Below are 72,089 nucleotides of genomic sequence, written 5' to 3'. Positions count from 1 at the left end.
ATATATATATATATATATATATATATATATATATATATATATATATATATATATATATATATATTATACATATCTGCAATGAGGGCGACTTGTCCAGGGTGTAAGGCATCAAAACTATGAATGAACACATGTGGAGTTATGTACTTAACAAAAAAAGGTGAATTAACTGAAAACATGTTTTATATTCTAGTTTCTTCAAAATAGCCACCCTTTGCTCTGATTACTGCTTTGCACACTCTTGGCATTCTCTTGATGAGCTTCAAGCACACCTGTGAAGTGAAAACCATTTCAGGTGACTACCTCTTGAAGCTCATCGAGAAAATGCCAAGAGTGTGCAAAGCCGTATTCAGAGCAAAAGGTGGCTATTTTGGAAAAACTAGAATATAAAACATGTTTTCAGTGATTTCACTTTTTTTTTGTTAAGTACATAACTCCACATGTGTTCATTCATAGTTTTGATGCCTTCAGTGACAATCTACAATGTAAATAGTCGTGTAAATAAAGAAAATGCATTGAATGAGAAGGTGTGTCCAAACTTTTGGCCTGTACTGTATATCAGTGACGTGCGGTGAGGTTCATGGCTGGTGAGGCACTGACTTCATCACAGTCAGATTTACAAACATATGAACCCTAAAGAGTATCTTATTCACCATTTGATTGGCAGCAGTTAACAGATTATGTTTAAAAGCTCATACCAGCATTCTTCCCTGCTTGGCACTCAGCATCAAGGGTTGGAATTGTGGGTTAAATCACCAAAAATTATTCCCGGGCGCGGCGCCGCTGTTGTCCACTGCTCCCCTCACCTCCCAGGGGGTGATCAATGGCGATGGGTCAAATGCAGAGGACACATTTCATTACACCTAGTGTGTGTGTGACAATCATTGGTACTTTAACTTAACTTTAACTTTACACATACAAACTGTAGCACACAAAAAAGCACATTTAATAAAAAAAAGCGTTATTATGGTCTTACCTTTACTTATAAATGAAGTCCATTCGCCGCTGTTGTGCTGGATTAATGCACCCCCGCCGTAGAATGCACCCCCTGACGGGAGTGTTATATCAACTAAAGCCCACACTTAAACTTTCCACGTGCAAGATTGAATCTATTTAAAAAAGTTATTTAATAAGAAGCCAAAAAGTGCAAAAACAATAATGTTCGTGTTGGAGGAGTTGTGAATGAATGAAATATGAAATCCGTGCTGCAGTCTGCAGGTGTACCTAATGTTGTGGCCCAGCAGTCATTCACAACTCCTCCAACACGAAGATTATTGTTTTTGCACTTTTTGGCTTCTTATTAAATAACTTTTTTAAATAGATTCAATCTTGCACGTGGAAAGTTTAAGTGTGGGCTTTAGTTGATATAACACTCCCGTCAGGGGGTGCATTCTACGACGGGGGTGCATTAACCGGCACAAGGAGGCGGGATTACTGCGAGCCTCAGCCAGTGCGTCTTCGCAGCAGTTTTATGATTGCTCAGCACAAGAAATACATTACACACATACAGTTGTTGACAAAATACACTGTACATTATATACCTCAGCTAACTAAACTATGGAAATGTATAATATAATTCATACAGCAATACGGTCTCACTGCACAGCAGGCCAGCAGTTAGCCGAGTCCGCAATCCATGTTGAGGCACAACTGAGTGACGTGCCTCAACTGGCTGCTGATCACCGCACCGATCACTGGATACATATAACAATTTAATAAAATGTTTTTCTTTTTACATTTTTTTTCTTTCCATGATGGCACGTGAGGCCCCGCTTTTATTTTTATTTTTTCCCTTGTGCGGCCTGGTACCAATCAATCCACGGATCGGTACCGGGCCGCAGCCCGGTGGTTGGGGACCGCTCTCTTAAATTACCCAACTGTCAAGTCTTTTTTAATACGATGCCACAAGACTCTCAAGCTCCATCAGGTTGGACAAGAAGTGCTGGTTTTCATCCAGGATGTCTCTGTACATTGCTGCATTCATCTTTCCGTCTATCAATGTAGCATTTGTGTTTACAGGCTTTTTAAATAAACTCTGGTTGATTGATTTATCCTGAGTTGTCTCTAAGTTCCTGATGCTAAAAATCTTCCCCACAGCATGATGCTGCCACCACCATGCTTCATTGTAGAGATGGTATTGGCCTGGTGATGAGTGGTGCCTGGTTTCCTCCAAACATGATGTCTGATATTCACGCTAAAGAGTTCAATCTTTGTCTCATCAGACCAGAGAATTTTGTTTCTCTTGTTCTGAGAGTCTTTCAGGTATTCAAACTTTTTACTAAAAAATGGCTTCCGTCTGGCCACTAAACCATACAGGCCTGATAGGTGGTTTGCTGCAGATATGGTTGTCCTTCTGGAAGGTTCTCCTCTCAATAAAATAAAATAAAAATTCACCTTGTCATTATGGGGTATTGTCTGTAGAATTGTGAGGACCAAAAATGAATGTATTCTATTTTAGAGTAAAAATGTAACATAACAAAATGTGGGAAAAGGGAAGAGCAGTGAATACTTTCCGGATAAGTTGGGTATTTTTTAATCAGATGCATCACACTGGAATTTTGATCACTTATGATTAATCACAGGTTATAACCCGCATGCAAAATTTTAATTAATGAAAAAAAATGTGGCCCTTTAAAGGCAGCCATTACTGCGATGTGGCCTTCAATGAAAACAACTTTGACACCCCTGCATTACCTTTTTGTGTTTTTTCTTTTTGACTTTCCAGGCACCGTTTTCCAAACAAAATGGACAACTTCTGAAAGGCTGCGGTGTAATTTTAGAACTGTAAGGAGTGTAACGTTATACAGGAGCTCCTTGCAAGTGTTGCACTTGTGGTCCTTAAGGCCATTTGGGAGACTTTGCAACATGTTGTCCCAGTGGGGCGACGACAGGAATGTGATGAAAGTCAGGGGCCTGGCGATACACACGGGGGTAGCATGGCAACAGGTGCTGTGAGACTGTCCCCACTGACATCACCAAATCTTCAATCAAGCTGAATAGTTGTTACTGTACTTTCTCTTTCAACGAGCAGGACGGGCTTGTTGTTCATGCCAAAGTATTCCATGTCCCTCTCAAGAGGCCCCGCCATTCAAGCACTGTGAGGTCAACAAGTCCAGATCATCACCCACAATGCCTCTGGACAAGGGGTGGGGGGGGGGGGGGGGGGGACCTCAACTATGCGGGCCTGTTCCTTTAAGATGCTCAGACAGAAGCTGCCTGAACGCTCAAAGAGGACGGAGAGGAGGCGGAGGCGAGGGAAACTGTATCATCTAAACGGGCGCTTGCTTCCCGCCTTCTGCTGCAAAGCTATTAAGTCCCAATTATTCATAAAAATCAAATTAGGGGTGTCGCCTCGCAGATTGCTCGGCTGGGAGAAAAGGAGCGTTGTTGCTATGGAGAGGAGAGAATCCCACCTTCTCTTATTGGCCGCCAGGAAGCGTAAGACGGCCCAATGAGAGCTGTAGTGGAGATACCCCCTACATGCAGACCTTATTAATATGTCAGACGTGTTTTATGGGTTAACGTGAATCCGACGGGGTGCGGCGGAAAAAAGGCTGCGACGTGCAGACGACCTCTGTGACCGTGTATACTTGGGGGTGAACCTACATCACACATGCACTGCCTGCCGTCATGCAGTCTGATAGGAAATGAGAGGCAACAATGAGAAACACATTTCTGCATATTTATATTTCAAATGGACACAATACTGAGCATAAAGCCTTTAATGCATTATGTTTGAATCAAGACCAGGTTAGAGAAACGTCATATTTTTGCGTTGAACGAGCAACGTTGAATTCCACAAGTCGACTGTATTTGCCCGGCCACTTGTTGCTAGGCAGAAAACACTCAATCACAATCCCACTCTTCTCGGATCCTCCTGATATTGTCCTATCACAAATACGATATGAGTTTTAAACCATCTAAAAGTTATTGTATTATTTGTTAACATCAGAGTCAAGGAAGGTGCCTATGAATTAAAACTATTTTTGATTGATTAAATCACACTATACAGCATGAAGCCTATCATTTTTTTTTTTTTACTTAAAAAGTGATATTTTTTTTAGGGCTGTCAAAAATAACACTTTTTTTTTTTTTTTTTAAATATCTCATTAATCATGCAATAAATGCAAAACAATATTTTTCGTGACTATTGCATGACTCATAATGACAACAAATTGTTATAAATATCCAATTTGTAGACATGTTTGACTTTGGTGGAAGTACATACGCAGCATTGTTTTAATCAATCAATCAATCAATCAATCAATGTTTATTTATATAGCCCTAAATCACAAGTGTCTCAAAGGGCTGCACAAGCCACAACGACATCCTCGGTACAGAGCCCACATAAGGGCAAGGAAAACTCACCCCAGTGGGACAAAAAATATTATTTAAGACTTCCAAGCTTACTATTTTATGTACACCACATTATATGAGCCAGTTTAAAAAAATATACAGTACAAACCAAAAGTTTGGACACACCTTCTCATTCAATGTGTTTTCTTTATTTTCATGACTATTTACATTGTAGATTGTCACTGAAGGCATCAAAACTATGAATGAACACATGTGAAGTTATGTACTGAACAAAAAAAGGTGAAATAACTGAAAATATGTTTTGTATTCTAGTTTCTTCAAAATAGCCACCCTTTGCTCTGATTACTGCTTTGCACACTCTTGGCATTCTCTCGATGAGCTTCAAGAGGTGAAATGGTTTTCACTTCACAGGTGTCATAGTTTTGATGGCTTTAGTGACAATCTACAATAGTCATGAAAATAAAGAAACCACATGTTTGATAAAAATTTAAAAAATAATAACAATGCTATTTGGTAACAGTAGAAGAGAAAGTCAAACACAAATACAAATAGACGTAATAGAAATTGAAAGAGTAAATTAAACCAAATTTCTAGGTATAATGATTGATGATAAATTAAACTTGAAATCTCATGTAAAAAATATACAACATAAAGTAGCAAGAAACACGTCAATAATGAATAAAGCAAAACATGTTCTAGACAAAAAATCACTTCATATTCTCTACTGCTCACTAGTGTTACCATATCTGAGTTACTGTGTAGAAATATGGGGAAATAATTACAAAAGTACACTTCATTCATTAACGGTGTTACAAAAAAGATCAGTTAGAATAATACATAATGTTGGATATAGATAAATAAATAATGATAAATGGGTTATACTTGTATAGCGCTTTTCTACCTTCAAGGTACTCAAAGCGCTTTGACAGTATTTCCACATTCACTCATACATTCACACACTGATGGCGGGAGCTGCCATGCAAGGCGCTAACCAGCAGCCATCAGAGGCAAAGGGTGAAGTGTCTTGCCCAAGGACACAACAGACATGACTAGGAAGGTAGAAGGTGGGAATTGAACCCCAGTAACCAGCAACACTCCGACTGCTGGCACAGCCACTCTACCAACTTCGCCACGCCGTCCCTATAGAGAACATACAAATCCTTTATTTATTGAATCAAAGATACTGAAATTCCCCAACATAGTGAATTTGCACACAGCTAAAATTATACACAAAGAAAACTATAACCTGCTACCCAGGAATATACAACAATGCTTCTCAACAAAAGAAGAGAAATATAATCTTAGAGAAAAATGTAATTTAAAGTATTTGTATGCACGTACAACACTTAAGACCTTCAGTATATGTGTATGTGGAATTAAATTATGGAATGGATTAAGCAAAGCAATCAAACAATGTACTAATATGATCCACTTCAAGAAACTCTTCAAACTTAAAGTGTTTACAAAGTACAAAGAAGAAGAACCATGATAAACATTCTGAATTTATTTCATCCATCCATTCTTTCGTTCCCAAAATAATCTTACTTATCTCATCATATGAAATATAACTTACTTCACCAATTATTATTTATTTATTTATTTTTATTGTGATTACTCATGGAGTATATTGTGAATAAATTGAGAACAGGAAGTGAACAAAAGTTTTAGCAACTGTTATGTAAAAGAAAAGGGGTAGGATTAAATAAACTCTGCTTCTTCCTACTCCTTTTCGAACATGTTGAAAAGGGAAACTGGAAATTGTGATGTATCATGTTGTATGCTTGCATGTTCGAAATAAACTCAAACTCAAACTCATGACTATTCATTAATGATTTTGACTAAGTCCAGAAAATTGGTCAGAAAAAAATATATTTTTTTAAACTTTTGTAATGTGAATAATTGCACATGATATTGGAGTAAAAATGCAGGATGTTTATTTCCTCAGCATATTGTATTGCATTCAAGCCTAGTGATGCGTCCTCTGGTGGCCACAAAATGACATTGCAGTTGAAAAGGTTTACAGTACCTTTAAAATACAATCAGTTTAAGCAGTGACGTTGAATGCCTTAATGTGTCCATTTATGTTAGTTTTATAGTCTTTCTGGTCAATTGTAATATAATATAAGTGTTTATTTTTTATTTGTGTAGATAATGTTTTTTCTAGAGCAGCATCCTTCCTAAAACATCAATAACTGTTCAATTTGCAACTTTTAGGAGTTGGGCTCCTGTTGCTCTTTTGGTTTCTCCTCATATAGTCATAGTGCACATCTGGTAACACACACATACACACACACACACACACACACACACTCACACACACACACACACACACACACACACACGCATGCACGCAAGCACACACCCTCACACACACACACACACACACACACACACACACACACACACACACACACACACACACACACACACACACACACACACACACGCATGCACGCAAGCACACACACACACACACACACACACACACACACACACACACACACACACACACACGCATGCACGCAAGCACACACCCTCACACACACACACACACACACACACACACACACACACACACACACACACACACACACACACACACACACACACACACACACACACACACACACACACACACACACACACCTTATTGTATTTGTTACCTCCTTGAGACCTCTGAAAAATGCCTACCTCTTTAGGACCACCCTCTTGAATTTTGGCAGTATTATAATAAAAGTCGTAATTTTACTCAACGCAAGTCAACATTTTACAAGAAAAACTGAACATTTGTGCAATATTATGATAAAAGTTGGAATTTTACTCTATAACAGTCGCAATTTTACAAGAAAAGCTTCAAATTTGGGCAATTTTATGAAAAGATTCGTAATTTTACCCGACAAAAGTCGCAATTTTATAAGAAAAATTAAACATTTTGGCAATATTATAATAATAATCGAAATTTTACTTGGCAAAATTATGACAGAAGTCATAATTTTACTCAGAAAATGTCACTATTTTACAAGAACAACAAAAAAATTGGTAATATTGTGATACAAGTCAGAATTTTATATGACAAATGTCACCATTCTGCATTAAAAAGTTATAATTTTACGAGTAAATATTGCAATATTACAGAAACAGAAAGAATATGAGAAATCGTTCCTAATTTTATAAGAAACAAGTCGACACATTGTGAGAAAAAGACTGCTTTTAGTTCATTCATTTTTTTTTTTTGTAATAGTTTTTTTAAAATTACGTCAAGTTATTACAGTATGTCTTTATATACATATTTATATAATTGTTTTAAATAATTTTGGCGCATTTCAATTTCTTACACACACGTGTTATTACATATGCTGACCAGAGGGGGAGCACTTTTAAAACCGACACACAGTCAATTTGAAAAATCCGCTTTTTTGGCACCACCCTAATTTTGATAGATTTCACCACCAGGGGTGCAAATGAGACATTCTCTCTTAGATGCAATGGTTTTCAGTATTGGGACCATGATTTTGGTCCTAACTTGTTCACCAGTCCTCATATGGAAGGTACTTTTCCTTGGTGATGTCTAAAGAAGGGTAGAAGTACAAGAACACACACACACACACACACACACACACACACACACACACACACACACACACACACACACACACACACACACACACACACACACACACACACACACACACACACACACACGCCATTGAAAAAACTAAACAAAGCCCTTTCCTAAGCTCGATTTCTGCTTCTATGGTTATCATCATATTTATCTACTTTGCCTTTCCTGTAAAATGATGGTTTAAGTTTTGCGGCATATTTTGTTCCTGAAACTGTTGAAAGTACCACAGTAATGGTGTGTAAAGTTCTACCCCAAGCTGATTGTAAGTGTTGCTCTTGTGGTCCTCGAGGCCATTGTGTGGACTTTGCAGCATGTTGTGATCACTCTCTGCAAGGCCGACATAACTTCCCTCCAGGATGAAAATATTTGTCCTGGGGAGAGCGGATCCCTTCCAACAGACATGCTAGTAATAGTTTAATGGAGCGTGTTATATGATGTTTTCATGGGGCCTACAAAGTCTCATTGCACCCCTGCTGGGATATGTTTGTTGAAATTAATTCAACGTGGCACCGCTAGAACTAAAACATTCCTCCAGCGGCGTTTGGTTGTTAAGATGTAATTAAGCAGCTCCAGGCTTTCTTTAATGTTTTTTTTTTAGTGATGCAGTGGGGGTGCAATAGATTGTCCTATTATTAAGAGTCACAGGTTCGATTCCTCTTTATTTAAGCTATACACCTGCTCTGTTTTTGTGGTATTATAACAGTTCAATGAAAGTGACTCTTACAGCTAAATATTACTACTTTGTATATCAGAGTTACCACAATATGCACAAAAATACTTATTTCTTCCACCTGTACTTCACATTTTTGACAAAATACAAGATAAAAAGACTAGGCTTTAACTAGTGAAATGATCTGTCCATGCAGCTAGTTAATTTTACTTGACAAGACATCCTTCATTAATATTTGTATATCTACAAATTAGCAGGACTTTTATGCGAGAAAAAAGTATTTCATTTTGAAAACAAGCATTTTTCAACTTGCAATTCTTAAAGTAAGCATCCTTGGTATGTTGCAGAATCATTAAACAGGATTTGTTTTGGTTATGATGTAAAGTTAATGACTACAAATAAGTAAATAGCTCTTAAAACTGTGGACATTTCTAAATAAAATGTTGGTAAGTGGCAGATAATTTGCAGTGTATAATAAACATGTTGGTTAGAGCAGTGGTCCCCAACCACCGGGCCGCAGAGAAACATTAAATAATTTATAAACGACTGCATTCTCTGCGACTTAACTTTCCCCTGTCCCACTAGACTAGAAACACCAATAAGCTTGTTTATAGATGTACAATGCAACCCCCCATAGGAAGTTGACATTTGGTATACCTTTGTGACATGATACAATGCATGTTAATGAACATATAAAATATAAATGTGACAAGATTGTAGCCAAAGGCTGATTTCCATCTGCAATCCCCAGCAGGTTGATGGTAACCTGCTGGATGGTAACCTGCTGGGGATCTCATTGCAAAGAAACAAGCCCAGGGCTCCCACTAATTCAGCGTTATAGCGAGTTGTATTTTTCATGCACATTTTTGCTGTATTTATCTGGCACAAGTGGAAAGCCGGTCCCTGAAAATAATGCCTACATTAAACGGGTTAGTGGTGCAAAAAAGGTTGGGGACTCCTGGGTTAGAGGAAGGCAACTGCTGACTCCTAGTGGTCATTTGTGGACCTACTTTATTAGTAGACTTGGTGGATGAAAATAAAAAACAAAAACAAAAACAAAACACAATCTAAAAATAAACACACGCACACGCACACACACACACACACACACACACACACACACACACACACACACACACACACACACACACACACACACACACACACACACACACAAACACACACACACACACACACACACACACACACACACACACACACACACACACACACACACACACACACACACACACACACACACATTTATATGTGTGTGTGTGTGTGTGTATAGTTATTACGTTTTGACATATTTGAAATGAAATTAATACCAAATATCACATTTTCCTTCTGTATACACTCCATTGCAATTATCTTTGCGCCTACTCACTGTGTGTTTACATCTTATGTCAGCAGACAAGAAGGGTTTTTGTATCCTGTAATTGTTTTGAAAGGTTTTATTATCATTTATGCATCAAATAATACATGGCAAGAATCGGTTCGAATCGAGAATCGATCCTGAATCGAATCATTACCCCAAGAATCACAACCGAATCATGAGTTTTTGTAAGATTCATATTCCTATTATTTATACTTTATTATATTCATATATGTTTAATTATTATAATACTTATTTAAAGCACAGTATAGTATATTATTGTGACTTTTTTTTATTGGTTGAAAATGTAAATATATATTTGCTATGTTCCAAAGTAGGTGTATCCAAAAGGTGTCCCAGCGGACATACGCAGTTGAGTTGTCCCAAAGCATATTGTGCAAATAATCAAACCATAAAATAACAGTAAAATGTAAGAAAAATTAGCTGACATTTTAATAACAATACCAATAAGTAATGATAATATACTCTGTCATTAATAACAAATAATTATGTGTTTAAACATAATAAAATAATAATAATATTAGTCATAGTAAAAAAAATATAAAATAAAAATATGTTGATATAGGCTCCAGCACCCCCAGTGACCCTGAAAGGGACAAGCGGTAGAAAATGGTTGGATGGATGGATGTTTTGTTTTCAAATTTTTTTTTACAAAATAAAAACATTTCAAAATGGCCCACACATGCTTTGACTTTTCAATATGTGACTGTTAATGGAAAAGGTTTGGATACCCCTGTTCTGATGGTGTAGTACAGATTATTACATGCTGTAAATACTGCCTTTACCTTCGAAAGGTGGAAATAATTTACACAAAATAAATACATCTGTATTTTTGTGTTGATCTTGGGGGAAATTATTGCATCTTTTTAATTGCGGGGAAAAAAAGCAGGCAAGTATATAATTTGTTACGTTTTAGTGTTGATCGTTGTTGGTGTAGACACCAGGATGCAGAGATGGCAGGGAAAGTGCAGGTAAAATGTATTTAATAACAGCAGGGAACGGAAGTGCACAGGAAGAATAGGGAAAAGCGATGCAGCATGAAAGCAAACACAGCAAAATGATCCAATCCAGGCCAGACGACAGGACTTGGCATAAAAAGCATCCGGATTGGCAACCAGGGACAGGTGAGGTAGCCAGCGCTCAGACAAGAGGCAAACAGGAAGTGAAAAACAAAAATAAGAGCGGTCGGGACGCTCACCTGCTCCCAGTCGCTAATCAGAGAGCTATTTATTCCTGCCTCGCGTAACGACTCTTGTTCGCAACACGCGAGTTTAGAATGACTCGCTTCTTGCTCCTTTGCTTGCTAGTCTTGTTGTTAAGCTTTGCCGTAGCTTCTCGAGCCATCCGCACCTTTTCCTTTTCGTATTTTGCCTTTGTTATTGGAATAAATCACCTTCTTACTCGCACACTGCTTCCGGACGTCCTTCTGCATGTTAGGGAAGCGACCAACGCAAAAACCATGCGACCCCGATGTAACAACGTGCCTGTTGTTCAGTGTTTTAGGAACAGTTTCACCTGCTCTATGCAGGTTCACAAACATTTTTGTCATTCATTTAACAAACAACATTTCTGCTTTATGTCTACACAACGGACGTGACGAAGTTGGTAGAAGGTGGGGATTGAACCAAGAGCCCTCAGGTTGCTGGCACAGCCACTCTGCCAACCGCGCCACGCCAACAACGGCACATTTGAAGATTATTATTACTGGTTTGCAGAAAATATTTTTAACCCAAATAGGTGAAATTACATATTCTCCCACGGCACACCAGACTGTATCTCACTCAGGAACTGAGGGAGTCCAAATCTAACAGAAAAGAGCAAAACATGATCCGGGCCACGGATCACAACACATATGTTTCTTTTTGCAATCGAAGAACAATTTTGTCCCTAAATAAAATAGTGAACATACTAGACAATTTGTCTTTTAGTAGTAAGTAAGCAAACAAAGGCTCCTAATTTAGTCTGCTGACGTATGCAGTAACACGTTGTGTCATTTCTCATTGTATTATTTTGTCAAAATTATAAAGAACAAGCTGTAAACATTAATTATTAATCTACTTGTTCATTTACTGTTAATATCTGCTTACTTCCTGTTTCAACATGTTATATCTACACTTCTGTTAAAATGTAATAATCACTTATTCTCCTGTTGTCTTATACTTTACATTAGTTGTGGATGATACCACAAATGTAGGTATCGATCCGATGCCAAGTAGTTACAGGGTCATACATTGGTCATATTCAAAGACCTCATGTGTCCAGGGACATATTTCCTGAGTTTATAACATAATATCAATTTTTTTTTTAAAAAGTAAAAAAAGATTTTGTGACGATAAAAAATATTGATGTAATCATAGTAGTGTAACAAACAGTTCAGGGTGTCCCAAGTTACCGGAGTGTGTTAGGTAAGGAGGAGGAGTTTTGTCCCTCCAGAGTTGCCGTAGGGCTGTGACGTGAGGTGTGTGGTGTCAGGACTTGGTCTGTGGCGTGGTTTGCTCTCCCGTGGTGCAAATGAATTGGACCATACGTGGCGTGCAGGTGAGGACATGTTTAATATTTTAACTCAAACAAAAAGGTACAAACAAAAGGCGCTCACAGAGGAGGTAACAAACTTGGCTATGAAACAAAAGACATGCACTTGGGCATAAAAACTATAAACATTAAATCAAAACTTACTTGGCATGAGATGAAACAAGAACTATGGTAAACAGGTGCAGAGCATAAATTTGTGTGGAGAAGGTGTGATGTCGCCAGGACGAACAACAGAAACAGAAAAGCTTATATAGTGACATGATAAGTGAAAACAGGTGCGTGACTAACCGTGAACAGGTGCGTGACATGACAATGTGAACCAGGTGAAACTAATGGTTGCTATGGTGACAAAGCAAGGGAGTGAAGACAAGAACTAAAAAGTGTCCAAAAACCAAGCAAAACAAAAACTAGATCAACACAGACATGACAGAGCCCCCCCCTTACGGACAGATCCCAGATGTCCAAAACAAATAAACCAAGGCAGGATCGAGAGTCATGGGAGGGCGGGAGGGGGACATGGCCGTGGGTCGCCAGACCAGGTGTCCCCGAATCCACCGGGGCAGGATCAGGTGGCGGCGACGCGTAGACCGCCGCTGTACCTGACGAGGTGGGCGACCCGGGAATGGCCATATCCATGGCCGATGAGGAGGTGGGCGCACTTGGCGTGGCGGACGACCAGGCAGTGGCCACCTTCGTGGCAGACGAGGAGGCAGGCGTGTCGTCATCATGGCAGGCGACGAAGCTTGGCGTGGCGCGTCAGGCGGCGAAGCTTGGCGTGGCGCGTCAGGCGGCGAAGCTTGGCGTGGCGGGTCTTGGCGAAGGTCTTGGTCTTGGCGGGGGTCTTGGTCTTGGCGGGGGTCTTGGTCTTGGTCTTGGCGAGGGTCTTGGTCTTGGCGGGGGTCTTGGTCTTGGCGGGGGTCTTGGTCTTGGTCTTGGCGAGGGTCTGGGTCTTGGTCTTGGCATGGTTGGTCTTGGTCTTGGCATGGTTGGTCTTGGACTTGGCATGGTTGGTCTTGGTCTTGGACTTGGCGTGGTTGGTCTTGGTCTTGGACTTGGCGTGGTTGGTCTTGGACTTGGCGTGGTTGGTCTTGGACTTGGTCTTGGTGTGGCGGTGCTTGGACTTGGTCTTGGTTTGGGGGTGCTTGGTTTTGGCGTGGAGCTGCGACTGGCGGCACTGGGCGTCGTGGAGCTGCGACTGGCGGCACTGGGCGTCGTGGAGCTGCGACTGGCGGCACTGGGCGTCGTGGAGCTGCGACTGGCGGCACTGGGCGTCGTGGAGCTGCGACTGCCGGCACTGGGCGTCGTGGAGCTGCGACTGGCGGCACTGGGCGTCGTGAAGCTGCGACTGGCGGCACTGGGCGTCGTGAAGCTGCGACTGGCGGCACTAGGCGTCGTGAAGCTGCGACTGGCGGCACTAGGCGTCGTGAAGCTGCGACTGGCGGCACTTGGCGTCGTGAAGCTGCGACTGGCGGCATTTGGCGTCGTGAAGCTGCGACTGGCGGCACTTGGCGTCGTGAAGCTGCGACTGGCGGCACTTGGCGTCGTGAAGCTGCGACTGGCGGCACTTGGCGTGGAGCAGGTACTGGTGGCGCTTGGCGTGGAGCAGGTACTGGCGGCGCTTGGCGTGGAGCAGGTACTGGTGGCGCTTGGCGTGGAGCAGGTACTGGTGGCGCTTGGCGTGGAGCAGGTACTGGTGGTGCTTGGCGTGGTGCAGGTACTGGTGGCGCTTGGCGTGGAGCAGGTACTGGTGGTGCTTGGCGTGGTGGGGCTTGGCGTGGTGGGGCTTGGTGTGGAGCTGGGCGTGGAGCAGGTGGAGGTGGCCTAGCTGGAGGCTGTGGCTTGGCAGGTCGAAAGACTGGTGGTGGGGGCCGTGCTGGTGGCTGTGGCTTGGCAGGTCGAAAGACTGGTGGTGGTGGTCGTGCTGGGGGCTGTGGCTTGGCATGACGAAATTCAGGTGGTGGTGGCCGAGCTGGAGGCTGTGGCTTGGCATGGCGAAGCTGACCCACCCCACCTGAACAATTCCCAGCCCTAGCCCCCCCCTCAAGGAGCGGATCCCAGACGCGCTCCCCGCGGTCTGGAACCGTCTTTTGGGGTGTGTGGAGGGAGGTCGGAAGGGGGGAAGAATCCTCCCCTCCAAACTGTCCAAAAGTCTCTCTTTTTCTACCTGGGACTTTAAGTGAGAAATTTTTTTTTTGTGACATGGGCGTGACTTGAGTCCTGGGGGGCGGGACATGGAAACTGGGTGACTGTGATTGACATGCTCTTATTTCTAAAAACATGTTTTGATAGTTGATAGTGCTCTATTTTGGACTTAGAGTCTTTTGTTGGGGGCGGGTGACCAAAAGAAAAAGAGTTGAGAAAAAAAAAAATCCTGGTCTGTGATGTCATCCTGGGGAAGCCGGGCAGGCTGCGGCCCATTTCCGCCCGGAGGGGGAGGAGCTTGCAGGAGCGCCGCGTTCTGTCCGCTCACCTTCCCTGACGTCCTCTGTCTGGAGCGGCGCTTCCGGGACTGCGGTGACGCAGCGCCATCCTCGGACCAAATGGAGCTAATCGGAATTAGCTTGCCATTTGGCCCCCACATCAAATCTCGGTCCCCCATGGCACCTAGCGCTTCCCACCTTCCTTCCTCCATCCGCCAAGTTGCTTGCGGAAAAACGGATTGCTGGCAACATCTGTCACGACTTGGTCCTTGGCGTGGATTGTTTTTCCGAGGTGCAAAGCAACTTGACTGGACACGGCTTGGAGGTGAGTACATAATTTAATATAAGGACAATAAAAAGGAATAAACAAAAGGCGCTCACAGAGGAGGTAACAAACTTGGCTATGAAACAAAAGACATGCACTTGGGCATAAAAACTATAAACATTAAATCAAAACTTACTTGGCATGAGATGAAACAAGAACTATGGTAAACAGGTGCAGAGCATAAATTTGTGTGGAGAAAGTGTGTGATGTCGCCAGGACGAACAACAGAAACAGAAAAGCTTATATAGTGACATGATAAGTGAAAACAGGTGCGTGACTAACCGTGAACAGGTGCGTGACATGACAATGTGAACCAGGTGAAACTAATGGTTGCTATGGTGACAAAGCAAGGGAGTGAAGACAAGAACTAAAAAGTGTCCAAAAACCAAGCAAAACAAAAACAAGATCAACACAGACATGACATGTGGTTGTTGAAGAAGGGGTGTGAAGTTTACATTAAAGAAGCGGTGGCTACCGAACCTGCTCTAATGTCTCCGTTTATTATTTTCTTATAAAAGTACACTGTATAGGCGAACCCAGGACACTCGTCTACAGTAGTATCGACTAGATACGCTATTGTACTTGGTATCATTACAGTGGATGTCAGGTGTAGATCCACCCATGGCATTTGTTTACATTCAGGCACGTCAGCTTTTGTTAGCGGTGACGCCGCTGCGGTTAGCGGTGACGCCTCCTACGGTGTGTAGTGAAACATGTTTAGCTATTCCTCATCCTGCAGGGATGATACTTGTAAGAAACTTACTTTATTTGTTGTCATGGAGACCAGGATTAGTGATTTAGAAGTAGCTAAAACACTGCCGACTCCAGATGGATGTTAGCCGCTAGTTAGCTAGCCATGTCTTAAAGCACCTCTTCCTGAGGGTGTTTCAGTGTTATAACTTCACCTTTATCGTCAGTTTTTAGGCCAAAATGCGTCCGTTCTCCCTTTTCTGTCTACACACTGTGTCTGCTTGTAAGTACTCATTGATTGTGCGCTGCCGAACATGCTCCTATGCCTGTAAACCCGTCATGGCGTGATGGTGCGTCGTCATGCCCGTTAAATAAATAAATACATACATTGGAAACCGTTACTTTTCAAACATAGTATAGTACCGTTTGTGATTCATTAGTACCGTGAGACTACACTAGTACCGGTATACCGTACAACCCTAGCCTGCTGTTGATGACGCAATAAAACATTCAACAGTTAAAAAGTAATTAATACTAAAAACTATTAGTTATTAAGAAAAGTAACTTGTACTTTTACTTAAGTATTTTTTTAAAACAAGTACTTTTACTTGTAATTGAGTACAACTTAAGCAATGTCACAGTACTTGTACTCAAGTACACACTTTCAGTGCTATTTCCACTTCTGTTAACTTGTGAGTTGCTGATATTGGACGTTTGCATTTAGCTTCCATTCTTTTATGATTACTGATGTTTCATGTTAGGCCTTTTGTGCTGTTTTTCTTGGAAAGACATTTCGAGTCATGTATTTTGTCAACTTTACCGTGAGATGGTGCTGCTGGTTCTGCATGTGAGACCTTCTGCTTGTTTAGTCGGGACTTATGTAACGTTTCGACATAACTCAGCTTTAAATACAACTGAACTGTGGCCCGACAACATTCCTGCCCCGCTTTCCTGCTGAGTTCTGCCAAGCAAAAGGTTAAAGATTAAACTAAATTAAGATTCTACTTTATTTTCGAGGAAAGGCTTAAATAGGAAGTAAAGTTAGTTAACTCTTGTGAGTGAAATGTATTTGGGCATAAATATATGATGTATGAATGCATGATAGAAACAACTGTAAAATATTTTTTTTACAAAGCAAAGTGTCCTGCACATTAATCTGATGTAAACGATTCATTCAAACTAAAGTACCTTTAAATTAAGCATTTATTGCTTGTGCCTGCTTCCTAATGTTAGACTTTAAAATTAAATATATGTTTCATTTGGATGTGGGTGGTATGTTGGTCGTGTACCCAGGATGCAAAGAGGGCAGGCAAAGTGCAGATGAATATGTACTTATTGACAACAACAAAAAATAGTGCATCAGGGAAAAGCACAGGAAGCATTTAGGTAAAGCTGTGCAGCATGGAAGTATGAAGCAAAAAAAAACAACAACACACACAATGTTCCAGCACCATACAAAAAAAACATGATTTAAGGCATTATTAGCTGTATTTAGACAGTTTTAATTGGATTAACATTTTTGTAAAAAGCACACAAAAGAGTAAAAAACAAGTTTGGTAGCACTTTGGCAGTTCTACAGTACACATGTAACATAATCCTACTACTATAAGAAGTATAAACAGTATGAAGAAATGCGTGGAACTTTGTAAGGCTTAAAGCAGCAAATGAGTTGAGTACCATCAACATAGTGGTTGTTTCATTGTATTATTTGGCTTATTGATATAATTATTATTGAGCACAGTGTAACATGTCGTAACAGACACCTTTTAAGCCGAGGCATTGAAGGTCCCATGGAAGCCGTAAGGCATGTTGACGGCTACGTTTGCTCTTCCCAACTCCTCGAACGTCTTGGCATTCAAAACCAGGAGGAATGTTCCTTTATCCTAAGGATAGGAGGAGAAAAAAAAACTTAAGCTCGGCGAGGAGGTTCAAAGCACCGGATGATGACAAAAACTCCCCTGACTTGGTCGGTTATTTCAAGTCCGCAAGCTGGCACCTGTCATTGATTACTTGCCAGAAGAGCGATTGCATTATTTGAATGGCACTTCTTTATTACACATGATGAGCTCGGGATCTGTGGCTTTAGAGTTTTAGATTATGTCTTTTTATTAATAAATGTGGAAGTACAATACTTAAAGGCCTACTGAAATGACATTGTCTTATTTAAACGGGGATAGCAGATCCATTCTATGTGTCATACTTGATCATTTCCCGATATTGCCATATTTTTGCTGAAAGGATTTAGTAGAGAACATCGACGATAAAGTTTGCAACTTTTGGTCGCTTATAAAAAAAGCCTTGCCTGTACCGGAAGTAGCGTGACGTCACAGGTTGAAAGGCTCCTCACATTTCCCCATTGTTTAAACCAGCAGCGAGAGCGATTCGGACCGAGAAAGCGACGATTACCCCATTAATTTGAGCGAGGATGAAAGATTTGTGGATGAGGAAAGTGAGAGTGAAGGATTAGAGTGCAGTGCAGGACGCCAGGGTGTATCTTTTTTCGCTCTGACCGTAACTTAGGTACAAGGGCTCATTGTATTCCACACTTTCTCCTTTTTCTATTGTGGATCACAGATTTGTATTTTAAACCACCTCGGATACTATATCCTCTTGAAAATGAGAGTCGAGAACGCGAAATGGACATTCACAGTGACTTTTATCTCCACGACAATACATCGGTGAAGCACTTTAGCTTCGGGGCTAACGTGATAGCATCGTGCGTAAATGCAGATAGAAACAGAAGAAACATGCCCCTGACTGGGAGGATAGACAGAAGATCAACAATACTACTATTACTTCTACTATCAGGAGACACCGAACCAAACCCTGGACCTGTAACCACACGGTTAATGCTGTCCAGCCTGGCGAAGCCTAGCAATGCTGTTGCTAACGACGCCATTGAAGCTAACTTAGCTACGGGACCTCGACAGAGCTATGCTAAAAACATTAGCTCTCCACCTACGCCAGCCCTCATCTGCTCATCACGACCAGTGCTCACCTGCGTTACAGCGATCGACGGCGCGACGAAGGACTTCACCCGATCATCGTGTGGTCGGCGGCTAGCGTCGGATAGCGCGTCTGCTATCCAACTCAAAGTCCTCCTGGTCGTGTTGCTGCAGCCAGCCGCTAATACACCGATCCCACCTACAGCTTTCTTCTTTGCTGTCTTCATTGTTCATTAAACAAATTGCAAAAGATTCACCAACACAGATGTCCAGAATACCGTGGAATTTTGAAATGAAAACAGACGCTGTTTGTATTGGGACACAATGGTGTCCCAATACTTTCGTTCAATCCGTGACGTCACGTGCAAACGTCATCATACCGAGACGTTTTCAGCCGGATATTTCCCGGGAAATTTAAAATTGCACTTTATAAGTTAACCCGGCCGTATTGGCATGTGTTGCAATGTTAAGATTCCATCATTGATATATAAATTATCAGACTGCGTGGTCGGTAGTAGTGGGTTTCAGTAGGTCTTTAATACTAGCGGTAATAATTGTTTGATACTTGTTTATAGTGACAAATGTGGGGTTTAAGACTTCAATATTGCTCAATTAAGGACACTTATTACACACACAGTACAGGCCAAAAGTTTGGACACACCTTCTCATTCAATGCATTTTCTTTATTTTCATGTCTATTTACATTGTAGATTGTCACTGAAGGCATCAAAACTATGAATAAATGTGCAGTTATGTACTTAACAAAAAAAGGTGAAATAACTGAAAACATGTTTTATATTAGAGTTTCTTCAAAATAGCCACCCTTTACTTTGCACACTCTTGGCATTCTCTTGATGGGCTTCAAGAGGTAGTCACCTGAAATGGTTTTCACTTCACAGGTGTGCTTGAAGCTCATCGAGAGAACGCCAAGAGTGTGCAAAGCAGTAATCAGTGCAAAGGGTGGCTATTTTGAAGAAACTCTAATATAAAACATGTTTTCAGTTATTTCACCTTTTTTTGTTAAGTACATAACTCCACATGTGTTCATTCATAGTTTTGATGCCTTCAGTGACAATCTACAATGTAAATAGTCATGAAAATAAATGCATTGAATGAGTAGGTGTGTCCAAACTTTTGGCCTATACTGTATGTCTAGCTTGTGTGTTATTGTGTACTGAGCTGACGTGTAGCTGTTGGCTCTTATGTTTACTTTTTGTAAATGACTTGAGTAAAATACAGTAAAAGATCAAACTTGTGTGCTTGTTGGAGGACATTTAGATGTTAACTGGCTGCACAAGTAAACACGCTGCAGACGATATCAAACATTTTTACATGCAAGACTATACTTGCTTTTTCGCCAATATCGAAGCAGGACACCTCTACTTAATATTTTAAATTCTAAATATAAGAGGGTATTTTTCATGATCTGATAAAGCCGCGGCGTCTAGAGATGTGTGCATGCAAACCAGTAGGTGGCGCCAAGGGACTTGTCCCCAAGCCAATTAGAGCAAACACAAGAGTTTAAAAAATAAAATAAAAAAATATAATAAATAAAATACAATGTTGAAAAATTATGCTAATTTTAGGATGATGTCATCACCAGTTGTTATTGCACTGACACTTAATCGTTTGATCTTTTAATATGTTGAAAAAGATTGTTCGTCTAATAGGCCGTGTTCACACTGCTGGTCAATTCCATTTTTTTTTGCCCATATGTGACCTGTATCAGCTTTTTTCATTTTAAAATCCCGGCCCAGGCCTCTTTCGTATGTGGATACAAGTCCGAAATGTATCCGCTGCTACTGCAGTCTGAACAATCGGGTCACGTTGATCCGACCAATACGCCATAAAAAAGCGATAAGCCTTGTAATCCTTCGCCAAAATAGACGGTTGCAAAATAAGTAGTTGACAAATGAGCAGAAAACAGGCAAAAATATTATATTTTGGGAAATCGCGCAAACGTTCCACCACTCCTGTCTCCGACTGCTCGCCCACACGCTCTTCCCAGCAGACGTCGAAGCAAACTGCGAGAGCCAAAATGCCTGCCCTCTTCTTTCTTAATCTTCTACACGCAATAATTTGGTTCAGAAAATGTTGACTTTGATTGCACAAAATCCTTGGAATTGCCACAAATGCGCCAGGACTGAGACCTACTAGACTTGGAGCACGTGTGACGCCATGACGTCACGTCTGCATGTGGGTCAGACTGCATTCACGTTAGATATCACTTTTTTTTATAATGTGAACGACTACATTAAAATATCGGATTTGCCAAAAAAAAAGTAAAAATCTGAATCGGGCATCCTACCTTGCAGTGTGAACGTAGCCATGGTCAGGTCAATATGGTCATTTCATTTTTATCAGTACCTGTCCTCACTGATTGGCTGGGACACGGTTCTACTCCAAGTCACCATTGCAAATGGGATTGTCTTGTGGACATTCAGAAAGTTTGCACAAGTGGAAGAAAAAAACTAAACGATATTGCTTAACATCTGACCTGTGAAGGCGAGAGAACCACGGACAGGATGACGCCATCGTCCTCCTCCACGGCGTCCGGTGAGGGCACAAAGACGGGCTCTGATGGGAACAGACCCTTCTGGTACCAGACCTAAAGTCACATGGGCATGAATGGTACTTGTAATGCAAATGGTCACGCCCACACCATTTGAAAATAAGGCACATTTTTGGGAGTTGACAGGTTTGCTATCACCTTAAGTCATCTTACAATGAACCAGGAAGTACCTTGCTAACTAACATTTGGGCGTAGGGTTTGATTTTTGCCACTCGATTAACACTCCCCAGTCAAAAGTACTACAATTGTACATCATTTGTGCTACGGTTATTAGTGGTGAATGTCTGTTGCATTAACAGTTACCTGGCTGCGCTGTTCTTGTCAGATCGTATACTGCTGATCGCAGAAACTTCTGCTTATTCACTCTCAAATCAACTGAGTTTATTACTCTTAATGTTAATACATGGCTGGTAATAGTACAACATTGCTCAAGTTTGCATCTCAAACTGCAGCTATGAGGTTTTTCTTTTAGTTGAAACATGTTTGTAAAGCAGTTACAAAAGATGAAACGGCATATAGCGCGCCCACACCTTCAGCATCTTGTCCTTCAGGTCCATCTTAAGCAGGGAGTCTCCAAACAAGTGCCGAAAGCCACAGCCATAGAAATAACGATACGGCTTTGTGTTGTATCGCTCGTAGTTGATGCGAGGGAACTCCAGGCCGCCATATTGGTGGAGGTCGTCACCATGGAGATCCTCGTGTTGACAGAACACCTGATGACCAAGCGAGGATCAAGTGGTTAAATGATCTTGCATGGTCAGCAAAGAGTCAACCTGTGAGTTTAGCAGCTTGGTTGTATTTTGGACTTTACTGTATTTGCTTACTGGTTAAATATTTCTTGCTGACATAACTAGAGTATTACAGTATAGTTTGTCAACGCACCCGAGTGTCACTGGTTTTGATGCATGTTGCTGTACTGGAAGAACGGGTGTTCAGGTTCTGGTCCGTTGGCGTTTCTTTAGTCACGTTTAGAGGTAAGACAAAGCGGCGAGGAAAGGCTCTGCTCATGCTGTTGTACACCTGCAAGGAAAAACTGCAGCGATACATGACTTGAAAATCTTCCTTTGCATTTTTTTTACACTATTTTTTAAAATTTAAACCGTATTTTTAGATTTGTTTTAATTTTGATTCACAACATACTGTAGTTTATCAAGATACTAATTTACCCCCAGTGCCTGTGTGAGCTCACCAATGTTGTAAAAGTCAAAGTTTTTAAGTCATTTAATACACTTAAATCTGGGGTGTCCAAACTTTTTGCAGCTTATGTTTGATATATTTTAAGGGGAAAAAAACCCTGCCTCTTATGAAGGGTCAAATGGGACAAAAACAATCTTTAAATAATTACTTAAATGTGTTTTTAATTAATTATATTCAACATTAAATACATAATTCTGTTATTAAATTAACCATTATTTTTTAATATTAAAGTACATTTAAATATACATTTTTAAATATTTCATGATTTAATTAATTATTTCATGATTTAAATAATTATTTCACAATGTAATTAATCATTTGATAATAAAATCAATACTTAATTACAGTAAATATTTAAAATATGTTTTAAATAACTAAATCATCAAATAATAATAATAATAATCAGAGAGGGACAAGTGGTAAAAAAAAATGGATGGATGGATTACTTAATGACACATTTAATTAATTATTTAAAGATTTTCTTAATTGAATTTTCTCCATAGCATCTGACCTATGTAAAATACAGTAGATGACAAAGTATATAATTCAGTGGTTCTTAACCTGGGTTCGATCGAACCCTAGGGGTTCGGTGAATCGGGCTCAGGGGTTCGGTGGAGGTCAAGACACACCCGACTCATCGTGTAAATAAAAACTTCTCCCTATCGGCGTATTACAGATACGACAACAGCAGAAGTCACACTGATTTACAGGTGTGTAATTTGTTGTGAGTTTATGCACCGTGTTGGTTTTGTTGTTTGAACAAGGTGATGTTCATGCACGGTTCATTTTGTGCACCAGTAATAAAACATGGTAACACTTTAGTATGGGGAACATATTCACCATTAATTAGTTGCTTATTAACATGCAAATTAGTAACATATTGGCTCTTAACTAGTCATTATTAAGTGCTTATTAATGCCTTATTCGGCATGGCCTTATTATAACCCTAACCCTCTAACCCTGGCCCTAACCCTCTAACCCTAACACTAAATTAAGTCTTTGTTACTTAGAATATGTTCCCCATACAAAAGTGTTACCAAAAACATAACTTTGTCTTGAATTTGAAAAAAAACATTTTATTTTTCACTAAAGAAGGGTTCGGTGAATGCGCATATGAAACTGGTGGGGTTTGGTACCTCCAACAAGGTTAAGAACCACTGATATAATTAGTACTATTATTAGTATAGTACATGTGAACTTTTTCTCATTTCAATAGTCTATTTTTTGCTCTTTTACAGCTGAAACAGTTTTATTTTTACTTTAATATATTTTGCAGGCAAATTAAAAAAAACTGTTGGTTACCAATGGCCCTCAGGCCACATTTTAGACCCTTTGAGCTGCTACTCAGTCAAATACAGCATCAGTAGCTTTGTGATATTTTCATTGGCAAGTGTCTGCAGTTTAGATACAGCACATCCAGAAGGTATTCATAGCTTTTACCTTTTTCCATAATTTGGTTATGTTACAGCCTTATGGAATGCATTCATTTCTGTCCTCAAAATTCTACACACAATAACCCATTGACGATGTGAAAATGTTTTCTAAAAATGTTTTGCACATTTATTAAAAATAAATAAAAATAAAAACATTCACAGCCTTTGCTCAATACTTTGTTGGTGCACCTTTGGCAGCAATTACAGCCTCAATTATTTTTTAATACGATGCCACAAGCTTGGAACACCTATCTTTGGGCAGTTTTGCCCATTCCTCTCTCCAGCACCTCTCAAGCTCCGTCATATTGGATGGGAAGCATTGGTTTTCATCCAGAATTTCTCTGTACATTGCTGCATTCATCTTTCCCTCTATCTTAACTGGTCTCCCAGTTTGTGCCGCTGAAAAACATCCCCACAGCATGATGCTGCCACAACCATGCTTCACTGTAGAGATGGTATTGGCCTGGTGATGAGCCGTGCCTGTCACGATGGGGGGGTCGCAGCTTGCTACGGGGTCGTTCTCCCAGAAATGTAGACGGACTACTCCGGACATGGCGTGCAGGTAAAAACATGATTTATTCTTAACAAAATCAAAGGAGTACAAAACAGAAAGCAAGCCGACAGAATAACGTGCCTGATCACACTCGAAGCTAAACTAAAACTTAGCATAAACTATGGATGAGAAAAACTTACTAACAGTAGCAGGAACAAACAAAAACTTACTTGTCAAGGCATGGAATGAGCAGAAAGAACAGGAACTATGGAGTCTTTAAACAGAAAATAACATAAAACATGTTCCAAACCACAGATCATGACAGTGCCTGGTTTCCTAAAAACATGATGCCTGGCATTCATGCCAAAGAGTTTAATCTTTGTCTCATCAGACCAGATAATTTTGTTTCTCATGTTCTGAGAATCTTTCAGGTATCCAAACTTGTTACTAAAAAATAGCATCCGTATGGCCACTAAACCATACAGGCCTGATTGGTGGATTGCTGCAGAGATGGTTGACCTTCTGGAAGATTCTCCTCTCTCCACAGAGGAATTCAGCCAAGGTGAATGCAGCAATGTACACCCTGAATGAAAACCAACATTTCTCATTCAACCTGATGGATTTTGAGAGGTGCTGTAAAGAGGAATGGGCGAAACTGCCCAAAGATAGTTGTGTCAAGTTTGTGGCATCGTATTCAATAATACTTGAGGCTGTAATTGCTGCCTAAGGTGCATCAACAAAGTATTGAGAAAATAATGAATACTAATAAACACAGGCTTTTTAGTTTTGTAGTTTTAATAAATTTGCTAAACTTTTTTGAAAAACCTTTTTACATCTTCATTATGGGGTAGTGTCTGTAGAATGTTGAGGACAAAAATGAATTGACTCCACTTTGGAATGAGGCTGGAACATAACAAAATGTGGAAAAAGTGAAGCGCTGTGAACACTTTCCAGATGCACTGTATTATTTGAACATTCTTGGCTGTCTCCTCCTGCTTCAACAGAACGGCACTGATACGCTTCTACGAATTGGCTAAACGTGCAGTCGTATGTTTGATGATTTATTTCTTTAATTTATCTAGTATCATCCACTTCTTCTTCTCAGCAATGTCTTTCACACTCACTTTCTTCCTTCCCATAGTTGGAACGCAGTGTTTTAAACCTTAGATATGATAAATGATGTAATGTGCAAAGCAAAAAGATTAGGAAAAGTGTCAAAAACGTAATTGTGCTGACCTCGTCAAGCGCTTCTCCCGACTTGCGTAAATTCTGAAGGAGGTAGATGTTGATGGCTTGGCCGTCATCTGAGCAGCACAGGTCCAACATCAAGAATCCATCCTCTTCGAAGGCGTTGATCTGATGGAAGGTGGCGAACGCTTTGGCGTAGTACTTCACCGGGCTGGCCTAAAGGGAGCAAAAGGCTAATTTTTTAGACATGTCGGAGTAATTCCTTCAACCTAACAGGGACCTCTCACCTCACCAGTACGCTTGTCTATGACGTGCAAGATGGTTTCTAGGTTGGGGTCCCAGTAGATGGCGTCAGAGAAGGTCTTTCCCCTCATTTTACAAGTGACTATCCTCAACAAGTCCATTTTAATTGGCTGCTCAATAAACACCACAAAGTTCTCCGACATAGCTAGAGAGTAGATGCATTAATTTAAAAAATATGCAAATTTTTTTAGGACATTAAAAACTGCCCAGCGGCCGTTAGATGCTTGCTTACCAAAGCTGTGGTAGTAGGAGGGTTGAGACTTGTTAGCAGGTAGGATGGAACAGAGGATTTTGGCACCTTTCAGGGTGTCCTCTTGGTCGGATTTCTCAGGAGGAATACTAATGATGTTGTACGTGGTTCCTGGAATCGAGAGAAAATCACACAAAACAATGCAAAACGTGCTTTTCACGCGTAGCAGTGATGATTACGGACCTTTACCACCATAGGAGTTGCCCATATTGAAGGTGGTACCATCGGGGGCATAGTGAGGGTGGGCGGTGGCTCCGTTAACAGCAATGAACTTGCTCCAGTCTACCTAGGGTGCAGAGCGGTGAATGAGAAGAATCACTTTCCTTTTTGAATTTCTTATGCTTGTAACTTGTAATCATGAGGTCAGAGCGCCACCCCACAGCAGTGTGTGAGCAGGTTGGGTGTCTAGTGTGAGGAGGCTAAGTATGGTTCTCAGTAAACATGCTAACAAGGCCTTCTTCAATCAATAAATGATAAAATTGCCAACATTTTACGTTTGTTTTTTGTTAATTGTTGTTGGTTGGACTGTTAATAGCCGATCGGTCAAATAATCCAATCCCAAAGAAGAATTAATAGCAACAGCAGAATAACATTGGTGAAAATGCTCTAGGTGTGCCGCTCCTCCGACTTCTGGGTTGCAATCACGTGACCTAGAGGCACTTCCAGGTTTCAGGTGGCGGTCTAGAGTCTCATTCCCCCTGATTTCCACAGGATGAGTCACAGCTGCGGTGCGTAATCGCCATGGCGGCGGACACTTTCCGTTTTTATTCGAGTAAATGTGTCCATTTCCACCGCTTGTGGTACGGTACCACCATGGCACTCCCGTTCTGCACTCATGCTCTAAATCAGTGTTTTTCAACCACTGTGCCGGGTGCCGTAGGAGAATATGTAATTTCCCCTATTTGGGTTAAAAATATTTTTTGCAAACCCGTAATAATAATCTGCAAATGTGCCGTTGTTGGGGACGGCGTGGCGCGGTTGGCAGAGTGGCCGTGCCAGCAACCTGAGGGTTCCTGGTTCAATCCCCACCTTTTACCAACTTCGTCACGTCCGTTGTGTCCTTGAGTAAGACACTTCACCCTTGCTCCTGATGGGTCGTGGTTAGCGCCTTGCATGGCAGCTCCCACCATCTGTGTGTGAATGGGTGAATGTGGAAATAGTGTCAAAGCGCTTTGAGTACCTTGAAGGTAGAAAAGCGCTATACAAGTATAACCCATTTATCATTTGAGTGTCGGTGCTGTCTAGTATAGTAGAGTAACCGTGTAATACTCTTCCATATCAGCAGGTGGCAGCAAGTAGCTAAATGCTTTGTAGATGTTGGGAACATGGTTTGTCGTGATCACAATATGCTTAAACTAAAAATAAACAAAAGGTGAGTGCCGCTAAGAAAAGGCATTAAAGCTTAGGGAAGGCTATGCAAAACGAAACTAAAACTGAACTGGTTGCAAAGTAAACAAAAACAGAATGCTGGACGACAGCAAATACTTACAGTGTGTGGAGCAGACGGCGTCCGCAAAGTACATCTGAACAAGACATGACAATCAACAATGTCCCCGCAAAGAAGGACAGCGACAACTTAAATGGCCTTGATTGCTAAAACAAAGCAGGTGCCTGGAATAGCGCTCAAGGAAGACATGAAACTGCTACAGGAAAATACCAACAAAACAGGAAAAGACAAAATAGAAACGCAAGACAAGAACTAAAACATTACACACAGGAAGACACCAAAAAACTCCAAATAAGTCAGGGCGTGATGTGACAGGTAGTGACAGTACACCTACTTTGAGAGCTATTGTGATGCATAGTTGGTTATGGTTTGAATTCATATCCAACAAATGCGAGAACAACTTTTTATTGTCAATATCGGCTACTGAGTTTCATTTTTTTATGTTTTCTGCTGGTGGTGTGCCTCCGCATTTTTTCAATGAAAAAAATGTGCCTTGGCTCAAAAAAGGTTGAAAAACACTGCTCTAAATAAACGCAGAGCTTCTATTTTTAAAATCTGCTTGTGTTGGACAGGAAGCCATGCACAAACACAACAAATTATACGGTTTATTTTCAGAATAAAATAGTCCGTCTTCAAGGCGGATTGTATTTTACACTTTGAAACGTCCTAATGGGCGGGGAAGGACATGAAGTCATCTTGTCCAGGGTTTTCATACGTAATTTCACCTTGTTGACCCAAGTGCTGATTCTGAAGCTCCAAAATAAAGAGTCATATACAGGCATATCCCTGGCAGCTATGCGGGCATATGGGCTCCTGTGTCAAATACCAGCTGATACGGAGGGGCGTGGTTCATGGGAGTTCTGTGTTTCTACAACGCTCGCCGGGGATGTCGTCACTGTTTGTGTTGTCGCTCGCTACAAAGAAAATAAAGTGGTCGTTCTGCAATAAGGCAAAACAGTTGTCTTTTTCTTGAGACGTTCTGCGGTGTTTACTTCAGTGTTTACTTTATCACATGGTTATGCACGGATTTGCAAGCTCCACGCCGGAGCAGCAACAGAACGGCGGTGGGGATTGCCGGATGACAGAAGGCGGTGATGTCCCATAGAGGTTACGTTTAGCTGGCGTTCCGCATCCTGTGGAAATCAGGGGTTAAGCTACTGTTTATTTACCTGCACACGTGCACATTTGGCTGTGTTTTGAAAGGTCAAGAGGCAAATATATACAGTAAGCGATCATGGAAAAATATTTAAAATAGGATGGAGTAGGTTTATACAGTATTAGGAAAGAATATTTAAACAATTCATCACCACCAAGACCTTCTGCTCGCCTCAACCTCACTTCCTTCGACACTTACAAGGATTTAAAGAAGAAATGATTGGACTGCAGGAGGTCATCCTCGGTGTAGTAGGGTTACGATCAGTGTTGGGATTAACGCGTTACAAAGTAACACTGTAACGCCGTTAGTTTCGGCGGTAACTAGTAATCTAACGCGTTATTTTTTTATATTCAGTAACTCAGTTACCGTTACTACATGATGCGTTACTGCGTTATTTTACGTTATTTTTTATGTAGTATCGGCTAGAAACAGATGCGCTGCGGTGTCTTTCTTCTAAATCTTTCCCTGTCACACGCCGGAGAGAAGAAAAGAGGCGTGTGTCTGGGTGTGGGGAGGGGAGGCACACACGTGATCCGCGGTTTGATATATAAAACAAAACAAAAAGGTTGTGTAGTAGAATTTCTGACCTTTGACCTATATTGCATGTCTATCAAGAATGTACGCTCATTTAATTTCTCTTCTATTCTGTGCCAGTGGGACAAAGGTGAATATGGAGTTGTGCCAACCTGTCTACAGAATGTTTAGAATTTCCAAATATGACTAAGAGATACAAGGTTGTTTTGGAACAGACAAAACCAAAACAAAACAATCATGACGCATTAGATAACAAACAATGACGCACAAGAGACATATAAAAAATGGCAGAAGACCGGAACTCGACAGTGATTTTGGCTTGTGTGTGTCTTGTTTACTCCGGAGTAACATGTGGTCTGTCTGCACGGCTAACTTAATTCAAACTGCACTTCTGATAATGGGTAAATAAATTTGTTGTACTAAACTACTTTTGTTGCCTGTTTAAGCTTCGGACAATCCACTACAGTTGTTCGCATGCACGTTCAGTCCACACACAGTGTGGTCATGGTGAGCGGAGTAACGGAAGAGCTTGAACGCCCCGCGCCATTCAATCAGTGTGTTTATAGTAGCAGACTCTGTTGTGCAAAACGAGGGTTTTAAACACATGCTGAACGTGCTTGAGCCACGTTACGACATCCCGTCGCGCACCTACTACAGCGCTAAGATTGTGCCAGATCTTTATGAGCATGAGAAGAAAAAAGTTGTGGATGAACTATCCAGAGCATCATCTGTTGCGCTCACGACAGACTGGTGCACGTCCAGGGAAACTATGTGACGATAAGAGCTCACTTAATCACAGCAGACTGGCAGATGAGCAGACACGCCCCCTCTACGAGAGTCACCTTGCGCAGGTACTGACACAAGCAGTGGAGGAATGGAAGATAAAGATTTCCCAGTCACACGTGATAATGCCAAAAATCAAATAATTGCAGTGAATGAGGCAGGACTGGGACCACAGATAGGTGCTTTGCACATATAGTGAATTTGGCATCACATCTCAGTCAATAGGATGGATCAGGAAGGAGGTTTCCTAGCACAACAGCTGCTCATGAAAGCAAGAAATACTAAAGCTGCCTACTCATAAAGCTCATACATGATGTCCCAACGAAGTGGAACTCCACTTATGATATGTTGCAGCAGCAGGCAGCTATATACTCTGCATTGACCCACAAGACCCTGAAGAAAAATGTCAAATACATCATCAACCTGTCTGATGATGATGTGAGAGTGGCAGAGGAGGTCCTCCAGGTGCCTAAACCCCTCAAAAGTGTTACATCTGAAACTTCACCATCTGTGTCAATGATCCTGCCACTGAAAACAAGGACTCTACAATCCATGACTCCAAGTGTGGAAGACAGCAGCATCACTCCAGATGTCAGGCTTTATTTCACTATCTATGTCTCAAGGAAGATGATGTGCCTTCTTATGTTGCACTTTCAGTTGTTTTTTATTAATGGTCATTGGTCCAAGTTTAAAGAAAGGAGAAATGCCTTTTTATGTTGCACTGTTTTTCATTAATTATGTTAAAATGCAAATAAAAATGCATGTCAAGTTGATCAACAGATTGTATTATTCTCCAGTGCAATAACAGTACTGAAATGAAGGCTAAAAGGCCATTAATGGGAGCTTTAAAAAAAAAGAAGAAAAAAAGAAGTAACTAAATAGTTACTTTTCACAGTAACGCATTACTTTTTGATGTAAGTAACTGAGTTAGTAACTGAGTTACTTTTGAAATTAAGTAACTAGTAATTGTAACTAGTTACTGGTTTTCAGTAACTAACCCAACACTGGTTACGATGACCTCTCAAAGGGGTTTCAACAAGTTATGTCTCACTTTGTTTTTTTCACAAAACAGTGAGTTTAACCTTGTTGTTAAGGTTGAGTAATGTTGATTATATAGTTTCTGTATATTCGAGCAAAAAGTTGAATGCCATAGTTTGTTTTTGTTACTTTTGGATTTTAAGTCTGTTTTTTACATAGGTTTTGTATGTGTTCCATAGGCGAGCGAATTAATGTACTATATCAGTATACTGTTGAGCAAAACAAAGAACAGTCAAACCCATGATCCCACTGTGAGGCATGAATGCTACCGTGCTGCTAAATACGGACATGTATTTGTTAAATATGTTCTTTATATTATACAACATAATAATAACATGGTAATAACATAAAAAACATAAAATGTTAATAACTCAAGAACTATAACACTTATACCAAAGCTTTTTGCAGCACAAACGATTGAGACAAGTTTGGGGAGATTTTAAGAAGGTAGTGTTATAATTTAATTTGTTATAAACCTAAAATCTACAATAGTTAGACCCAAACAAAAATTGCAGCACAAACCAGCACAAACGATTGGGACAGCTTTGGTAAGATGTTGACATGGTTGTAAGGCCTCGTTATGAATAACGACACAAACGAACATGTTTGCTGCACAAACCAGCACAAATGGGGCACAAACGAATGGGACAAGGTTGGAGTGATTTGGACAAGGTGGAAAGCTAACTTCACACAGGTGCTGGTTAACCATCATGTGAATTAAGCTGCAAAAAAGTTAAGCCTTTTAACGTAGTAGAAATCGCCCCCAAAATCAAATCAGTTTTTCTTTATCCCGTTTTGGACATTTCCTGAAAGTTTCATCACAATCCGCCCATAACATAGCAGGAGGGATCAGTGACATAGTGATTTTGTTTCTTATATTTAGCAAGTATTCAGACCCCTCTGGCTACCACACCTCAATGCCACACTCACAGATATATTGCAGTCCATTGGGAAACAGGTTTGAAAAGCATCCTCATAACCTTTAATATGAGGTGTAAACGTGACAACATGACATTTTTAAACAAAAACATTTTATTAAGAAATACGAAATAAAACAATATAATATTTGGTGAATAATACATTTCATTGAATTGCCTTTAGTGTTGTGTGTTTTGTTGTGTACCTGTTGTAGTGTTTCTAGGTTGTCTGGGTCCACCCTGTGCATCAGGTGGGTCTCTGTGCTGACATAGTAGTCTCCCTTGTATTTCACAAAGCTGACGTTGGCATTGTCTGTGGGCTCTAGAATGGACAAAGACACATGACAACTGCAGTGTTTGAAAGTGGAAGTCTTCAGTGTTCATTCTGCAGGACTCGCTTATAAACAAAATGTCTGCTCTCCTCTCCGGTTACTGCAGTACAGTCTCTTGCATAATAATGTTTGTGGTGACCTCCAACACAGACAATGTTAGAAAACAAACTTTACACAAACACTTAGTGGGTAAAAGGTTTAGGACACAAAATAGCTAATCATTGTCAAGTGCTACAGGACATTGTTGCAGTAATATTGCATTATTATTACACAGAAGTGGTAGGATAAAGTATTGCTGTTTGGACAAAAAGTACTAAGACAAGTCAAATGGGCCACCACAGAATCAACGCAATGTGCATGCCCAAGAAATATCAATGCAAAATGTACGATAAAATGAAATATACAATAAAGTAAGCCAAGCATCCTGCACATTAATCTGATTTGCATATTCAATATATACATTTTCAAAGATTAACTTAAACTACCTTTAATGATTTACCCTGAAAAACAGTACATTGAATCATTCAGAAATATTATAACAACGGGAAAAGCACTTTCCCGTTGTTTATTAATAAATCCCCCTTTTTACCTCACGCTGCTACCTCGTTCGTCTGCATCCTCAAAATCACAACAACCTCTGGCGTCAATGCTTGACAATATCTGTTATAAACTGTAAGTAGGCTAGACTAAATTATTGAATACGATTAAAATCAAGAGTAAGATGACTAATTCAGTGGTAATATGTGAGTTGGCCGCAGGCACCTCTGTAATAGAAAAGTTGGGCCATGAGGTCAAAAAGATTAAGAACCTATGATCTGTGCTAGTGTAGTGTCTATGTGTGTTTCGTTTTATTCAGTCATCTCTTGTAAGCACTTCACTCTCTTTGTCCCTGTGGGTGGAGGCAGGGCCTCTAGAATACACATACAGAGAAGTTAAGCCTCTTAATGTAGTAGAAGAGATCAAGATTTCCCACAAAATCAAATCAATTGTTCCTTATCCTATTTCAGACATTTCCTGAAAGTTTATATAAAACTGCCCATGATTTTTTAAGTAATGTTGTTAACTAACAAACAGACAAACCCTGACCAATACAAGACAGGATGACTTACCTTGTAGGATTATCAGATTTGAATGTGAAAAACTTGAGTTTATTTTTTAAGAGATTTTTAACGAGCAAATGCCACCAACTTCACTTCTTCCCAGCAAACTTTGTACATAATAATAATAATCCAGATGTGTAAGGTCACTAATGTTGGGCTTAAGAAAGGAACACCATCTATGTTCTCCAAATATGTTTGACGCAACAAGCTTTGCTCTTAAAAAGCTGAAACTGTCCCTCAGTGCTAGAAATAGTATCCATGTTAATACTCACTCAGGATCTCAAAGCGAGAGAAGAATCGCTGAAAGATGTTCTTACAAGGGTCGGGCATGGTTATGGTACCAAACTCTGAAATAACGATGCGGTCTTGCTCGCTGTTCTTCGTGTAGGCGTCGCTGTGCAGAAACCGACTCCTATATGTCACCTGACCTTCCTTCACTTTGAACTGGTGTAGCAGAGCCATGCCATCAAACCAGTGGTTGTAGCTGGGTCCAAGGAAAAGCATTATAACATGTGTCCTTTTCAGTGAAATACACTAACACGTGTTTCAATCCACTCACTGAGTTTCTCCAAACTCAAACTTCCCAGGGCCATTTCGGAGCAGGCTGCCGTCGATCCAGTGGGGAATCATACCTTGTACCTCGGCAGGGATGGGATCAGGTGTCTCTTCTGCAGTGCGGACCAAAGGAGCGATGGTCTCCAAACCTTTTAGCGCTGCACTGGTGTCTCCCGTCACCTTACCGTTGGTCTTGTCCGCACACACTACTGGGGCATCAACACCATTAGAATGACATCATGTACAGTATTTTATTGAAATATTATTGTGGCAAAACTACAGTATTTGTAAATGCGTATCTCAATCTGTGTGTGTAATCAGATCCAAATGGCCGTGTTTTAATTTGTGTCTGTGTTTAGATTTGTGTGTGTGTGTGTGTAACAAGGCTGAAGTTAGATTCAAATGGTGGGCGATAATGATTGTCGATACCAGACTGATACTTTTCACTTCAAATGTCCTAGTCATTGAATAATGTTGTCCCAAATCAACGACAAAAACCAGCAATGTAACGATAAAATGAATCTAAATGTTGCATAAAGATTTATTATAACTAAGTTTATGGTGTGGGAAATATTTCATTTATTTGCAAAAATGAAATAAAGTTACATTTAACCCTTATTTCACCATGTAGACCTCATTAGTTCAGGTCCAGATTAAAAACAACTGCAGGGTTGCTTTTAATGATGGTATAGGGTGTGGGGGGCGTGGCTAGGGGCGTGTTCAATATGACATCATTATATAATTTGCTTAACAGGCGATGATGCATATATTTTCTTTAAAAAGGCTAAAAAAAACGTATATAAATTTAAAAACAAATCTGTGTTATTGGTAATGAGTATCACTGAGCATGAATTATTTTGTTATTATATTGTCTTGCTCTGTCTTTATAATAGTTATTATTGTACATTGTAACACAGGCCGTATACTAGTGGTGGCTACTGGTCTTTCAAGTAGGGGAAGCTAGCATCTATCCATCCATTTTCTACTGCTTGTCCCTTTCGGGGTCGCGAGGGGTCGCTGGAGCCTTTCTCAGCTGCATTCAGGCGGAAGGCGGCGTACACCCTGGACAAGTCGCCACCTCATCGCAGGGCCAACACAGATAGACAGACAACATTCACACTCACATTCACACACTAGGGCCAATTTAGTGTTGCCAATCAACGTATCCCCAGGTGCATGTCTTTGGAGGTGGGAAGAAGCCGGAGTACCCGGAGGGAACCCACGCAGTCACGGGGAGAACATGCAAACTCCGCACAGAAAGATCCCAAGCCCGGGATTGAACTCAGGACCTCCAGCTGCTCTGTAAACACGTGTACAATCTTCAATTGCAGATAAAAGATGCTAGATTTTACAAAGAACATGCCACTAAAAAGGTAGTAAAATTCTCCATATCAACTGGAACAACAGAGTGACAATTGAAAAATGCAATGGCAGTGTTTTATATATCATTTTGCTGTCAATCAAAAAGGGATTCAGCCTAAGACTAATCATCCAATCATCTTGTGGAAGATGGTGTTCTGTCGATAACCGCTACCCATCAATGTCTGCTACCCAATGTGCACGCGCTTGCGCACAACAGGAAATTTTTCAGAAATTTGTCTTGGACAAATTACTCATCGAACCAGCTGCCTCGTATGCCTTGTGTACTAGTAAGTAGTGATTTAAAAAAAAAAAAAGATATTTCGATGTATCTTCTGACCAGCAAGCATGTAGACATTACCCTAGCAGGCACGATACATTGATACAATGCTGATCATACATACATGCCCTTTAAAAATGACTTTGAAACAACGTTGCAAAATAGTTGTATTCGTAAATTGAGACAATGTTGATGTCTAACATTGGATCCTTGCTGTTGGTTGGGAAATGACCACATTGCAATAGTCAAATCAACGTCACAACCTGACATTGAATAAACCTCATCAAAAAGCATGTTGTTTCAACATTCTATTTATGTTGTAGAATATTAGTTGGGAAATGACCAAAATTCTATGGTCGAATCAACCCAACATTGATTAAACGTCCTTAAAAAGCATGTTGTTCCAACTTTAAGTAGGAGTTGCTCAATATCAGAACCTAATTCAACGTTATTTCAATGTCTTGTGCCTGCTGGGTACAGCGTGAGAACGTGCACATTGCATATTAACGGACAGTGAGCTAGTAGACAAACACGACGTGATGAAGTTCACATTGACGCAAACAACGATAGCTTACATTTTCGTTTTAATTCCCATTTTACGCTTTTTTCGAGGAAGCAGCGAAATTCAACAGAACACTGGGTGTCCAGTCATTGCCTGTCGGGGAAACCCTTAACTGTATTTAAAGTTTTTAAATCTGGACTAGATTATCTCATTGACCCTGAAGAAAACAAAGACAACACTATTATTCGTGAAACATATAGTCTATCTTGGAAATTAATGATAATTATTGTTTTAAATATGTGGGCTCTGTACCGAGGATGTCGTTGTGGCTTGTACAGCCCTTTGAGACACTTGTGATTTAGGGCTATATAAATAAACATTGATTGATTGATTGATTAAATGCAACTGTCTTGCTTTGGCAAGCCATTTCAGAAGGGATGTTCCCGATCAGCGTTTTGTAGCTGCCGATTCCGATACTGATCATCTGTGAGTGGGATCAGCCGATACCAATATCAATACTGGTCACATGTATTAACAGTAAATGTTAACAAATGTTAACAGTTTTTTTATTAAATACAAGTGTTTGATCACAAAAAAGTCAATAGTACACAATAACCTCACCAAATCAAAAACTACTATCTACTACTCTTAAAAGTCATTTGTTTTTTGCCCTCATGTGTCCAGGGAATTATTCCCTGAATTTGTAAACAAGCTATATTAAGCTACATGTACACCATTGTGGTTGGCACTGGGAGCAAAGTGTCTTGCCCAAGGACACAACGGCAGTGACTATGATGGCGAAAATTGGGGTCAAACCAGGAACCCTCAAGTTTTTGGTCGGCCATTCTACCATCTGAGCCACCCCGCCCCAGTGTACAACTGGAATGTGTGATATTATACTACCAGCAAGTCACTGTATGACAAAAGATTATTATAGATAGATTAATATATTTATTATAATGAATAGAAATATTGCCTTGACAACCATTTAAAACAATGTTTGTTGTCATTATTTTGCACTACAGTGGTGACAAAATTATTTCAAGATCATAACAATTCAAGTAAAAGTATCAGTCTGGTATCGACTATATGTATCGTCCACCATTCGATCTGCCACAGTACAAGTGTAGCAAAAGTTATCACACACACACACACACACACACACACACACACACACACACACACACACACACACACACACACACACACACACACACACACACACACACACACACACACACACACACACACACACACACACACAGACAAATCTAAACACAGACACACACAGACAAATCTAAACACAGACACACAAATAAGAACACAAAAACATGGGTGCCATAACACACAAAGATTGAGATACACATTTGCAAATTGTTTTGCTACAATATTATACTCCATAATGTACAATGTAAAAGTGAAACATCTGTGTCTAATAAGATGCAATGAGGACATCGCACATGTACGCACACACACACACACACACACACACACACACACACACACACACACACACACACACACACACACACACACACACACACACACACACACACACACACACACACACACACACACACACGCACGCACGACACACACACACACACACACACACACACACACACACACACACACACACACACACACACACACACACACACACACACACACACACACACACACACACACACTTCTGATCCATCATGTTTGTGTTGGCATGTGTCATGTGTCACCCCAGTGCAATAAAGGATTTTTGGATAGCAAATATTAGTCAACATATGAAATCCTGCGCGGTCACATTGGAGACACTTTTGTTGTGATGCCTGGCTGGAGATGGAAGCAACTCCCAAAACAGACTGATTGTGTTAAAGAAGACATCTGACTTGAATTTATCTTAAGTCCAGTCCAAGCTGTTGTTTTTGTTCGCTTGCGTGCAAGAAATGAAAATGTATCTGTTTCTAGATCTTAAATATTCTCCAGAGATGCTGGTTCTCAGAAGGATATGATCTTCTCTGGCATGTGAACACATAAACAGTTATCATATTCATAGTCAGAGTAAATATTTGGACCATAGTACACTTACACAACATTACATTATTAGCATTTACAACTGCGTGGGACTGTATATATACATCGATAGATACATATTAATCACCACATCTAACATTGTAAAATATTATTATACAAAGTATTGAACTTGATTAAATAGTACAATAACATTATAGTATGTGTATGTTTTAAGTATAATATCCAGGCAGAGAATTTAAAGTACAAGTAGCAAATTATATTGGAACACTAATAAATTACATTGGAAAATAATACACTAGCTATATATAAGTAATTTGTTATACATATTAACATGGAACGATTATATTTGGATGTATTTATAGTACTTTTATTTGTACATCTAAAATTGGGACAGTAATACTGTGGTGTTGCTTATGTATACGTAGTACAGTGGGGCAATAACACTGTATTCATTTCTTGATAAGTGGGACAAATATACAGTTTATCTTAATGTTTTATACACAGGTATTACTAACTGTTTTAATACACTGGGGTGGATAATTGTCTAATATTAGAAATACAATACTGTCAAAAATACTATTTTTGTACTGTACTCAACGGTGTGAGAAAAAATAGCATACAATACTAGTATTGTAAATTACTGCATTAGATTTACATAGTAGTTTTAGTACTTTTACCTGTACATACTACCACTGGTTTTGTAATACTGAAGTATTAGTAACACACCAGTAGCACTTTCACTATTCTAAACATTGGGATGACAATACTGTAGTAAGTATACAGTATACGTTCAAAACAGTGGGGGCAATAATTAAGTATTATAGCTATGCAAATCAAGTACATGTAAACATTTGGAAAGTACAGTAACACTGTACTGTAAAAGAAAAGTATTACTTACACTGAACATTTGGGAGTTATACATACGTTTTATGTTAAAAGTGTCAGCTTTCGTTAAGTACTTAGTTATACCTCTGAACATGGCACAATTACATAGAGAAACTACATTTGTATTTATACAGTAGTACTTTTACCTGTCCATCCGAACAATGGGACAGTAATACTGTATTATTACATACAGTATATACAGTGAGGCAATATTACCCAATTCTTTCTTGACAAGTGGGGCAATTATACATGTATATTCCAACTATTTAAAACTATACACATGGTATTTGTCAGGACCACACCCTCACTCCAGAGATCCTCATCTCCAGTCTATTAACTACTCTCATCTGCTGATTGCCTCACAGCCAATCAGACTCTGCCATTCCACACTCCACCTGTGACTCATTACCAAACATCTATAAATATACCTTCCTCAATTTGTTGCTGAACAATTTTTGCCTTTGACTAAGTTTTTGCCTATACTCTCTTGTACCTTTGCTTGAACTGCAGTAAAACCTTTGAAACCTGCACCTGCATCCAAGAATGTCATTACAGTATTACACACCTAAACAACGGGGTGGTAATAGTGTAATTTTAGTAATGCAATACTGTCAGAAATACTATAATTGTACTATAAATGTGACAATAAGGTTGTGAGTTCAAACCCCGGCGGAGTCATACGAAAGACTATAAAAAAATGGGACCCATTACCTCCCTGCTTGACACTCAGCGTCAAGGGTTGGAATTGGGGGTTAAATCACCAAAAATTATTCCCGGGCGCGGCCACCGCTGCTGCTCACTGCTCCACTCACCTCCCAGGGGGTGATCAAGTGTGATGAGTCAAATGCAGAGAATAATTTTGCCACTATCAGTGGTACTTTAACTTTAACTTTAAACATAAGATGTTTACTCTGAGCATTACTCATAGTATTGTAAGTACTATCTATTAAATACACAGGAGGGGCTATTGCACCTGATGTACAATACATATAGTATTACTTACTTGTACATCTTAACATGGGTTTGTAGTACTGAAGTATTAGTAGCACTTACACTTTCTACATATCCCATCAGGCACAAGACATTGATACAACATTGATTATACATACATGTCCTTTAAAACTGACTTATAAAAAACAACGTTGCAAAATAGTTGTATTTTTAAATGGAAACAACGTTGATGGGAATTGAACACATTTCAATGGTAAATTAAACCAACGTCACAACCTGACATTGAATAAACGTAGTCAAAAAGCATGTTGTTTCAACGTTGCATTTGTGTTGTAAAATATAATAATAATAATAATAATAATACCTGGGATTTATATAGCGCTTTTCTAAGTACCCAAAGTCGCTTTACATGTTAAAAACCCATCATTCATTCACATCTGGTGGTGGTAAGCTACTTTCATAGCCACAACTGCCCTGGGGTAGACTGACGGAAGCGTGGCTGCCAATTTGCACCTACGGCCCCTCCGACCACTACCTATCATTCATTCAACATTCATTCACCGGTGTGAGTGGCACCGAGGGCAAGGGTGAAGTGTCCTGCCCAAGGACACAACGGCATGGTAAGAGGCGGGGAGCGAACCTGCAACCCTCAGGCTTCTGACACGGGCGCTCTACCCACTACGCCATGCCGCCCCATATTGGTTGGAAAATTACCAAAATTCAATGGTCGAATCAACGTCAGAACCCAACATTGATTAAACGTCGTCAAAAAGCATATTGATCCAAAGTTAGGTTTGGGTTTGATGTTTGACAAGACATTAAAACGTTGTTTTAATGTCATTAAAACATTGTTTTAATGTCTTGTGCCTGCTGGGACTACTGTACTACACTGTAGTTATACACAATATGCAAACATGAACTAGAGCTGTGATAAAATATTATAGCTATGCACATCAAGTAAACATGTAACATGCAAATGTAAACATTTGGATATGATACTGTACTATGCAGGAGAAGTATTATTTACACTAAACATATATACATAAGTATTACTTCTAAAAGTATGAGTTTAAGTAGTATATAGACATTTAACCAATATGCATCTTAAAAATGTAGCTACTGAAATAAAGACGATGATGATGATTTTAGCTGGCAGTGATGACAAAGTACACCAAGTACAGACGTCACACTTCTTCAAGTGAGAATATTTGCAAGACAAAAATGTCACTTGTAGAGCATTGGAAGCGTCTTACCTCCATTATTGACCGGAGACATGATAGATAGATGGATCTAATCTAATCCGTATAGTCCTGTTGAAGTGATGCGCATCATGCAGTCAGAGGGAGCCAAGTTCTGCCGACGAGCTCCCTGTGTCGCTGTTGCGTAACATCCCCATTACGTAAAAATCCCTCTCGGCCATGGCACAGTAACTGGCGTGAATACAATTACTGCACCTGCAGCAGCACTCAACGTCTGTATTCTTCTTCTAATGAAAATCAAACGTTCTTAAGAGTATAATTGTCCTTCTACCTGCCTTTAGACTGTGTAAGTGTACCTAATGATGTGGCTGTGTCTGTGCCATATTGTACATACTGCACGTGCTCCCACAACGTGTCTAAATTTCCTTCGGATTCTTATTTGTCCAACACTTTTAACTACTCTCCTAGCCCCATTTTTCTTTTTTGTGCGAAAGTTATTCAGGCGTATACGGTTTTTGAATTGGTTTACATTAAAAATATTATTTTTTTATCAAATGAACTAGACGTTCGAGCGCAAGACATGCAGTTCACATTTCCCCCCAAAAGAGGTCACTGTTGTTTTGAATAAAGCTACTCAGCACCTGTACATGACAGTTTTTCCCCCAATTGCTTACACACTAAAGTTTATGTTCACACAGTTAACAAAGTCTACACACAGTAAACAAAACCACTGTGCAGATTAGCCTAATATTAGGCATAGACTCTGCTTCACAGTTCTTGCGAAATATTACACACAATGCTTTACACACACCTTCCCATCTTGCATACATATAAGGATTGTGATACACACATCTTCCCATCTTGCACACATATAAGGATTGTGATACACACATTTTCACACTTTACACACACTAGGATTGTGATACACACATCTTTATCTCCAGATTTTTTTCCAAACCTTTTTATTTGTCTCAGATTTTAATTTGTACTGCATGTCTCTGTTGACTACTGTGATATGCTACTTTACCTAACTGTGGTAAACATAAGTATTTTCAGGGTTAATGCTGCGTTTATTTACAGGCATGTGCCGCTATTAGTTGTTGATACAGTGGTAGCCTAACTGACTTATTATGACGTATGATTACAGTAAATGTTATGTTGCAGTTATATGGAGGGTCATTATTTAGAGAAAACGCTCCTTCAATGACATATATTATTTTGTCAAGAACAAAGACGAATCGTATTTATTATAATAAATACGATTTTTGATCTGGCAAGTAAAGTGGACACCTAAAGGAGCTAATTGTACAGACTGATCCAGTTAATCTTTGGAGGATTAAAACCCTGTTCCTAGGAAGGAAGACGGCCTGAGTTCCAGACATGACCCTTACATTATTCTGGTGACGTATTTTTAAATGTTTGTAGTTTTTTTACCAAAAGTCGGGAGTTTTAACTTTCTTACCAGGAAGTGCCGTTAAACAGACATATATAACATTCATACAAGCTTGACCGTTCCCTGGACTGTTCGAACATTAAATTACAGCAGGTCAGATATGGCCGTGATGCAACTACATCATATTTAAGTGACGCGTTACTTGTCATTGTGTGCTAGTATAAATGTAAACATTGGCCTCTTCTTTATGTTAGTCACTGTAGCAATCGTTAACGTGTATGGTAATGAGTCAGACTGTCATGGAAACAGCAGGTCTCGTTGGAATAGGCTCTCTCGCGATATGATAATGGTGCATTCACAGTTCCTCGGATTTTTGGAATGCAGCGTAATGTCTATCCGATCAAAGTCGTAACCAAATTATTTGACAAATCAGACTAATTTAGTGCATGCTGATTCTTTGATGCAAGAAGGCTGTGTCCAAATTTTAAGGATGTAGGGACCACTTTGATACATTTTGTGCTATGATGCGATGCAAACAAAACATCCACGTCTAGCTTGTTTATCGGTGATAATGCGCATAGTGTAATAACTAAAATATTTACAGAATATGAAATGAATAACAAATTAATGCAAATACATGTCCTCTTTATATTCCCATATTTTAATGTATGCTACAAGGGATATTTAACGTCACTATTATATTATTCCTAATTAGTATATAATTCCGGACCAGCATCCTCTACAGTAGAAATTTGATTATGGTCTATTTATTTTGTCAGAGTTACAGGAGCTAGTCAAAGATAATCTCTATGACAACACTCTAGCGCTTTTTAGAATCTGCTGCAAAAATGTGAGTCTCTCACAGAGTTTTTGAACTGAACTCTTGGGCCACCAGTTGAGTAGCCCAAAATAATGAAGAAGAGAGGACCTAAGATGGAACCTTGAAGAACACTATAACTGAATAAGTTGAACAAATGACTACTGAATGCATCAGAAGCAAAAAAGCTACAGCAATACCTTAGTTACCGGTACATAAATCATGTTACCAAAAAAAAAAACTACCAAAAAGGACAAGATCAAAGAGGTGCCTTTAGGAACAACTTTGTTATGTAAATCACAAGATTTCTGAACCCCAGTGTTTTAAGTTTGCTAGCATGGTTAAAATGCCCCTGAAAGGATAAGCCAATGTGTTAACAGTGGTCCATGTTCCTCTTTACAACAGGAGCACACCAGTGCTTTTAAGAATTTGCTGCAAAAATGGTTGTCTCCCTAGTTTCGAACTGAACTTGGCGGCTGGTATGGTGTCATATTTTGATGCCCGGGCCGCTAGTTGAATACCCCTGCTCTATACAGTATAGAAATAATTGGTATCTACAGGCAAGACATGACCCCCCAAAGGGCCTGAATAATTAACGTATAAAAGCACACTGGTGGTATATCTATTAGCACAAAATAATGCAAACTCAAAATCTAACCATAACCATACCCAGACCAAAAATCATTTTTTTTAAAGCACCACTCTTAAACTTGTAGGTCCATGTTGAAAGTCAGTGATGAATATTGATGTTAGCAGTTAAAGTTTTATGATGACTAATACATGTCATATTTGCTTAGCAGGATACATTTCAACGTCTGGCTGTAATGTTGTCATCCAAGAGCTCTAATCAATGGACTCTGTCCGAGCTTCTGGGCCAACGGAGGCGGCTCCTGGGCCTTGGAGCGCTGATGGCCTGGTTGGTCCTCTTCCACCTCCTTGTGAACGTCTGGCTTCTCTGCATCTTCACCAGTCTCCTTGTGGTTCTGGGGGGTTGGCTCGGATCCCGAGCCATTCTGGATGCCAATAGGCTTTTGCACTTGGAGCACTTCCTCCCTCTTGGTGGGGGGACGCCTCCTCTGTGCTCCGCCGAACACGAGTGGAGGCTCAACCATGAGATCCACAACGCCGTCCACAAAGCAGTGCGTGACTTTGTCTCCTCCTGGTATCGCACTCTGCTGCCAGAGGTGGAGGGTGAGTTTGAGCGTGCGGTGCGTAACTCCATGCTGGAGTCCGTGATGGAGCTGAAGGAACGTGCGAGGCAAGTGGACAGAAAGGCTCTGGTCCAACGTCTTCTAGAGTTGTATGGCTGCCACCTGCAGAGCTACATGACAGCCAGACACGTGCAGCAGACACGTGGAAAGAATGTTAGCCTTTGGCAGATCTACCAGGAAATAGAGAGACCCCATCCAGCTGTGAGCGATGCAGCTGCTGAGCTCAGCTATGCAAGAGCTCTGGTGAACCTGGTCTTGCATGTGCTTGTTCCGTACCCTCAGATGGAAACCCGGACGGGAGGGTACATGGTTACTGAACTCATAACCTGCAATGTGCTTCTGCCGCTCATAAGCAGGGTGTCTGACCCCGACTGGCTCAACCAAACCATTGTAGACATCTTCAACAGGTCAAGAAAACCACAAGATGGCGCCCTGTACCAATGTCAGTTCCACCAAGATTCCTGGACCACCTGCCAGTCGTTTTCCGAGCCAAGCCTGGCAAGTGAGAGCAGCTCTGATTTCCGTGAGCTGTCCAGCCCAATCAGTGAGGAGGACTCGTCAGAATGCAGCAGTCTGACTTGTTCTGGGAAGGCTGATACTTGCCACGCGGGTCTGCTCACACCGTGTAAGGTCAACTGTTGCTCCCTCACATCTGGACAGTACTCTCACCTCCAAGTGCTCTCAGTGGACTCTCTGATGCAGTCCGACTCAGAAGACGACATGACTAGACGTTTGTGCGAATGCGGCCCCTCACCCAACTTCTGCAACTCTGTGAATGTAAAGGATGACGTGGATGATTTTGGCTGCTTTGCTCCACTGAAAAATCTCGGGCCTAAGATGACGGTGCCTGTGGACGCCCACTGGCCTGCAGGGATTGCTCAAGAAAAATCCCCAGCCGGTTCTTCAAGAGGACTTTCCCTGGGCCCCTTGAACTTCGATGTTCCAAACAAACCAGCCTCGTCAGTAAACATCCAGAATGTGCACATCGCTGGAATAGTCAGTGCAAAGGATCAGCGTGGAATTGGAGCACATCCTCTCTACACAATCACGGTAACATTAAACATCCCGTTATCTCTGACTCTTATCTTTTTCCTTCACAAAACGTTCTCTCCTGTAGTTTGAGACAGCGCCATGCCCTGAACGCGCCGACCTCCTGCAGTCTTTGGCCTGTCACTCGGTCAACCGGAGATACAGCGAGTTCCTCAACTTGCAGACTCGTTTAGAGGAGAACCCTGAAGTGAAGAAGTTCATCAAGAGTGAGGAAACAATTTAAATCTGCCTGAGTAAACCAAAGGACTACTTCCAAGAATTGTTTTGTTTTGCAGATGTAAAAGGCCCAAAGAAAATGTTCCCTGACCTTCCATTTGGGAACACAGATGGTGAGAAGGTGGAAGCCCGTAAAGGTCAATTGGATACATTCCTTAGGGTAATCATGACAACTCTACGCTAGGATTTATCAAACATTTTCAGCTCAAGACCCTTACTAAATATATAGTGGTACCCAGGGCCACGGCTCCCTAAACGCAGAACACACACTGTGCATAGGGGCCCTTGATCAGCGCATGTAAAATGTCTATTGATGAATGACTGGACGCTTCATATGAAATGTTACCACAAACATATTACATTTCTTGCTGCAAAGCAAGCGCCCATTCACATGCTGCACTGCTGTGGTGCGCAACATTAGTACTTATCTTGCAAAGCAGGAAGTACTGGGCTCAAATCCCCGGTTGGAGTTGAAGATGTACAGTATGTTTTATAAAGTTATGTTTTAGTGATGGTAACATTTTTATTTTGCACACAAATAAGAGTTGAACAATTTATTTCCTTTGATTTTGTTTTATTACAAAACATGCATCAAATTGAATTAAAGTTTGATTTAAAAAAACTATTAAAAGTCGTTTCACAAAAATAAAAAAGTGTGAAACATTTTTGTGATGGTAATTATAATTGTATTTTTGTAAAATAAAATACAATTTGGATTAGGGCCTCAATTTGGCCTGTGGTGGCCCTGGGTTTGATCAATAATCCATTCCAAAGGGACCGTTGAACACCGAATTGTATAAAAAAATTAAACAGCAAATTATGTGAATTTAATGATCAGTTTCAGGCAGCCTGACATGTAAACACAAACCACTTTTTATTGAGAATAATTATAGTTCTACCTGCAGGAAAAAAGTAAAAAATAAATTAAAAAAAAGGCAGATTTGCGGCACAATACGTCACGCTGTCAGGACTCCGCAGCTGGGTACATTCAAAGTGGCGCTTGTAGGTCACCTAGCGATATATTACCATTGATTGTTTGGCTACATTTACAGTAGCAGTGTGGTGCGTTCAATGACACTCAGGAAACACCGCTTCTGGCTCTTGTTGACTTTGATTAGACTGTTACTGTATGCTACAACTTGATTTTACTCTAGGTTGGGTTATTTTGCAGCCTTTCTCAATATACTGTAAAAGCCCAGAGACAGTCAAAGTCGCTAACAAATGTTTAATAGTACCAAAACTGAGCGGTGTATGAAAACCGAGCCATAGTTTCCAGTGTAAAATGTATCGCCATAATATATATATATTAAACTAACGAAAAAGAACACAGCATATATGAATGTATTACAACAAATCTAAAGCTAAACCGAGAAACTGTGGCCTATCTTGATAATCAATAAAATTGTTCCCCCTATAGCAATTCACCTGAGACGCTATACAATATGTTCGGGAAACACCATCATTAAGTATGTTTTGGCCCTGAAATCGTATCAGTTCTTTGTTTTACAGCAACTCAGCAGTATTCCTGAGACGGCCATGAGTGAGGACATGCAGGAGTTCCTGGCTTTAAACTCTGAGGTTTGCACATATTTTGAAAGAAAGCCATTTGGCAAGTCAAGAATCGATAAGGTGAGAAGAAACATGTACAGTATGGATCTTACTCTTTGTTAATTTTGAAAACGCAGCGGGCTTAAAAAATAATCTTATTGGTTCCTTTTTAGATGATGGAAAATGCTTTAGACACACTCAAGACTGCCTTTCCCCACCCAGAGGTCTTAAGTCCTACAGAGGACTCTGAGGGAGACTCTGATGGCAGAACAATGGACAGCAGAAAGTACATGTAAGACTTCTAAAACTCTTTGTCACCGTTCACATTTTTAATGGGCTTATACAGCAAGGGCCTGATCTACTAACATTTTGTGTGTATTAAAACACATGCAATTTTCATAGCGAACGCAAAGCTGATCTACTAAAGCTTGTGCGTAGAGGGTTGCATGTCTTAAATGAGGAAACTATAGTGATCGCAGTCCATTTAGCGTGTCTGTGTTTATGTATATGCAGAATATATGCTGTGACGGCGTGGCGAAGTTGGGAGAGTGGCCGTGCCAGCAATCTGAGGGTTACTGGTTCAATAATAATAATAATAATAATACCTGGGATTTATATAGCGCTTTTCTAAGTACCCAAAGTCGCTTTACATGTTAAAAACCCATCATTCATTCCCACCTGGTGGTGGTAAGCTACTTTCGTAGCCACAGCTGCCATGGGGTAGACTGACGGAAGCGTGGCTGCCAATTTGCGCCTACGGCCCCTCCGACCACCACCTATCATTCATTCAACATTCATTCACCGGTGTGAGCGGCACCGGGGGCAAGGGTGAAGTGTCCTGCCCAAGGACACAACGGCATGGTAAGAAGCGGGGAGCGAACCTGCAACCCTCGGGTTTCTGACACGGGCGCTCTACCCACTACGCCATGCCGCAATCAATCCCCACCTTCTACCATCCTAGTCGCGTCCGTTGTGTCCTTGAGCAAGACACTTCACCCTTGCTCCTGATGGGTCTGGTTAGCGCCGTGCATGGCAGCTCCCGCCATCAGTGTGTGAATGTGTGAATGTGTGTGTGTGTGTGTGAATGGGTTAATGTGTAAAATAGTGTCAAAGTGCTTTGAGTTCCTTAAAAAAGGTAGAAAAGCGCAATACAAGTACGACCCATTTTACCATTTACCATTATCTGAACACTCACAACACTGAGAGGAGGGAATGCAAATATAATAATTTTGCGCTCTCAATGTAATTGATCAAGACTAAAACTACTCTGCGGCTGCTGTTTTGCACATATATTTAGCATGTTTGAAATTTTCTCGCAAAATAGCCCAACAATGGCTGTAAGAAAGGAGGCAATCAAAGACAAATGAGCGAGAGAATATTCTGTTTGTGTCACCATATGTCAGAAATAAAGATATTAGACATATTCAGAAATATAATTTTATAATTTTATAGTTGTTGGATTGCTTAAGGGGCTGACTAAAACAAACTCAATTGATTCGTTTTGATATTTGTTATGGCATTCGTTCTTTCATATAAAGGATAAATTATTTGAATATATATCCTGTATTAAAAAAAACCTTTTGCAATATGCATTTTTTTTGTTTGTATCATTCCAAATGCACCATCACAACACTGCAGCGCCTTCTATAGACCGCACCTTCAGCATGCTAAAACTAAGGTCTGTTGTCTAGATCGTGCCTCAGTACAGCCCAGAAAAGGTGTTGAATATTATATTTGTTTGCTACATGTCAACAACATGCAAAACGCCACAGGTTGGACCATATGATGCCATAAACGTGGAAGGGAATGAGTGTCTCCATGGCAAAAGCTGGTACATGAGCAAAACTGTCATTTAAATAGAGCGGTTTGCACTTTATCAATTGTACACACAGTCTTAGTAGATCACACGCAATACACCCACTAATTGCAGATGTGATGTTGTACTTTGCACACGCTATTTAGCACTTTTTCTTTGAATCTTAGTAAATCAGGTTCACAATAAATGTTGAAATACGCAGCTGCTTGATTTAGTATTTCCCTGCATCAGGAGGCTCATGTTCCCAAGTAAAGTGTCTCCATCTCTCAATACACCTGACTTACATCCTAAAGTGACTTACAGCTTTAGTGACGGCAGCCCTGTAAGTTGTCAAATATCATTTCATATCCCATTTATTGATAAGTAAGGAACATCATTTTTTTCTACATTTGTCCACTCCTTTCCAGGTGCTCAATGGCATGTCCTTGTCCAGGTTGGAGAGCTTTGTGCAGGAGCAGGAAAGACTTCTGAACGAGCCACAAGGCCGAGGGACAGCCAAGCAGAGTGCCGCCTCCACTGCGGACAAGAAGACACCCGGGAAAACTACAGGTTTTTAGTCCTCACCTTCACACTACACTTTCTAACAGTTTTTAAACCACAAATGTTGTTTTGAAATGTTTATTTTAATGAACAAATAATGGCTTGCTGCTTGAAGTGAGCATTTTTCTCCACAGCCATCTTGTAGTGACAGTATTGTGCCACTTGGTAGCAGCAACACCACACATTTTATCTAGCTCTCTTAAACGGCGTTGAGGAGTTCCTCTGTTATTGCACCGCTATATTGTTTTCTATTTTAATTTTCAGACACAGCTGTGGCGGATGTTGCTCTGAACATCTTGTGTTTGTTGATGAAGGACCAGTGGAGTTGGCTGTGCACTGAAAACATCCAGAAGACCATCAGACTCCTCTTTGGCACTTTTATTGAGAGGTTGGGTTTTTTTTTCCTGATTTTTGTGTTTCGCCTTTCGTAACTGTTTTGTTCCTTGTTTAATAACATGAGATGCATTTTTTCCATAATTAATAGCAGCCTTCATAGATTATTTTCAGACTTTTCACCAGCGTCTTTCTTGGAAAAATTATATATCGCACGAGTAATTGTGTGGATTGAAATGTGTGCCACACATTTTATTATATCACAAATAACATGTTTGCCCTTTTTAAAGCTGTTTGTTATATCGTTTATCTCAATAGAAGATGGGATAATGATGCAATGCCCTTCTTAGAAGATCAAAGCTCATACTATGGATATTGAAACTTGTTGTGTATTAAACAGTAGCAGAGTCGTCACACTTTTTACACTACTCACAAAAAATAGGTATATGGGATTCGAAGTATTTCACATGCAAATTACCAAAAAGGAATTAAGCAGTGGTGTGCCGTCAGGGCCAGCAAGGCCTTCTCTGCTGGCCTAACATAACTAGAAATCATGATCATAATTAAAGATAAAAGTATTTTTTTAATTTACTTTCCCTAAATATCTAAAAGTATTCATATTCTCTTCATGTCATATTATGCTCATTCCAGTGCTGTTGTTTTTAGGTTATAGAGTGTTTTTCCAACCAGAATTCAGCTAGCTTTGACAGACAGTTGCGATAGCCAATCAGCTCACGAGTTGTTGTCAGTAAGGCCTTCTAACTGACCTTAGGCAGATATATATTGTGATGTTATGAGCTAGGTAACTTAAGAACTCCATTGACCAGCATGCCACAGTAGTGAAGAGCATGCACAGTAGCCCCGTTTAAGTTGCTGAATGTAGCCATGTTTTTGATGAGCACGCTGTGGAGTAAACTTTTAAGAACTTAGCCTTTACGCCTCGTCTGCATCTTTTATGATCAGACAAGACAGCAAATATATTTGCAAGGCCATTTTCAAGAAGGATATTTCAAGAGAAACTACATCTTGTGAGACCATGTTGGCCAACCCCGGAAGCTCGAATGGGTTCTACAGATTGTGAGTTCAGATATTTTATTTCTTTATTAGTTTAAAATGTTTTTTGCAATTTTAATTTTGACAGTACCACATAAGATATGTTTTAATTGCTAATGCGGGTTTATTGATTTTTAAATGCACCAGAAAAAACCTGTTATGTACACTGTTGATGTGATCCAATTCCCAGTAGAGCGTAAATGTGTTTATGTATAGTATTTCTCCAGCAATGGTCATGTGGTGACAAAAATTATGGTATTTTGAGAGGTAATTATTGAAGTCGGACATCACTGAAGGCCTAGGTGGGAAACGCACAGCCCGCCACTGGCATTAAGACACCCATAAAAATGTCTTACTGACCGGCGCCTACATGACCCACGCTGCTTGCCGACTTACTATGATACATTAACTTGTCATCACCTTTTTAAGGCCATATTTGAAGAAAGGTTGACTGTAGGAGCTGGAGTTGCCGTAGCAAAGCACAACAACACGCCGCCGCCATCTTGGACTGAAATCAGATCATCATGCTGTAAAAACACAAAACAAACATTTAGTATTTATTGGCCCTGATTTATAAATGATTACCGACTTAGATTGATTGAGATGTGTTTTCTGCGGGTTCGTACCGTCGTGGAAATCCTGGAAAAGTAATTGAATTTGAAAATGCAATTGCCAGGCCATGGAAAAAAGTAATTTTTTCAGAAATGTTGGAAAAATCAAATAACTGTATCTTAAAGGGGTCATATTATGATTGTTTTACATGTAAAACACTTTTGTGTGGTCTACATAGCATGTGATGGTGGTTCTTTGGTCAAAATGTTGCATTGATTTCTGACCACCTCTTCAGGATGCGCGTAATCTATTTACAATCTATTCACCCCGTCAGCCATGTTGTAGTTGTTAGCGCTTCCATATGGCGTCTACTGACAGATATACTGTAAGTTAGAACTATACGCTACTTTGTGTTAGAAATAGCAACAGCGGCGGATGCATGTGTATGTACGAGACAGTCTAGAAAAAAGAAGGAACTTATTGACCACAGGGTCGGACTACAATGGCGCACTCGCGTAAAGCTCTTCGGGTAAAATTGACCATATGGAGATATCCGCTGACGTTACAAATTGGACAAATTCCAAACAGCTCATTTGGAGGAGGTATGAAAGAAGGCAATATTGTTTTTTGTTTTTTTTATCTCCGCAATGCCTCCATGGTTTGATTTTAACTTTTCGGGACTTATGCAGATACAAAATACACAAAAAATCAGGTATCAATATGAGGAAAGTTGGTTTTGCATGAAAGTGCACCTTTAAGTTTTATTAATCCTAACTAAATTGATGTGATGTAATGTACATTTCTACAGACCGTTTTATTTCATTTTGCTGGTGTGAAAAATGTTTTTAATCTAGGTTGTGTAAGCATGTGATGTTCAAGCGCCTACAAACTGCAGGCACACCCACTTCACTTCTGCTAGAAAAGTGCAGCTTCAATAATAAATGTTTTTTTTAACAACAAATACAAATTGCGGCTGGCAAAAGACACAGACTTAAAACGTGCTAAATGCAAACGTTGCTGTAAAACATTTAACATTTGGAATGTGGGCCAGTCAGATTGTTAGCCACTTGACGGCAGGAAAAGCATGAAACTGCACCCACAGTTGCTAGCATCTCAATGCCCATAGGCCAGTTTATGGATGCTGATGCTGTGAGGACAGCAAACATTACTACAGTTTCCACAGCATCAACGCAGGCAACTTTGAGCCTTTCAGTCCTCAAAGCCGAGATACTGTGGGCACTAAAATAGGTAAATTCATACTACTCAGGCAAGTTATCCGAGGAGCGAGCCGCATTTTTCATGCTCCCGGATTGCAGCGATATGTAACTGTGGTGAGAACAAGTGTGCCTATGTCTGTGCTTTTGGGGTAGCTCTGCACTTTAAAGACTGACTGTCATTAGTTTTCCAACAAATGGCGCATGTAGTGCTGTTTTGACAACCACCATTTGTCCACCAAATGGATTAATATGTGAAGCTGTGGGATGGAGCATAACTAAGGACTAAATATGTTGGAACTTAAATATGACAAAATGTATCCAAGTGTGGCTGTCTGGTGTTTTTTTGTTTGTTTCAGAGAGGCACCATACATTTCAGATGTAAACCTAATTTTACTGACTGTTGGCTTCAAACAACTTTATTGTCATAGGCACACAACATGACATTTAGCAGTTTAGCCCAATTAATACCACAAGAACAATTGTACAATATGCATGTAATAATGCAGTATTAGTGTTAGGATAATTAGTTTTCGGTGGTCCCGTTGTGATAAAATACATTATTTTTTGGGGGAAATTCATAGAAAATCATTGCTGACGAGGTGTACTATTTTCAGAGAAATTTAAAAAGTAATAATAATAATTTTTTGACCAAAAATTCAATGGTGTGAATAATAATTTGTGAATATCCACTGTAGTTTATTTTTGATTCATCCCAAAATCTTTCCTACGAGCCCAATATTCCTAACTTTTGTGAGTACGGTAGTGTATTATTTGTTTGCCTAAATGTGTATTTGCTTTTCGGAGTACATAATCAATCATTGGTTCCCAACAGCAGATCCCTTATTCTGGACGTGTCTACTTCAAGGACGAGTTAAAGGAGGTACTTTACTTGTGAATTCTGCATGGCTTAACCTCAAAATCCCCTCTCAGGGATTGTTTTCCAACTTGAAATTTCAAACAAGGGCTTGTTTATGATTAACACTGGGATTGTTCTAGCACAAAGTCTGCGGTAAGTTTGCGTGTTCAAGCTCCAGTGTTGCGCTATCGCTAACCTCACTGCCGCTTTGGGCGTATGTGTTTGTGGAGCTTTAAGGGAGCATGTCACTAAGTGATCCAAGCTGCTGTTATGTTTTAACGTCACATGCATGGCTCCGAGATGTCACATATCTCTGTAAATGTGACCTAAGTGTCATGATTGTTGTCCCAGATGGTTGGACGTAGGGGTGGCCCACCTCACCAGCGCCCCCTGCTGGGTCATTTACCTCCAAGTGCTGCAGGAGGCCGTGTGGCCCGGAGGCACACTGCCCGCTCAACCGCAGCCTGAGCGCAGCGCCGCAGAACGAGGGGAAACCAAGGAGCGATGCCTGGAATGTCTAACGCAGCTACTTCCAGGTTTGCTGCAGCTTTCACATCGCAGCTCACTGAATAGTCAAAGTCGTTTTGGGTTTGACTGGTTCTGTCTGGTTTGTGTTGATGTTTGTGGCTGCACAGAGCTCATCACTGACTTATTAGGCAGTGAGAAGTACAGACTGAGTTTAGCGACCACGCTGGAGTCTTTGCAGGACCACCACATTAACAAGTGAGTCATCAAGCAATTGTTTCCCTTCTTTTTAACGCCACCCAGTTAGGTCAAAAGAATAGTGGAGCTTCAACAACGATTTGGACTTGAGTTGCAATTTGATGACTTTGGGCTCAATTTGACAATATAATCTAAGACTTGCGACCTGGCTTGGACTTTGACATCAATGACTCTGGACTTGACTCTGACTTTAGTCCAATGACTTTAAAAGAATTAAGAAATGTGGTCTGACAAGAAATCAAGTCGAAGAACCTAATTTTTGGGCACATAATAATTAGCATGTTATCAGAAACGTAAGATCATGTCACAGCGACAATCGCCGACAATAGTGATACTGGAGTGAAGACATTGCTCACTGTACTATTTGCATTTATTCTCCTTATTAAGACAAACTTTTACTGACAATTTTGACATTACCAGTATGCACTCAAATGAAAACATGCGAAAAAATTTACAGCCCAACATAATTAGAACATTACCCACAACACAAAGGTAAGTAAAAACAAAACACTAGTTACTGCAATCCTGTGGGGGGAATAATGAACAATAACTAAAAACAAACACATCATACAACAAAACTATATGTTGTAAAACTAGGTCTTCAAAGATTGACGGGAAACTGGAACTCCCCATATATAAGTCAGCGTAGGTGTGTCTATGTGGCGGCCATCTTGGTTAGGGCAACGTCCCCTAAATGCAATGCATGTCAAATTAAAATAAATTAATGAATTGCACATTTTTCAACCGATTTAAACCAAAAACATAACATTAAAAATATCCCAAAGTATTCTTACTTAGCTGTTTTTGCATTTATGTTAAATCGTCGGTATGGGTAGTTTTGTGTGGAGTGACTGTCACTTCTATGTCTTTGTAGTAATGTTCAGGTTAAAGCATGAACAATGACAATAAGAGTCATACAAACTAATATCACACTGGGTTTTATTGTAAATAAGATTGCAATACAATTCAAAACACAATAGACACACAAATATAACACATTGTTACCTTTTTAGATGGCAGATATTTTAATGCATATTAATCCTTGACACTGCCTAAGGCTTGAAAGGACTCGAAAATATCACACCGATGACTTGAGACTTGTACATCCTTACTTGAGACTTGAATCCAGACTCAGGATTAAAGCCCTGAGACTTGCAAAACCCTGACTTACCCCCACCTCTGCTAGGAACTACAGAGCTCTCATATCGCCGATCTACAGTACATCATAACTTCAAATGTACGCATTATGATGCATGTTTGTATGGCTGCATGCAGGCATCTCCTTTACTGCCTCTGTGAGCTGCTTCTTGACTTTCTGATACCCGAGTGGTGCGATGATTCCTTCCAGAGGTCTCTTATGCAGAGTCTGTCCAAAGATAATCTCACATGAGGGCCACACTACACCACAGCTGTCTCACAGCTGGACGTTGACGGCCAACATGATGGGCTCATAACCTGGGCTGTCGGTTTAAAAACAATGGCGCAACAGCCGCAAAGTTTCTTGCTCTATTGTATCGCCCAGATCCACTATCTAATGATGTCCTCATTTAAAATGCTGCCTTGCAAAGATAATAAGGCTCAGTCTTTGTCATGAAAATATTTCTTCAATAATAACAACCTGGGATAAGAAACACTTTGGCATGTATCAACAAAACACACATGAAGATGATAAAATATTAGATAGTTCTGAGAAAGAGTGAAGTTACCTACATAAGTATTGCGTGTTGTATATATCATACATATGCAGTGTTGGGACTAACGCGTTACAAAGTAACGTGTTACTGTAACGCCGTTAGTTTCGGCGGTAACTAGTAATCTAACGCGTTATTTTTTATTTTCAGTAACTCAGTTACTGTTACTACATGATGCGTTACTGCGTTATTTTACGTTATTTTTTTAATGTAGTATCAGCTAGAAACAGAAGATCTGAGTGTGTTTTATTGGAGCGCTGCAGTGTAGTCCTTCTGAATCTTCTTGTGTCACAAGCCGGAGGCGCGCTCTGTGTGTGTAATAACAGTACTGAAATGAAGGCTAAAAGGGCATTAATGGGAGCTTTTAAAAAAAAGAAGAAAAAAAAGAGTAAATAAATAGTTACTTTTCACAGTAACACATTACTTTTTGGTGTAAGTAACTGAGTTAGTAACTGAGTTACTTTTGAAATAAAGTAACTAGTAACTGTAACTACTTACTGGTTTTCAGTAACTAACCCAACACTGTACATATGTATAAGTGACAGTACTGGACCATCATGTTTGATGATTTGTGTTGCTTATTGGTTATTTTCAGTTTGTTTTAAATGTTGGTGAACAGCTTTGTGTCAATGTCTGATTGACATTTTCTCAAAGAGTGCAATTTCTGGACATGTTTTCACTAACATGTGCATTTACAAACAAATAGAGAAACAAGTGAATAGTGAATAATGTAATAATGTTATGATGTGGGAGCCCAGCGTTCAAATGTGTCAATAAAGCCAACAGTGTGGTCATCTTCCTATTAGCGTTTGATCTTTTCTTGCCAGATGATCTCTTTGATGCAGCTCTAATAGTGTGAAGTATTACAACTTTACTTTGGCACCCACAGTATTTAATTATCTCTTGAAGCCTGAAACTGTATAAAAATGTGCCTTTTATATCTGACTTGCATGGTTATTTCAAACGAAACGAGGAACAGAACAACCAGCATATATGAAGTGTTTGCATATGGCAACATAAATCACTTTTGGGAGATTTCTCCTTACCACAAAATATGAAGAAAGTAAAAAGAAAGGGAAACAAGTTCTTTCTGACACTAAATCAAAAATGCAGGTCTGCAATCATGGACAGACAACAGAAACATACAGTCGTGGTCAAAAGTTTACATACACTTGTAAAGAACATAATGTCATGGCTGTCTTGAGTTTCCAGTAATTTCTACAACTCTTATTTTTTTGTGATAGAGTGATTGGAGCACATACTTGTTGGTCACAAAAAACATTCATGAAGTTTGGTTCTTTTATGAATTTATTATGGGTCTACTGAAAATGTGACCAAATCTGCTGGGTCAAAAGTATACATATAGCAATGTTAATATTTGGTTACATGTCTCTTGGCAAGTTTCACTGCAATAAAGTGCTTTTGGTAGCCATCCACAAGCTTCTGGCAAGCTTCTGGTTGAGTTTTTGACCACTCCTCTTGACAAAATTGGTGTAGTTCAGCTAAATGTGTTGGTTTTCTGACATGGACTTGTTTGTTCAGCATTATCCACACGTTTAAGTCAGGACTTTGGGAAGGCCATTCTAAAACCTTGATTGTAGCCTGACTAAGCCATTCCTTTACCACTTTTGACGTGTGTTTGGGGTCATTGTCCTGTTGGAACACCCAACTGCGCCCAAGACCCAACCTCCGGGCTGATGATTTTAGGTTGTCCTGAAGAATTTGGAGGTAATCCTCCTTTTTCATTGTCCCATTTACTCTCTGTAAAGCACCAGTTCCATTGGCAGCAAAACAGGCCCAGAGCATAATACTACCACCACCATGCTTGACGGTAGGAATGGCGTTCCTGGGATTAAAGGCATCACCTTTTCTCCTCCAAACATATTGCTGGGTATTGTGGCCAAACAGCTAAATTTTGATTCATCTGACATCACATGGACAAAGATAAGACCTTCTGGAGGAAAGTTCAACCTAAAATCATCAGCCCGTAGGTTGGGCCTTGGGCGCAGTTGGGTGTTCCAACAGGACAATGACCCCAAACACATGTCAAAAGTGGTAAAAGAATGGCCAAATCTGGCTAGTATTAAAGTTTCAGAATGGCCTTCCCAAAGTCCTGACTTAATCTCTTGGACTATGCTGAAGAAACAAGTCCATGTCAGAAAACCACCACTTTGACATGAGGAGTGGTCTAAAACTCTACCGAAGCTTGCCAGAAGCTTGTGGATGGCTACCAAAAGCGCCTTATAGCTGTGAAACTTGCCAAGGGACATGTTACCAAATATTAACATTGCTGTTAGTATACTTTTGACCCAGCTAAAATAGGTCACATTTTCAGTAGACCCATAATAAATTCATAAAAGAACCAAACTTCATGAATGTTTTTTGTGACCAACAAGTATGTGCTCCAATCACTCTATCACAAAAAAATAAGAGTTGTAGAAATTATTGGAAACTCAAGACAGCCATGACATTATGTTCTTTACAAGTGTATGTAAGTGTCTTGGTTGACAAGACTCTGCAGCATCGCGTGGACATCGGGGGCGGTACCTCTAGATTGGCAGACCGGGGCGGTGGTTCCTCTCTTTAAGAAGGGGAACCGGAGGGTGTGTTCTAACTATCGTGGGATCACACTCCTCAGCCTTCCCGGTAAGGTCTATTTAGGTGTACTGGAGAGGAGGCTACGCCGGACAGTCGAACCTCGGATTCAGGAGGAACAGTGTGGTTTTCGTTCTGGTCGTGGAACTGTGGACCAGCTCTATACTCTCAGCAGGGTCCTTGAAGGTGCATGGGAGTTTGCCCAACCAGTCTACATGTGTTTTGTGGACTTGGAGAAGGCATTCGACCGTGTCCCTCGGGAAGTCCTGTGGTGAGTGCTCAGAGAGTATGGGGTATCGGATTGTCTGATTGTGGCGGTCAGCTCCCTGTATGATCAGTGCCAGAGCTTGGTCCGCATTGCCGGCAGTAAGTCGGACACGTTTCCAGTGAGGGTTGGACTCCGCCAAGGCTGCCCTTTGTCACCGATTCTGTTCATAACTTTTATGAACAGAATTTCTCGGCGCAGTCAGGGCGTTGAGGGGATCTGGTTTGGTGGCTGTAGGATTAGGTCTCTGCTTTTTGCAGATGATGTGGTCATGATGGCTTCATCTGGCCAGGATCTTCAGCTCTCACTGGATCGGTTCGCAGCTGAGTGTGAAGCGACTGGGATGAGAATCAGCACCTCCATGTCCGAGTCCATGGTTCTCGCCCGGAAAAGGGTGGAGTGCCATCTCCGCGTTGCGGAGGAGACCCTGCCCCAAGTGGAGGAGTTCAAGTACCTCGGAGTCTTGTTCACGAGTGAGGGAAGAGTGGATCGTGAGATCGACAGGCGGATCGGTGCGGCGTCTTCAGTAATGCGGACGCTGTATCGATCCGTTGTGGTGAAGAAGGAGCTGAGCTGGAAGGCAACGCTCTCAATTTACCGGTCGATCTACGTTCCCATCCTCACCTATGGTCATGAGCTTTGGGTTATGACCGAAAGGACAAGATCACGGGTACAAGCGGCCGAAATGAGTTTCCTCCACCGGGTGGCGGGGCTCTCCCTTAGAGATAGGGTGAGAAGCTCTGCCATCCGGGGGGAGCTCAAAGTAAAGCCGCTGCTCCTCCACATGGAGAGGAGCCAGATGAGGTGGTTCGGGCATCTGGTCAGGATGCCACCCGAACGCCTCCCTAGGGAGGTGTTTAGGGCCCGTCCGACCGGTAGGAGGCCACGGGGAAGACCCAGGACACGTTGGGAAGACTATGTCTCCCGGCTGGCCTGGGAACGCCTCGGGATCCCCCGGGAAGAGCTGGACGAAGTGGCTGGGGAGAGGGAAGTCTGGGCTTCCCTGCTTAGGCTGCTGCCCCCGCGATCCGACCTCGGATAAGCGGAAGAAGATGGATGGATGGATGGACAAGTGTATGTAAATTTTTGACCACGACTGTAGTTGACTATACGTATTTAAGTACTCACTTTAAAATCCTCAAATCACCTCTAAAAGTATCACTATTGTAAGTAATATTTATAATTACTTTTATCTTTTAATGTATTAAACTGAATATAAGGCAACTCCTCTTTGTCAAGACCCATTTTGAATAAAAAGAAAGGAACACAGCATCATTGTATTAAAACTGTTGCATCTCTCCAGGTCACTGGTGTTTGTGTGAGTGACAGGTAGAAAAGCTCAGGCTCATTCGTCAAAGGGGATGTGTCATGTGAGACGACGAATGTTGCAGTGATTTTAAAATGCAGACGGACGAGGAGGCAGCGTGCAGTAAAAAGGGTATTTATTCATTAAACAAACAAAAAGCGAGAGCAACAGGGAAATGCTGGAACACAGCAAAAACACTTACAAGGAATGTGGAGCAGACGGTGTCCACAAAGTACGTGCATACTTGAGCTCAGCATGGGAAGAATCGTCAACCGTGACCAGTGAATAATGTCCCAACAACCAAATGGTGTTGCAAGCTTTAACTTATTTAGTGCTAATTAAAAACAGAAAACAGGTGAGGGGAAAAGTGCTCAAAGGCAGGCGTAAAGCTGCTGCAGGAAAGGGGAAAAACAAGAAGTGAAAAACCACAAAATAAGAGCGCAAGACAGGAACTAAAACTACACCCATAAAATTGCCAAGAAACTCATAATAAAGCACGGCGTGGTGTTACAAGCTGTGACATCATTCGTTAGCTTGTAAAGCATTTTTATTTTAAGCGCAATACTGTATATTCCAACTAGTAAGTTACTAAAAACACACTTTGCTTCTTCCTACTCCTTTTCGAATTTGTTGAATTGGGCAAATATAACCATTCCTTATAGGTCTTGGTAAATATTTCTCTAATAAATAAATCACAACCATAACACTTTGCTGATAATACAAGTAGGGATGGGTACTGAATTTTGTACTTTTATAGGCACTGACCAAATTCTGTTGGTACTAGTGTGAACCAATTCACGTTAAATCAAACTGTGCCATATTTCGATACCTTTGTTGCAAGTGACATCAATACTGGTTGCAGACTCGACCGGCTTAAACTACTTGGTGGGCAAACAATCTCTCAAGCAGCACTCATAGTGGACTCAGCCAGAGTGCCTTTGGGTAATGTTGCAATTTTCATGCCAACAAAGCAAGAGGAAGGCACTCGGAAGTAAAGTAAGGCTCCACCTTTGAAAATGTGCACGCTTGATGCTAATTTAAATTGGATTAGCCAGAGACACGCTACTGATTAGCATTAGCGTTTTTACATGGCGATTTCAACACATTCAAATTTGATAATGAAAGCTACATCTAGGATGTACGTTACAATTAAACAGCTGATGTGTAATAAGTGCAACACTTACAGTAAAAACACTTTGTAGGCCACAACAAAATACAAAATTAAAAAGACTACTCCCTGACTAAGGCAGCACTCGACAGCCTATACACTACTGATATCTAACATCTGGGATTTGTATAAAAAGATTAATATACAATACTTGCAAATGAGACTCAGAAGTGTAATAAAAAAACAACTAGACAGAACTGTTATCATTATTTTGCTCATATTTAAATGTTATATAAACAACAAAATTGTATTATTAAACAAGTGAACATAGACTGTGTTAACACATAAACACACACAAAAGTACAGAAAATTGGTACCGTGGATTACCGGTATCAACCCTGTATCGTACCCATCCCTGGCTACAAGGCACATATACACTGTGCTGCTGCGTCATTACACATTACAGAATGCTTCTCGGTTTATGGTTGAAGTTTATTTCGAACATGCATACAGTTACAATGCGATACATCACAATTCCAGTATAGTTGGCAGTACTGTTGGCAGTATAGTCAGTCATAGTACTCTTGCAGCTGGTGTGAATCAAGTTGATGAGGTAACGGCAGGTAATGCTATCTTTATTCTCTAAATTGTGTCACAAGCTAAGTGGGTATGTATGCCTTTTAAGTGACAGTAGTCATTTTGCAGGAGGCTGAATTGTATACGTTGAGTTCTCAATAACATATTTGGGTGTCAGAATAACAGACTCCTAAAATAATTTTTTTTGGGTAAAAAATTTTTTTTAACCCTTGTGTCAGACTTTTTACAAAAATCATATTTTTTCATAAAGCTGACATTGACCTTCTAGTGCCAAGATGGCCAATTGTTCGGATCCACGGTTGCTGTGAAAAAGGCTTTACTGCTGGTATTCCACGGCCCCAAATCATTCCAGATGGCCCTAAAAAAAAACCTTCCATCTTTTCCAAGGTCAATCCATGACCCTTTTACCAGTTGTCAGCTATTTATTAATTACTATTCATCAATCAGGTTGGGAACCTCTGAGCCATGACCTCAAACCCCATCCCCCAACTCGAACAGAGATTATGAGCCAACATCAGTGACCTGTGAACTCACGAATGTTCTTCTCCATGAATGGACAAAAACTCCCACAGCCACACTCCAACAATTTACACAAAGTCTTCCCAGAAGGGTGGAATCTGTTGAAGCTGCAAAAAGGAGGGGATTTCCACCTCCTGTGTGTAATGGCCACGTGTCCTGAAAGTTTTAGTGTATCCTGAAAAAGAGCCTGCTTACAAGCTTCTAAGCAAAAAAGAAAGATGACGAAAGAAGAGATGCGTCCAAGTCCTCTCTCTAGTTCCTAAAGCATTGCATCAAGTCTTGGCTTTGCATGGAGGGGTTTTCTGGAACACGTCTTGTTCTCTGCAGCGCACATCTCAGCAAAAACAACAGAAACCTCAGTTTATGTTCTCACACATTGACTTCCATGGATCATGTGACGCCATCGTCACCACTCTTAATTTGTACTACCTGCTATGATGCAGTGATGGAAGAAATCAAACACAAATACTGTTAAAATAACCTTAATGTAAGTATTTGTCCGTTACCATAGGGAAGGGATTCATATGGCCCCAATCCTGGGTGGATCTTGCTTGAGAGGATTGTAGGGGGGGTTAATCATTTTGCAATGCAGTCTGCTGAAAATGATGGAAAGTGCCACTCTACATAGCAACTGACGATTTGGTCGAAGTTGGAATTGACACAAAACACATTTTTAAGATATTCAACACTCTAGATCAGTGGTTCTTAACCTTGGTGGAGGTACCGAACCCCACCAGTTTCATATGCGCATTCACCGAACCCTTCTTTAGTGAAAAAAAAATTATGTTTTTTTTTCAAATTCAAGACAAAGTTATATGTTTTTGGTAACACTTTAGTATGGGAAACGTATGCTAAGTAACAAAGACTTAATTTAGAGTTATTTGGTTAGGGTTAGGGTTAGAGGGTTAGGGCCAGGGTTAGAGGGTTAGGGTTATAATAAGGCCATGCCGAATAAGGCATTAATAAGTACTTAATAATGACTAGTTAAGAGCCAATATGTTACTAATTTGCATGTTAATAAGCAACTAATTAATGGTGAATATGTTCCCCATACTAAAGTGTTACCATGTTTTTTTACTGGTGCACAAAATGAACCGTGCATGAACATCACCTTGTTCAAAGAACAAAACCAACACAGTGCATAAACTCACAACAAATTACACACCTGCAAATCAGTGTGACTTCTGCTGTTGCCGTATCCGTAATACGCCGATAGGGAGAAGTTTTTATTTACACGATGAGTCGGGTGTGTCTTGACCTCCGCCGAACCCCTGAGCCTGACTCACCGAACCCCTAGGGTTCGATCGAACCCAGGTTAAGAACCACTGCTCTACATAGAAGCTAAAGTGGATAGTGCACCCCCCCACCCCCCCACCCCCCAATTCGTCATGTTTCATGCGTCAGGTAAACCGCGATGAATGGGGCTATATAAACCCCCTTATTTTCTGTTTGATTCCAATCTGTGTTAAGTTTCCTCAGCAGAAATTGCTTAATCAAATACACGTCAGAAACCTGAACCAAAACATCTCCTCTCATCTCCTTGTTTGTCAGTGTGTTGCCAACATAAAGCTTGCAGAAACATACCAAAGACTATAAAAATGGGACCCATTACCTCCCTGCTTGGCACTCAGCATCAAGGGTTGGAATTGGGTGTTAAATCACCAAAAATTATTCCCGGGCGCGGCCACCGCTGCTGCCCACTGCTCCCCTCACCTCCCAGGGGGTGATCAAGGGTGATGGGTCAAATGCAGAGAATAATTTCGCCACACCCAGTGTGTGTGTGACAATCATTGGTACTTTAACTTTTACTTTATTTAGAGGTGGGTAGAGTAACCAGAAATTTTCCTCAAATAAGAGTGTTGTTACTTTACGGGGCCCAAACTTATTCCACTGAGGGCCGCACACTGAAAAATCTTAGCATAGGCTATTTTGATATTTCATTTTCAAAACCAATACAATATATGGATTTTTATTTTTTACCTTAAGGGCTCCCCTTAAGTTTGGTCCTGGGGACCTGTGTCTGAGTCATAAGAATATATATAAAAAAGCTGCATATAAATTGTTGTCATTTTTTATTCACCTTTTAAATCTCTAGATCAACGTCAGGTCTATTTGTCGATAGTTATTTTATTTTTTTAATGTTTTGTGCTTTTTTGTGTCAAAACCCTGTTTTTTGTGGCAAAAACGCAAAATATGCAATATTATCCACCCCCAAAAAAGTGGAATATTTGATGTAAAGTAATTGGAGCCTTAGGTCAATAATTCATAACATGGATTCTAATAATTATTAATTTTTGAGCTTTGACACTTTAAAAAAAAATCTCACAAAAATTTTGGGGTATGCAAAAGGACCCCACTTACAAAAGTAATAAAAAGTCATACATTTTTAAAAAAACTTTTAACACTTAAGTCTTGGGTACAACTTTGTGTCTATCCGTCGATTATGAGATTTAAGTTTTTTATGTTTTTTTGTTGTTGTTTTTTTTGGTTCGGTTTATGACCTTTTTGTTAAAGAAAACATTGTTTTTTATATGGCCAACACAAAGAACATGCAATTTTAATTTGGAGCCTTGGATAGGTCAATAATTCATAAGAACATTGATTTTGATTCATTATTATTTTTTGGAGCAATGACAGCTTTAAAGAAAAACAAAACGACCTGTATGACAGCTTTGTGTTAATAGGGTCAACGTTGCAACTTTGTCTAATTACATTTCACCTGTTTGCTCGTTTACTTCACTTTTTTTATGTTTTTTATTTGTATTTTTTTAACAGCAGTTGCAGAATCTGCCGCGGGCCGTTAAACAATTACCGTATTTTTCGGAGTATAAGTTGCACCGGAGTATAAGTCGCACCAGCCGAAAATGCATAATAAAGAAGGAAAAAAACATATATAAGTCGCACTGGAGTATGAGTCGCATTTTTTGGGGAAATGTATTTGATAAAATCCAACACCAAGAATAGACATTTGAAAGGCAATTTAAAATAAATAAAGAATAGTGAACAACAGGCTGAATAAGTGTACGTTATATGACGCATAAATAACCAACTGAGAACGTGCCTGGTATGTTAACGTAACCTATTATGGTAAGAGTCATTCAAATAACTATAACATATAGAACATGCTATACGTTTACCAAACAATCTGTCACTCCTAATCTCTAAATCCCATGAAATCTTATACATCTAGTCTCTTACTTGAATGAGCTAAATAATATTATTTCATATTTTACGGTAATGTGTTAATAATTTCACACATAAGTCACTCCTGAGTATAAGTCGCACCCCCGGCCAAACTATGAAAAAAACTGCGACTTATAGTCCGAAAAATACGATAGCTTCGGTACGCTAATGGCCCCCGGACCACACTTTGCACGCAAAAGGACAGTGCGACGAAGACACAACAAACTCCCTTCTTGTCCCGTTGTTGTTGACTTTGGACTGACTAGCGACTGCACGACACCAAGGCCGCGGAACAGAGACACGCGGTAGGCTTACACACACACATATACGCCACACACACATACCCCACCCCCATCCAACGCCCTTGGTGCGAATCCTTTCGGGGTGATGGACTGCTGGGCAGCGCCTGAAGTGCTGCAGCCTACCACTGTAGCCCCCACTCCCTCCCCTCTGTTGCAAGATGTATGTTGTAATATGTATATGTGTTTTGCTATGGAGGTTTTTTACCACTCCAGACTGGGCCCCCTTAGGAGCCCAGTCTAGATTGTATTTTTTTACTCATCCTTCCCCAGCGTTTACATTTTTCCCCTCTTTTACAGGGCGCCTTGTGGCGACCCATCAGCGTTCCTGTTCTCTAACCCTGTACATTGTTTGTTTGTCTTATCTTGAATGGGTTTGTGCTGAAAACAAAGTTTCGTTGTACTTGTGCAATGACAATAAAGACCTACCTACCTGCTTTAAAGTAACAACTCAAGTAAAAGTGTAAAAGTATCCACTAAAATAATTACTTGAGTAACAATGAGTATTCAGTGAAAAAAATACTCAACTACTGAGTAACTGGTGAGTAACGTCTGATTTATTTAGTAGCAATTTATTTAATGGTACTTGCACTACAACATAATTTGGTGTGTGTGTGTGACACATAGAGAGCCTACAACATGTACTACAAAAGATACACATTTAAAAAAAAAACATCTACAACTTACATGTTTACTGTAGTTGGAAGCGGAATTCTTGTAGACTGAAATGTGAATTATACTGACGCAGATGACAGCGAATGATATAAATGTTGTTTTTCCTAATTTGCAAGGTAAATACGTCTGATGTCATGTCCCTTCTTTCTGTGCGGTCATGTGACTGCCAGGCTCCGTTTGATTGGTGAGATGGAGTCAAACGTCATTAGAGCTCACGTTGGATTGGTGCAACAAAGTCATGTGACCGTGGCCACTGAAAGAAGTCTTTCTAAAGATTAGCCAAATAAATACGTCTTTGCAAGAAGTAATCAATATTTCAATAAATATGATTAAATGTATAGTGACTGGAATGAAAGTGTAATTGGGTAAGTGTTTCCTCTTCACAAAAATACTCAAACAGTTATGTTACATTAAAACCACTCAGAGAAATATGTTACCAAAGTAATGAGTTACTCAGCCATCATAGAGTCCATCCTGACCTCCTCCATCACAGTGTGGTTCCCCGGCGCCACAGTCCAGGATAAGCATAGATTGCAGCGCATTGTACATGCTGCTGAGAAGGTGATTGGCTGCAAGCTCCCATCCCTCCAGGACTTGTTCTCCTCCAGGACCAGGAGACGTGTGGGTCGGATCACACACTATTCTCCCCTCTCCCCTCAGGCAGGAGACTACGCTCCATCCAGACCCACACCTCCCGCCACCTGAACAGTTTTTTCCCCTCGGCCATCAGGCAAATGAACAATAACTCCTAACAGTAGCTCCTTGAATTCCTTGAATTCCTTCTAAGTCTATCTGATAGCTCAGTTACAGCCCTTTTATTACCAAATGTGTGTTATATGTGTTTTATGTTGCACGATTGCACCAAGAAAAATTCCTAGTTTGTGAACCCGTTCTCAAACAATGGCAATAAAACTATTCTGATTCTGATTCTGATTCGGAATATATTCAAGTAGTGCACAGCTTGATGTAACTGAATTGTGATAAAGTTAGGCGGCTTTTCTTTTTCTCCTCTGTGGCACACCTGTAACAACACAGCGCCACCTACGCGTGGCGATGAGGCGTGGACCCGTGACGACCCTCCTATCGGGCCTCCACTTTTGTGTGTTGGGTGTCAAATAAAGCACTGTCCGGTTATGTAACGCTTAAAGGAGAGGGCAGATGATTTATAGTACAGGTGTTATGGAGTCTCTGTCGTAAAAGAGCGCTGGCGGCGTGCACGTATGCACACTGACGAGCCGGGTCAAGAAGCACATGTGGGCAGGTGGAAACACACTTTGCTTTCATCTGGCTCATGCTCAGGGACACACTTTACATGCACTTTTACGTCAAGAACATGAGTCTTCTTAGGCCGTGTGCGCTGACATCCACTTCCAGGGCCCCGGGCGCACACGACGACATGTGACCGTGTGGTCCACTGACCACTCAAACCAGGAAGTTGCGTCTTTGATTGAATGGTCGTAACATTGCCGTGCATGTTCGTGTAAATGGTTGTTAGTCTTTTACATGTGTCCTGGTCGACTGGTGACCAGTCCATGTTGGACCCCGCCTCTCACCTGAAGTCAGCTGGGATAGGCTCCAGCTCACCCGTGACGTTAATGAGGCCAAGCGTAGTGAAGATGGATTGATGGCAATGTCAGTCCAAACTAGTGTTGTCCCGATACCAATATTTTAGTACCGGTATCGGTACCAAAATGTATTTTGATACTTTTCGGTACTTTTCTAAATAAGGAGGACCACAAAAATATTGCATTATTGGCTTTATTTGAACAAAAAATCTTACAGTGCATTAAACATTTGTTTCTTATTGCAATCAAACAAGTTTGTCCTTAAATAAAATAGTGAACATACTAGACAACTTGTCTTTTAGTAGTAAGTAAACAAACAAAGGCTCCTAATTTAGTCTGCTGATGTATGCAGTAACATATTGTGTCATTTCTCATACTATTTTGTCAAAATTATGAGGGACAAACTGTAAAAAGGGATCAATCCACTTGTTAATTTACTGTTAATATCTGCTTACTTTCTCTTTCAACATGTTCTAGCTACACTTCTGTTAAAATGTAATAATCATTTATTATTTTTTTGTTTGGATGCTTTACATCAGTTTTGGATGATACCTCAAATATAGGTATCGATCCGATACGAAGTAGTTACAGGATCATACATTGGTCATATTCAAAGTCCTCATGTGTCCAGTGACATATTTCCTGAGTTTATAAACATAGTATGAATTTTTTTTAAAGAAAAAAAGATTTTGTGACGATAAAAAATATCAATGTAATCATAGTAGTATCGACTAGATACGCTATTGTACTTGATATCATTACAGCGGATGTCAGGTGTAGATCCACCCATGGCATTTGTTTACATTCAGGGTGCTAGCTTGCTGTTAGCGGTTAGCTATCGTATCATCCTACGGTGTGTAGTGAAGCATGTTTAGCTATTATTGTCCTGCAGGGATGACACTTGTAAGAAACTTACTTTATTTGTCACCATGGAGACCAGGATTAATGATTTAGAAGTAGCTAAAGCACTGCTGATTGCAAATGGACGTTCGCCTCTAGCTAGCCAGCCATGTCTAAAAGCACCTCTTCCTGAGGGTGTTTCAGTGTTATAACATCACCTTTATTGTTAGTTTTTAAGCCAAAATGCGTCCATTCTTCCTTTTCTGTCTACACACGGTGTCTGCTTGTAAGTACTCCGTGATTGTGCGCTGTCGAAGATGCTCATCTGCTCGTAAAACCAGCAATGTCATGACGCGATGACGAACCGGTACTTTTCAAACAGAGTATAGTACCGTTTTAGATTTATTAGTACCGCGATACTATAGTCCACACTAAATGGCGTTAACATCAGCGTTGCTGGGTTGGAAATGACAAATTAGGGTATTTTGAGCAAGAATGTGCCTGATGGATCAGTCACCGGTCAGTATTGGACGATTTTGTGAAAATGTATGTGATCGCCATTGCCGATTAATGCCTTTAAAAGCTGATCAAAAAAGCAGATCCCCTCTGGCTGACAGTAGCTGTGTTTCCATTGCAGTTTTTCGCAAAATAAAAGCGATATTTCTAAAATGTCCATAAGATACATATTGGTGTTTCCATTAAAGGGTGTTTTGCATCATGAGCCGTAATTCTCATAAAATGTCATCTCGCGAGACTTCGCTTTAAGGAAGATATTGCAGCCACTGTTCCGTGATGTCAACAGAAGACGAAGGCAGCGGGTGATTGCTCAAAGGCAACTTCCTTACGGTCCCCTTGACACTTGTCTGGGCATGTGGGTCGGCCCCTATCGCAGGGAAGGAACCCGCAGGAGGGCTTGGTGCAGCGATGCCGCCTAGCTCGCCGCCTAACTCGCCGCCCCTCGGGCCGACTGATCGAAGACTTACGGCCCCGTTAACATTGTTCGGGCATGTGGGTCTCTGGTCTCTTCAGGCCTGCGGGCCAGGTGTGGCAGTCTCGCCTCGTTTGACCCTGGCCGACCGATCGCAAGCGAGACCAAGACAACCCGTCTGCCCTGGGTGTCCTGCATGTTTTTGCAGGTTTCTGAAGGTAATGGAAACGCAGATACTGTATTTGTTTTTTAGTCCCCTGACTGACAAGTAGCTAGCAGCTATGTGTCCTAAGTTCATAAAAATCACCTCCATTACGGCAAGTAAACTGCATTTCTTAGTATCTTAGTATCAACATTTACAAATACATATTTTAAGCGTTGAACCAGAGCTGCCAAGCCTCACGCAATAAGGCATAATCTGATTTGTGACTGGATCGAGATGTAAGGGGATTGTGGCGAGATATATATCATTAAATACTACAAAATTGGCAAGAGAAACAAAAAAAGATTAAAAGTTTTGGATGGATAATAGGAGATATATGTAAAAAAATTGATAATATACCAATTTCTGCCATACTGCAGGCAATGTACGACATCCCAGACGTGGATGTGCAATTATTAAAGAATATACATTTAAATCATTATCAGATAGATGGATGTATTAAGGAAAACTATTCAGAATGTGTCATAATATATACGGATGCAAATAAAGCTTTAAAAAATCAAATATTATTTTACAAGAAAGTTTTGAATAAAATAATATTATAGTTTTTTGTTAGGGAATTAATAACAATTAACATGGCAGTTAATTAAACAGAGGAACATAAAGTAAGTGGAGTTGTGTGTTCGGGCTGCAGCAGTGCTATAATAAGCATAAAAATATAGCTTCAGAAACCAGACATGTTAAAAAAATATGAGATAGTTCAGACAATCTTTGGAATAAAGAAAGCTGGAAGTGTGGTAACATTTCTCTGGGTACATGCTCATGTCAGAGTTGATGGGAACAAACTAGCACACTGGTTCTTAAACTTTCTTCACCAAGTACCACCTCAGAAAAAATGCGTCTCTCCAAGTACCACTATAACGACCGCCATTAAAATACAGTAGCGTAGTAAGCCTGAGTGTTCATTAAAAACAAGGCAGAGGTTTAAACATGTATATTTGATATTTTTGTTCACTGTAACATTACACACCGTTTGAACAGTAACACTGTGTTTGAATGTGGGAAAATAAAACACTGCACTCTAATCAAGTGAGCGTACCAGCAGATGGAGAAGAATCACTGAACTCGCAAATCAGTATGCAAAACAGGTAACAACTAAAACTGAAACAAACATACCAATGAATCACAGTAAAGCAGAAGTGAAGAGTGTAGTTAAGAGAGAAGTCAATAAAAAATGGCAGGATAATTGGTATAAAGAAACAAAAGGTAGGCAGTATTACAAAGTCTGGAGAAGTGTAAGAGTAATAAAAGGTAATACAACTAGGAAAGAAGAATATATTATTACTAGAATGAGGTTTTATGACATACATATCTAAATATTTAACTAAAATTAATAAGGAAATATAACACAGGGATGTGCGATTATTGTAATCAAATAGAAAATGTAGAGCATGTAGTAATACTGTCAGGTTTGTCACTGACAGTTTATTTATGTTTTGGTTTTTCCTCTGTTTGTCTTTATTTCCTGTCAGCGCTCTTATTTTGGTTGTTTCCTGCTTCTCTCCCTGAGCGCTGTTTCCCCTCAGCTGCGGCTGATTGGCACCTGGCCACACC

At 40.4% G+C, this 72,089-nt stretch overlaps 2 protein-coding genes across 9 annotated transcripts; one reads left to right on the top strand and one right to left on the bottom strand.

Moving 5' to 3' along the window:
• Nucleotides 1-17,732: 17,732 nt before the first annotated feature.
• LOC133650496 (carotenoid-cleaving dioxygenase, mitochondrial-like) lies at nt 17,733-41,717 on the bottom strand. Of its 2 annotated transcripts, none has more exons than XM_062047810.1 (12): nt 41,471-41,717; nt 34,217-34,421; nt 33,930-34,141; nt 32,432-32,547; nt 26,534-26,636; nt 26,333-26,461; nt 26,085-26,245; nt 25,846-26,013; nt 22,369-22,506; nt 22,017-22,199; nt 21,412-21,522; nt 17,733-17,852 (listed from the first exon to the last, which is right to left on the bottom strand). In XM_062047810.1, the coding sequence occupies exons 1-12, from the start codon at nt 41,490-41,492 to the stop codon at nt 17,736-17,738; spliced, it is 1,665 nt and encodes a 554-aa protein (XP_061903794.1). In that variant the 5' UTR covers nt 41,493-41,717; the 3' UTR covers nt 17,733-17,735. The 2 variants fall into 2 exon arrangements, with proteins under 2 accessions (XP_061903794.1, XP_061903795.1); XM_062047811.1 differs by having other exon boundaries at nt 34,217-34,418; nt 41,471-41,612.
• Nucleotides 41,718-42,676: 959 nt separating this feature from the next.
• On the top strand, nt 42,677-57,535 carry LOC133650495 (sorting nexin-19-like). Of its 7 annotated transcripts, none has more exons than XM_062047802.1 (12): nt 42,677-42,816; nt 44,427-45,887; nt 45,955-46,093; nt 46,163-46,263; nt 47,598-47,732; nt 47,825-47,943; nt 49,699-49,789; nt 49,875-50,016; nt 50,272-50,395; nt 54,370-54,554; nt 54,654-54,741; nt 56,017-57,533. In XM_062047802.1, the coding sequence occupies exons 2-12, from the start codon at nt 44,451-44,453 to the stop codon at nt 56,129-56,131; spliced, it is 2,676 nt and encodes an 891-aa protein (XP_061903786.1). In that variant the 5' UTR covers nt 42,677-42,816; nt 44,427-44,450; the 3' UTR covers nt 56,132-57,533. The 7 variants fall into 7 exon arrangements, with proteins under 7 accessions (XP_061903786.1, XP_061903787.1, XP_061903789.1 ...); XM_062047803.1 differs by having other exon boundaries at nt 47,613-47,732; nt 56,017-57,532; XM_062047805.1 differs by lacking the exon at nt 49,699-49,789 and having other exon boundaries at nt 49,901-50,016; nt 56,017-57,535.
• The last annotated feature ends 14,554 nt before the right edge of the window (nt 57,536-72,089 follow it).

The sequence above is a fragment of the Entelurus aequoreus genome, linkage group LG05 (genome assembly GCF_033978785.1).
Source record: "Entelurus aequoreus isolate RoL-2023_Sb linkage group LG05, RoL_Eaeq_v1.1, whole genome shotgun sequence".
In the NCBI taxonomy this organism is placed as follows: Eukaryota; Metazoa; Chordata; class Actinopteri; order Syngnathiformes; family Syngnathidae; genus Entelurus; species Entelurus aequoreus.
Note: the sequence above shows the minus strand (reverse complement) of the source record. Positions and strands in the feature narration are given on the sequence as shown.

Coding starts and splice junctions, on each gene's coding strand:
- LOC133650496 (XM_062047810.1), bottom strand. CDS start 41,492: ATGTCTCCGGTCAATAATGGAG. Junction 22,200..22,368: donor TCAAAACCAGTGACACTCGG/GTGCGTTGACAA, acceptor CTTGGTCATCAG/GTGTTCTGTCAACACGAGGA. Junction 17,853..21,411: donor TGGTTCTCTCGCCTTCACAG/GTCAGATGTTAA, acceptor TCCTATCCTTAG/GATAAAGGAACATTCCTCCT.
- LOC133650495 (XM_062047802.1), top strand. CDS start 44,451: ATGTTGTCATCCAAGAGCTCTAATCAATGGACTCTGTCCGAGCTTCTG. Junction 45,888..45,954: donor ATCCTCTCTACACAATCACG/GTAACATTAAAC, acceptor TCTCTCCTGTAG/TTTGAGACAGCGCCATGCCC. Junction 46,264..47,597: donor AATTGGATACATTCCTTAGG/GTAATCATGACA, acceptor AAATCGTATCAG/TTCTTTGTTTTACAGCAACT.